The following is a 72,089-nucleotide window of genomic DNA, read 5'->3' on the forward strand; positions in this document are numbered from 1 at the left end:
AATAGATCACAGAGTCACCCATCGAGCATGATTGACGGTAGCTCGAAATACAAGGGTGAAAAGATTGTGCCAAAATGAAAAGACGAAATAAATAAAGAAATAAAAAACGAAATAAAAAATGAAATAAATACTTATTTATGTATTTATTTCGTTTTATATTTATTTATATTTGTATGTATTTATTTCGTTATTTATTTATTTCGAATTTTTATTTATTTTTTAATTTTGGCACAAAATTATCCTCCATACAGTACAGCAGCCACATATACGAAATTTCCTAACTAGAAAATAAAAATGTCACATTTTTCATCTGGGTTTTCTGCGTTTACTCTAAAAATCTGGACAAATGGCGTCCCGACAGTACCTCGATCGGGACGCGGGACAAAGCCCCTAATATCAGGATTATGCCAATTTGATCTGGATGTCTGGTCACCCTACATAGCCATACTTAAAAATAAAATAATAATAATAATAATAATAATAATAATAATAATAATAATAATAATAATAATAATAATAATATCACGCAATTACGTGATTACTATCGCGTAATTTTGTGATGGGCAATGATCGTGTAATTCGAGGTCCTTGTCCTCCATAAACACAAGGTGGCGTAGTCAAATTACTAACATCGATTTTGCTCTATATATATAAAGACCTGCTACACGATCACATTTGCCCATGTAGAATATTTATGCTGTTATATGTTGTTAAAGTAAATAAATACTGTTTGTTTTAAAACATATTTTTGGTTGTACCATTAGTTTACTAAGAGTATACAAAACTAGTATCACGTGACACACTTGCAGAACTTGAATGTCAAGTAAATGTAATGACGTGCAGTTGCGCATCATGACCACAAGGTGTCAGTAATAGATTTGATAGTAACCCAGCGAACACAATGATGTTTCCAGAACGTTAGGAGAATGTTATTCGAAAGTCAGGATAACATTAAGTAATGTTTAAAGAACATTTTTTTGGAAGGTTTTCGTAATGTTACGAGAACGTTCGTAACTAATGTTATGAAATAACATTAACACTGCTTTCAGGTAACATTGCCAACGACACAAAATGATGAATTTATTCCCAGTTAATTAGGGTCCCTCTTGTAAATGTACTCCCTACTATCCTACCCGCCAATCTCCCGATCCTGCTCTCCTACAGCAGCGGCCTCTTCAATAAAGACAAACACACAACTAACCCAATTACATGAGAGGATTCTGGAGATATCAAAAGCTCTGGGTACAGAGCAACACACACACACACACACACACACACACACACACACACACACACACACACAGGTATGGAGAGGTCACATGAGGTTTATTATGAATGCATCCAAAACTGATACTGAACTTGAAACCCAGAGTGTTTATAAGAATTCAAAAGCTCACTTCAGAGGAATGATTGCCCGGCTTCACTGTCAGTTCCACGAAGTTGCCTTGAAAAGAAAAGGGTTGGGTTAAAATGACAGTTTGGAGAAAGCACATGCACAAGTAAAAACGTACGTTCACTTAGATTTGAATGAACATGAGCGTGATTCACCTGTCGCTCCTTTCCTCCTGTGTGAGGCGTGAATCTCAGCGTCTCTGCGATGAGGTCTTCCACGTCGCTGGCCTTCACACGTCTGTCCGTCCCATAAACTGCTTCTACAAAACAAAAGAGCTGGAGACAGAGATTAATAACCCTGAAAATAAGAGTCTAAACGACCGAAAACATCATCCCAAAAGCTTTGTTCAAGATCATTCAAATTAAACTGTACAATGCTCATTTGCAGCAGCTTTTTCATTTATGTTAACAATTGAATGAAAAAGTCTTCCCTCGATATGAATTTACATATTTTCATAAACTAAATTAGACATAATCTACTTGGATGAGTCTTAAATTACAATATTGGAATACAAGAAATATGAAAATGGCAAATCTAAATATATCTGAATATACAGAGAAAACAGAATTAGTGGAAATGATTCTGCAGAGGCCAAGACCCTGAAAAGGCTTTTTTCCTTTCCTGCCTTTAGGCTGTATTGAGCCCAGAGGCAATGTGACCTCAACGCCCCAGACCTGCCAACCTTGACATTTCTTTTTGAGTAGCACTCTTTCACGCGGACATCTCGGCTTCCCCTCAGAATTGCTTTAGGGTATCAAACAGCTAAATGCTACACTCTGGAGAGTTCTGAGGATGAAATTATCAGTAAAAAAATAATAAGATTAGATTGTTTCAGTTTAAATTTAATTTTGTTTACCTTAGTATAGATGAAACCTTTTTAATTTATACCAACTGAAAATTATTTCAAGTACAGAAAATAGCCATTTTTGTAGTATCTTGGTATTTTATTTACTTTCAAAACATAACAAATTGAAATGTACAAGCTTCTAAAAACAGGAAACAAAGCACTTTCAAAAAAGGAAAAAACCCTTGTAAATAGTCACTGAGTCAGCACCAAATGTAACAGCTATCCACAAAGTGAGTGTTTGGAACAGAAAGGAATCCAACAGGTCAAACTGCACTTTCAGATCTTGAATGTTTAGCTTCATAGGTGGCTGACCTGGCTTTCCTGAGCAAGGTGTCACTAAAGGTTTGTGTGTGACACACTTGCTGCTTCGCTGACATCATGACTTTGTGCGTTACCAGTGATCTTAGCATGTCTGTGCTCAGGCTGGCTCTGTGTTGGGTTTTGTTTTTGGTCTCCAAGCTGAACACTCTTTCACAGTCAGCATTACTGTGGAAGATGACCAAAATGCAGAGCGCGGTAACATTACAGTAATGCCCGATTCTTTTGGACAGAAATATAAAGTTTCCTTCTACAGGACTCCTGCTGATCCAGACAGGAGGGTAAAATGGATTTCAGCGATTAAAAGAGAAAAAAACCGAAAAAGACTGGACCCATTCGTTTGCAGTGAGCGCTTCATAAAAAGTTAATATCAGTAAGCATATATTAGTAGTTCTGATATTACGTTATTATTATTAGTCTTAGTAGTATTAAGTCCAACTTTAACACGCTTACTTGTATGGCCGTTTTTTTCATAAATATTTAGCTATACACTTAGAGGATTACACTTATGCTGGTCGATTATTACCAGTCCTTATATAATTTTTTTTTACCGTTAACAAAATCGATAATGCTACATTAATGATCGTACTGAACTTCAATATAAAATCACAAACCAGCCGTTTATGACTTAAAGCACAACGAGAGAGGGAGAGAGGGGGCGGGGCAGAGAAGGAGGCGGAGACGCTGCTAGGCAACCGGCTCCTGAACATTCCACTCCGCTGAGCAGAGACCGTTAGGATTTAAAAATGCCAAAGTTCCGAGCGGCGTCAGGCGCTTCGTTTAATTAACACACCGTTGCTGATATTTTAATTTTGAAGATAACCATATTTTAAATACTCAAATAGCACTGTATTAAAAAATACTTTACTTCAGTTCCAGACCGTTTTCCAACAAATAAAAGAAGGTACGTATTTATAATAAGTATATTTGTTATGATATTAAAACTAAACGAATGTGCTACAGTCTGGTGTATCATGTATTTGTTTATAAAATGTTGCAGTGTTTCTTTTTTTTAATATTAATATTTTATTGTTTTCACAAAATAACATCCATTCATTATCAGTTGATCTGCTAGTGTAATCAAATCTCAATATTACTCGTCAGTAATTCATACATAGACACGCTGTGGTAACTTCAAGAAGTTAAAATGTAAGGCTGGATTACAGTTTAACCAAATAAATAAATAAATACATTAATAACGACATGAAACAAAAATACGTTTTGGTAGCTCATACGTATTTAAATTACAAAATGCGACCCGTTTTAGAAATGGATTTATATACTAACTGCCGTATTAATGTAAAATGATATTTCAGAGTGTTTGAGGTGCAGACTCGCATAGGTGATTTGTAAAATCCAGTAGTGTTGTAGCGGTCCGTGTGTTTGTGTTTCGTGTTGTGTATTCGCTCTTGTCTCCCCTGTCTGGGTGCTGTTATTACCGCTGTATTGTGTTCCTCCCCTCGTCTGTATTCCCTGTAGCTGCGGGTTCGCTCTGTCTCTGTGGCTGTGCGAGCTGTCCTGCACGCAGGGTGCGCCCTGCTCCCTGTCATTGGCTGTTAGTTGTGTGTGCCCATTGGTCCTGGTGTGCGGCTGGGGACCAATGGGATAGCTGTTCGCTCCGGCACCTGATTAGCATAAAGGGGCGTGGTTGAGTTATAAAAGGGGGCGTTGCACGCTGTGTTTTGTTGTTGTTCCAGGTTAAGCAGCGAAGCGTGTGGAGCAGTGATATGCAGGGTGCTGCTGAGAGATGGCAGTTTAAATGCAGCTTTGACCCTGAAAGCAGCGTGTTGTCTCCTTCTCTTCTGTCTACTGCGTGAAACCCTACAATGTGTTAAGAAACTATAACGCCACGTTTTTTAGCACTCGGGGGGGGGGGAAGCAGAAATGATTCATTTGGAAAGAATTCGCAGTGAGATTATTTGGATAAATACTCAGAATTATAGATGCATGGACTTTTGATTAAAATATACCCACATGTATTTTTGTTTCATGTCGTAATTTATTTATTTGTGTATTTATTTAAACTTTAACTGGCGCTTTCATTTTGAACCTCTTGCTGGTGCCACGGCTTGTCTGTATCTATTCACTGATATTTGAGATTGTGTTCAGTACACACTAGCAGCTGAGCTGATAATCTTATTGATGTAATTTTGTGAAAACAATAAAGCGTTAATACTGTATTAAAAAAATGACTCGCTGTGTTGTAACTTGTGCGGGTGATGTCATAGGTTGTCATGGCAGCGCCGCTCATCACGGGAGGGGTTATCCGGGACAAACGCTTCCTTCACTGGGTCGGAGAAACGCTGGAGTTCCGCTGGCTTCTCAATAAGGATCCCGAGGTATCCAACCTGAATATCTAAATCAATACAGTGACAACAAAGGAATGTGACATCTAACCCTAATGACTACATTAATGAAGCAGTAATACACGACAGGGTGTGTGTGTTATGTGGCAAAGTGCCCCGCCCCTGTGTGCATTTGTGTGTTTTGTGTATGTATGCGTGCGTATGTTAATGTTGGTGTATAGATTGGTACACGGGATATAAACGGGTCTGTGTTTCACGTATATTTAAAAAGTGTAGATTTGTATGTAGGCACGAGGAGAGCACAAATCACTTCACGTGCTGGTTAAATGTAATATGTGAGCACGGGGTTGCACAGAATTAATTCACGTGCTGGGATTCAAGTGAATAATTAATTAGTAATTGAATCCCAGCACAACAGTATAAATAGGCACATTTTTAGTCAGTCAGGGTTTGGGTGTTCGGTGAGTGGAGAACGGGATTGGAGACGGAGGTAGTAATTGTTAGAATAAGAGTAATAGTTAACGTGTTTTCACTCACCGTGTTTGTTCGTCTGTCTGTCCTGCACCGTCTGTTTAGTGTTTAGTCGTTTTGTATGTCTGTTTATTTTGGCGTCAAGTGCCGTGTCCTGTTTTTGTGCTGTTTGAAACCTTTTATTTTGATAATAAACGCTGAGTGCAGCCATTGCACTCAGCTCATCACCATCACCGTCTGTCTGTGTTTGAATTCCTTCCTGCTTCCGGTCTGACGCCACCCACTCTGGCCGTCTTTGTGACATTTATCATGAGGTAATATCACCACACCTTGGGCGCGTTGTGAGGCACTAGACGAAGTGGAGTTCTTCAACCGTCCAGGAAGTGAGGATATTACCTCATGATAACACACACACCCTGGAGTGTATTAATGCTATTATTAAATGGGTCTGTGAGTGTGTTGTTTTTGGTAAATGAAGACTTTAAACTTTATTTTAATAATTTTTTTTGTGGTTTTGTAGTTAATCTCAGGGATTGCTGTCATGCTGACTCGAGTGGTGTTGTAGTTAATCTCAGGGATTGCTGTCATGCTGACTCGAGTGGTGTTGTAGTTAATCTCAGGGATTGCTGTCATGCTGATTGACTCGAGTGGTGTTGTAGTTAATCTCAGGGATTGCTGTCATGCTGACTGACTCGAGTGGTGTTGTAATTAATCTCAGGGATTGCTGTCATGCTGACTCGAGTGGTGTTGTAGTTAATCTCAGGGATTGCTGTCATGCTGATTGACTCGAGTGGTGTTGTAGTTAATCTCAGGGATTGCTGTCATGCTGACTCGAGTGGTGTTGTAGTTAATCTCAGGGATTGCTGTCATGCTGACTCGAGTGGTGTTGTAGTTAATCTCAGGGATTGCTGTCATGCTGACTGACTCGAGTGGTGTTGTAGTTAATCTCAGGGATTGCTGTCATGCTGACTCGAGTGGTGTTGTAGTTAATCTCAGGGATTGCTATCATGCTGACTCGAGTGGTGTTGTAGTTAATCTCAGGGATTGCTGTCATGCTGACTCGAGTGGTGTTGTAGTTAATCTCAGGGATTGCTGTCATGCTGACTGACTCGAGTGGTTTTGTTTACCCAGGCGTACAGGTGCAGTTGGCGTATCGATTTTATTTACTGTGATGAGGCCGCTTCACAGAAAGAAGTTCCGCACTGTTGTGTTATCACCAGATATCTAATGGCTGGGGAGAATCTAGTATTTTCACAAATTGTTTGTACCCATTTCATAATAACAAATAACATGATGTCTAAACCTAATATCTAAATGAATAACAGCAAATCAATATGACATCTAAACCTAATATCTAATAAATAGGGTGACCAGATTTTCAAAGCTGAAAACCGGGACACATTGTTAAATAATTGACAAGACTAATTAAACCATTTAAATACAGGCTGTTTTAATGGCTATTTAAACAGCATATCCATCCTGTCACTGGCAGCTCTTTTATTTATTTCATTTTCTTAAGCAGATAGCTCATTTCAGTTCACTCCTGGGTGTATCATTTGCGGCTATTTAGTTTAAGTAGCCATATTGTGTTATATACGTATTGCTACTTTTACATTGAGTTTAATAATAATAATAATAATAATAATAATAATAATAATAATAACTCAATACATTCACGGTTTGGCATTTCTTTCTTTTTGTTTCTATTTTTACTCCCTGTGTCGGGACGGCTCTGTTTCTTGACGGTGTTGATGTGTTTAACCTGGTGGATTCGGATGCTTGCATCCTCTCACTGCTCTGCCTAGTGTCTGGACTAAATCCCACCAGAACTGAGCAGCTACGAAATTACTGTGTTAGACCCAATTAGATTCATATTGAATATAAACTCAATGGAAACATAAGGCACACTGAGGAATAAGCATATATGTCTGTGTTAATCACTTTATAAAAATATTGCTCTTGATTATCCTTGTGTCTTTTTATTGTCTTCCCATACAGACAACAGCCTGCCACAGAGAACAAGCAGACATGCATCACCTGAGCTCCTTCAATCCAATGGTGAGCACCATGTCTATCACTAATTGTTAACAATCTTCAAACTCACAGATCCTGTATGTAGAAGCATTTTCATTAGCAAAGAATACTTAAAAGATACAAGTTCACTTTACCAGCAGTGTGCACCCCGCTACCCAAAATGATATATCACACTCAAAAAAACAACAAATGTATAAATACAGATTTCATTCTTATGCCATTCCCCGATCCCTGACAAGCAGATACACACAGATTGAATAAACATTGAGTTATGAGGTAGTTTTATCTGTCCATTTACGAAAAGAAAGTGAATCAGTTTTTAGTTTGCAGTTTCGTTTTTAAAGCTAGTGTGGGTGGAGAACCGCTTTCTGGCTGAGTGAAGTTTAAACAGCGTGTCTTACTACAGTCAGAGAGAGAATTAGGGTAGGGTGAGCTATGGGGCCCCCCTTAAGGAAAATTCCATATCTGTCATATAAACGAATGTACATTTCAACCCTTTTTATGTTCTAAATAAACTTATATGCAGCCTCCATAGCTGAATATAAGCAGGAGTCTCTAGTGATCTCATAAATGCACAAAAAAACAAAAATCACATTTCTGAGAAGGGGGGCTTCTTACCCCCACATGCCACTCCAATATATGTGCACTCAGAAACACACGTCACTCAAACGTTTTAACAATTTAATGATCTTTTATTAACATCATTTTAATTCCAATAACACCAACAAGAAGGGATATTTTTAAATATTCCTGCGTATATGATGATGCTCTGTTTTTTCTTATGTGTGTTCGAGGCATAGTGCTGAATCTGGAGGAGAAATACACATAAAATCAATGAGTAACAGTATAGCTTCTGAGTGCTACCATTGTGATACTACTGTGACTGTGAATTAATAATCTTTCATCATCCAACCGACATGTGGGACAGTTTGAAATCTGCTTTTATTAAAGAAAGTCAAAAGGTATAAAGATTTTAATCTTGGAGACTAAAATACCAAGATCAGATTGGAGCTAATAATAATAATAATAATAATAATAATGGCTGCTTAGTACTGAACAATCTCAATTCTATAACTTTTTAACTTTGGCATTTTTCATTGTACACACGTTTTTCATTCAAACTACAACACAAGCTAAGACTGTGCTATAGCCGTCCTTGACAAACTTCCATTAGGGCCCAGCTAGATAGTCACTGTAGAATTTGGGTAGGCCTAAATAAACTTCTCCTAGTAATACGATACAAAGTGTCATATTTTCTTAAATCCCTCCTAGCTTGCAATTTACTTCATCATGGAGGTAAGAGGCCTCCCATAGGCTTCTAACCCCAAACAGTGGGGGGGAGGCCTCTCACCCAAAACACAGACATTTTGTTTTCATTGTTTTAAGGCCTGTGCATAACTAGCACCTACACAAACATAACATTATCATGAAGCCAATAGTTCAATTTGAATATACCTCCTTAAACCTTCAGACCTCACAGTGTTCACACCATGCAACCAAATTGAAAAAAAATAATAATAAGAGTAAAAAGTTTAAGAAATTCTCACATGTGGTTGTCTGTTGAGCTGCAAAAACTGATAGCAGGTTCGTTTAGAGGGCGGCAGTCACTTCTGATTACATCATTTCCTGTTAGCACCAGGACAAAAAGGCCTCTTACCCCACATAGGCCTCTTACCCCACCCTACCCTACGTTTCTCCATCACAGACTTACAGTGCTTATCAAACAATAATATAAAATGTGTAATTTAAACAACAACTCTGCAGAACAGAAACTAATAGGATAGATGAAGGCAGAAGATAAGTTTTGCCTACAAGTGGATTATTATTATTACTACCGTGGTTACATGGAAAGGCATAAGCTTCCGTCCACACAGCTTTTTTTACAAGATATACTGAAACACACGCTGATCAATCTGTCCCTTCTTTATTAATCCAGAGAGATGGAAGATGTAATCCACTAAATAATGATACACTTCAGCAAGTAAGTGATAGTTCCTAACCACAATCACAACATGAAGGACAGATACCAGTCAGAAGTCAAAGGGCATGGGTCAAAATCCCGGATAATGAACAATGAATGGCACTGTTTTGATTTACTGTAACCGACTTCCTAGTTGTTACGAATGTATAAATGAGTGAACAGATTTCAGGACACAAGATTAAAAACCTTTATTAGTGATTAACAAAATCCTGCCTAACCCAAAAAACATTTAATATAAGTTGGCTCCCAAAAAGGAAAAGAGTATTATTCCTTCCTAAAGAGCTGAAATAATAACTCATGTTCGTAACAGTGTGGCAGACACCTATATGAACATAGCACATTTAAAAAATATATATATATAATATAGAATCACCTGCTACAGTGGTAAAAACACATGATAATATTTTAAGCTTTCTGGATTAGAATAATCAATTGAATTAGACATAAATGTGACAATATTGTTTAAACACCCTGCAAGTCATCATGTTTTGCCATGTTATGTTTGGATAACTTCCATGTCCAGACAACAATTCTTCAACTTAGCTTTTTCAGACAAATTTATCCACACTATATTTCCAGTGTGTGTTATCTCATTTTAATATTTAATCTCAAAGAAATCAAGCTGCAACTTGTCAATTTACTCAAACATTAGCAAGGAAATGCCCATATATATATATATATATATATATATATATATATACACACACACACACACATGCATATTGTAAATGTAGCCTACCTGCTGAGGCTTACTTTTCACACTTTTAACACAGAGCCAGACACAGAAAGGTACTTTAGCACTTGTGTGCACTTTTATTATTTATAATAACAAAGAAAATAAACAAAACAAAAACCAAACTCCTTTTCGGAGCACTAACTAAAACTTCCTCCGGCAACTAACTATGGCTGGACGGCTAAGCCAAACCAAGCCCCTTTTTAAACACACAGTTCACACACAGTGCCTTCTTCAGGGCTCTTCAGCAGCTGGCTTGTGCTTCTTCAGACAGTCTGCCTACAGCTGCTACTCCATCAGCCCTGACTGCAGGGCTTCTTCTGCTCTTATGCAGGGCTTAATTGGTCTCAGGTGCTTCCCACTTCCTCTGCAGTCCTGTTGCCTTCTGGGTAATGTAGTTCTGCTGGTTCCTCCAGGACTACATTTTTTCCTCTTCCTCCCCCTACTCTGCCACAGTATATATTTGTGTATATATGTATTGCACTTTGTTCTTTATTGCTATTCATTTAATAGCAGTGCTATATGTGTCCAGGTTTATACTGCAGTAGGGGGTTCACTCAATTGCAGGAAGGTTCACATTGTGTGTTTTTCACATCATTTCATGGAGTTATTTTATTGTATGTGTAAAACACTGTAGACACAATAAAAGGAGTAATGAAGTGGTGCCCCTCGATGTGCTATCCTCTAGAATCACCGCTGTGCAGGGCTTCGAGGTTGTGTTACTGGTAATATGTAGGCCTGGTGATTTCTTTTGTTGTTTTTACTTATCTTTGAAAGTCACCTTCTGGTACCATTTCACTGTGACAGACACGTTTACTGTGAAAGATAAGACCCCATTATTAACACATACCATTAATAATAATGAAACAGATCTGTTAACACGATAGCAACCTAAACTAAAGCTTTAACACTATAGCAAATAAAGACTAACAATTGCAAGACAATAGCATTTATCTTTACCATGAAGCCTCCCACTTCACACTTCAGAATTGGGCACACACACAGACGCACACTCTTTATTGCTAACTTCAATACATAATAAACTTGACATGTACTTTCGGCTGCTGAAATGCAGATGAGCCTGCATCCTGTTGACAGTGCTATGGCAGGTGAGTCAATCCCAGTGTGGCTCTACACCCTATTGACAGTGCTATGGCAGGTGAATCAATCCCAGTGTGGCTCTACACCCTATTGACAGTGCTATGGCAGGAGAATCAGTCCCAGTGTGGCTCTACACCCTATTGACAGTGTTATGGCGGGTGAGTCAGTCCCAGTGTGGCTCTACACCCTATTGACAGTGCTATGGCAGGAGAGTCAGTCCCAGTGTGGCTCTACACCCTATTGACAGTGCTATGGCAGGAGAATCAGTCCCAGTGTGGCTCTACACCCTATTGACAGTGTTATGGTGGGTGAGTCAGTCCCAGTGTGGCTCTACACCCTGTTGACAGTGCTATGGCAGGAGAATCAGTCCCAGTGTGGCTCTACACCCTATTGACAGTGCTATGGCAGGTGAATCAATCCCAGTGTGGCTCTACACCCTATTGACAGTGCTATGGCAGGAGAATCAGTCCCAGTGTGGCTCTACACCCTATTGACAGTGCTATGGTGGGCGAGTCAGTCCCAGTGTGGCTCTACACCCTATTGACAGTGCTATGGCAGGGGTTCCTATTCTTTCCCATCCTCTGTCCATACAGACAGACACACAAACACACACACTCTGACACACACACACACAGTGTCAGTGCTATAACACAGTGTCTGGGTATTACTAGCTTCAGTACCCCAGGATTTTCAATTAGGTTTAAAGTATGTGGCACTTACAAGGTGGTGGAGAGTGGGAGAGGGGTGTCCCCGTCCCACTTGGACATTTTTGAAAAGGGGATTAAAATGGTATTTAATCCCAACACAGTGTGTTACGGGACTCCAATATACAGAAAGATAACACAAGCAGTTTATTTTATGCAGCTACATCGACTTTAAATGCATCAGCAATCTAGTACAGAGAGAACAAAATACAGTTCCATTAGGCTCTGTGAGGGCAGAGGCACACAGAGGCACACAGAGACACACAAGTCACAGAGAGGCACACGAGACACAGAGAGTCACAGAGACACACAGAGGCACTGGAACAGAGACACAGAGAAACACATAGGCACACAGAGAGGCACAGAGACACACAGAGGCACTGGAACAGAGACACAGAGAAACACATAGGCTCACAGAGAGGCACTGGAACAGAGACAGAGAGAAACACATAGGCACACACAGAGGCACAGAGACACACAGAGGCACTGGAACAGAGACACAGAGAAACACATAGGCACACACAGAGGCACAGAGACACACAGAGGCACTGGAACAGAGACACAGAGAAACACATAGGCTCACAGAGAGGCACAGAGACACACAGAGGCACTGGAACAGAGACACAGAGAAACACATAGGCACACACAGAGGCACAGATACACACAGAGGCACTGGAACAGAGACACAGAGAAACACATAGGCACACAGAGAGGCACAGAGACACACAGAGGCACTGGAACAGAGACACAGAGAAACACATAGGCACACAGAGAGGCACAGAGACACAGAGAAACACATAGGCACACAGAGAGGCACAGAGACACACAGAGGCACTGGAACAGACACAGAGAAACACATAGGCACACAGAGAGGCACAGAGACACACAGAGGCACTGGAACAGAGACACAGAGAAACACATAGGCTCACAGAGAGGCACAGAGACACAGAGGCACTGGAACAGAGACACAGAGAAACACATAGGCTCACAGAGAGGCACAGAGACACACAGAGGCACTGGAACAGAGACACAGAGAAACACATAGGCACACAGAGAGGCACAGAGACACACAGAGGCACTGGAACAGAGACACAGAGAAACACATAGGCACACAGAGACACACAGAGGCACTGGAACAGATGGTCTTCTATCGCTTCTCCTCTTCTACGGCTGCTCACTAACCTATTCCTCACTCACTTCTTACACACCCTCTCACTACGTGACCTTGTGATCTAAACTCCTTCTTCAGCTTACTTTACAACTTATTTACAGCTTATTTTACAGCCTATTTTACGATCCTCCATCCTATCTCCTCAGGACACTGTTGATAGTTTCTGTGATTAACGTCTATTTCCATGAGATATGGTGCAAATGTTTCATATCATCCTCTAGCTCTCATTCACTCCTCTCGAGCTTGTTTTCAGAACAGAGACCACATGTGCAGTAATATTAACCCATAGCTTTTAACATCTTCAGTTCACTTTCCTGCACCTCTCTGTTACACTTTGGCATGAGCATTCTTTAGAACAACATTGTAAGAGTTTAGAAATCCAAATCTGCCTTTCCCTCTCCTTCTCTCTTCAAACCCTAACCTCTCCTTCTCTCTTCTAACCCTAACCTCTCCTTCTCTCTTCTAACCCTAACCTCTCCTTCTCTCTTCAAACCCTAACCTCTCCTTCTCTCTTCAAACCCTAACCTCTCCTTCTCTCTTCAAACCCTAACCTCTCCTTCTCTCTTCAAACCCTAACCTCTCCTTCTCTCTTCAAACCCTAACCTCTCCTTCTCTCTTCAAACCTTAACCTCTCCTTCTTTCTTCTAACCCTAACCTCTCCTTCTCTCTTCTAACCCTAACCTTTCCTTCTCTCTTCAAACCCTAACCTCTCCTTCTCTCTTATAACCCTAACCCTAACCTCTCCTTCTCTCTTCGAACCCTAACCTCTCCTTCTCTCTTCAAACCCTAACCCTAACCTCTCTTTCTCTCTTCAAACCCTAACCTCTCTTTCTCTCTTCAAACCCTAACCTCTCCTTCTCTCTTCAAACCCTAACCTCTCCTTCTCTTTTCAAACCCTAACCTCTCCTTCTCTTTTCAAACCCTAACCTCTCCTTCTCTCTTCAAACCCTAACCTCTCTTTCTCTCTTATAACCCTAACCTCTCTTTCTCTCTTATAACCCTAACCTCTCCTTCTCTCTTCTAACCCTAACCTCTCCTTCTCTCTTCTAACCCTAACCTCTCCTTCTCTTTTCAAACCCTAACCTCTCCTTCTCTCTTCAAACCCTAACCTCTCTTTCTCTCTTCTAACCCTAACCTCTCCTTCTCTCTTCTAACCCTAACCTCTCCTTCTCTCTTCTAACCCTAACGTCTCCTTCTCTCTTCTAACCCTAACCTCTCCTTCTCTCTTCTAACCCTAACCCTAACGTCTCCTTCTCTCTTCAAACCCTAACGTCTCCTTCTCTCTTCAAACCCTAACGTCTCCTTCTCTCTTCTAACCCTAACCTCTCCTTCTCTCTTCTAACCCTAACCCTAACCTCTCCTTCTCTCTTCTAACCCTAACCTCTCCTTCTCTTTTCAAACCCTAACCTCTCCTTCTCTCTTCAAACCCTAACCTCTCTTTCTCTCTTCTAACCCTAACCTCTCCTTCTCTCTTCTAACCCTAACCTCTCCTTCTCTCTTCTAACCCTAACGTCTCCTTCTCTCTTCTAACCCTAACCTCTCCTTCTCTCTTCTAACCCTAACCCTAACCTCTCCTTCTCTCTTCAAACCCTAACGTCTCCTTCTCTCTTCAAACCCTAACGTCTCCTTCTCTCTTCTAACCCTAACCTCTCCTTCTCTCTTCTAACCCTAACCCTAACCTCTCCTTCTCTCTTCAAACCCTAACGTCTCCTTCTCTCTTCAAACCCTAACCTCTCCTTCTCTCTTAAAACCCTAACCCTAACCTCTCCTTCTCTCTTCAAACCCTAACGTCTCCTTCTCTCTTCTAACCCTAACCTCTCCTTCTCTCTTCTAACCCTAACGTCTCCTTCTCTCTTCTAACCCTAACCTCTCCTTCTCTCTTCTAACCCTAACCCTAACCTCTCCTTCTCTCTTCAAACCCTAACCTCTCCTTCTCTCTTCAAACCCTAACGTCTCCTTCTCTCTTCAAACCCTAACCTCTCCTTCTCTCTTCAAACCCTAACCTCTCCTTCTCTCTTCTAACCCTAACCCTAACCTCTCCTTCTCTCTTCAAACCCTAACGTCTCCTTCTCTCTTCAAACCCTAACCTCTCCTTCTCTCTTCAAACCCTAACCTCTCCTTCTCTCTTCTAACCCTAACCCTAACCTCTCCTTCTCTTTTCAAACCCTAACCTCTCCTTCTCTCTTCAAACCCTAACCTCTCTTTCTCTCTTCTAACCCTAACCTCTCCTTCTCTCTTCTAACCCTAACCTCTCCTTCTCTCTTCTAACCCTAACGTCTCCTTCTCTCTTCTAACCCTAACCTCTCCTTCTCTCTTCTAACCCTAACCCTAACGTCTCCTTCTCTCTTCAAACCCTAACGTCTCCTTCTCTCTTCAAACCCTAACGTCTCCTTCTCTCTTCTAACCCTAACCTCTCCTTCTCTCTTCTAACCCTAACCCTAACCTCTCCTTCTCTCTTCTAACCCTAACCTCTCCTTCTCTTTTCAAACCCTAACCTCTCCTTCTCTCTTCAAACCCTAACCTCTCTTTCTCTCTTCTAACCCTAACCTCTCCTTCTCTCTTCTAACCCTAACCTCTCCTTCTCTCTTCTAACCCTAACGTCTCCTTCTCTCTTCTAACCCTAACCTCTCCTTCTCTCTTCTAACCCTAACCCTAACCTCTCCTTCTCTCTTCAAACCCTAACGTCTCCTTCTCTCTTCAAACCCTAACGTCTCCTTCTCTCTTCTAACCCTAACCTCTCCTTCTCTCTTCTAACCCTAACCCTAACCTCTCCTTCTCTCTTCAAACCCTAACGTCTCCTTCTCTCTTCAAACCCTAACCTCTCCTTCTCTCTTAAAACCCTAACCCTAACCTCTCCTTCTCTCTTCAAACCCTAACGTCTCCTTCTCTCTTCTAACCCTAACCTCTCCTTCTCTCTTCTAACCCTAACGTCTCCTTCTCTCTTCTAACCCTAACCTCTCCTTCTCTCTTCTAACCCTAACCCTAACCTCTCCTTCTCTCTTCAAACCCTAACCTCTCCTTCTCTCTTCAAACCCTAACGTCTCCTTCTCTCTTCAAACCCTAACCTCTCCTTCTCTCTTCAAACCCTAACCTCTCCTTCTCTCTTCTAACCCTAACCCTAACCTCTCCTTCTCTCTTCAAACCCTAACGTCTCCTTCTCTCTTCAAACCCTAACCTCTCCTTCTCTCTTAAAACCCTAACCCTAACCTCTCCTTCTCTCTTCAAACCCTAACGTCTCCTTCTCTCTTCTAACCCTAACCTCTCCTTCTCTCTTCTAACCCTAACCCTAACCTCTCCTTCTCTCTTCAAACCCTAACCTCTCCTTCTCTCTTCAAACCCTAACGTCTCCTTCTCTCTTCTGACCCTAACCTCTCCTTCTCTCTTCTAACCCTAACCATAACCTCTCCTTCTCTCTTCAAACCCTAACCTCTCCTTCTCTCTTCAAACCCTAACGTCTCCTTCTCTCTTCAAACCCTAACCTCTCCTTCTCTCTTCAAACCCTAACCTCTCCTTCTCTCTTCAAACCCTAACGTCTCCTTCTCTCTTCAAACCCTAACCTCTCCTTCTCTCTTCAAACCCTAACCTCTCCTTCTCTCTTCTAACCCTAACCCTAACCTCTCCTTCTCTCTTCAAACCCTAACGTCTCCTTCTCTCTTCTAACCCTAACCTCTCCTTCTCTCTTCTCCCCTCCCTGTTTCTTTCAGTGTTCTCCTCTCCTTCAACCCCCTCCCTTCCACGCTTCCACGCTCTTCCACCCTCTGTCACATCCCTCTCTGTCTCCCCTCCACTGTCCTTCTCTTTCCACTCTCCTGTAATCTCAATGGGAATGCATATGCCAGGTTATCACTATTTAGTATTAGTGTTTGTGTTACACTTTTACACATATCTACAGAACCATATCCACTTGTGTTGAAAATGGACTGTTAGCTTAAGAAAAAAAAACACAGAAACATTTTATTACTATTTTATTTTAAATTTTTCAGATTAGACTTTAAATCACTCATGAGCTCCAGTTCTGTGAAAAGGATCATGTGTTGGTTTGTTTTATGAGGCGTGTCTGAACCAGGTACACATTCTTTCACTGGCAGACAGTGTGTGGGCGTGTTCCTCAAGGGCTGTTTCTCAGGTAACAGTGCAGTAAAACCAGGAATTGTACTTTGACCTGTACTTTAGCTTTAGACAGGCTACTTCAGGCTAGAAAGCTGATCAAACAGATGGGAAGTTCTTGACAGAGTGTGTAAATCTTTAGAATACACTTCTCATATCCAAACTCAGCTGTACTGATGCAGTTTAAAAAGCTGTTTCTATTTATTCTTAAAGAGCTGAACTGAAGCACGAAGACAGAGTGCAGGTGAAAGTGAAAGCAGGTAAGCAGACTCTAAATCTGTGTGTTTAAATTTACAATAGCTAATAGACCAGCTCTCTTCAACAGTAAGTAGCGTGGTTCTGAAAAATCTAGCGTTACCCGTCCCTGCGTGCTGCTACAGCTGTTTAAATATGTACCTGTAATTATTCTTTTCATTGTTAACATCCTGACAACTTTGTACACTTATAACTTGAAAGTGTGTTTCAAAGCTCTTTTCAAAATGGCCTCTCTAGTACACTGATAGTGGAAGGATTATTGCCCACATTGTCAAACAGGGAACACAGCGATAACGATCCATGATGTGATATGGAACAGAAAAGCCAGAGCACTTACAGACTTGGTTTGTTAATGAGCAATGTAATGAGGAAGACACAGTCTGTGATTGAGATGAGAAGTGATACTGGTCAATGGTATGTGGTTTACAGTGAGAAAGAGCAATGCAATGAAGACACAGTCTGTGATTGAAATGAGAAGTGATACTGGTCAATGGGATGTGGTTTACAGTGAGAAAGAGCAATGCAATGAAGACACAGTCTGTGATTGAAATGAGAAGTGATACTGGTCAATGGGATGTGGTTTACAGTGAGAAAGAGCAATGCAATGAAGACACAGTCTGTGATTGAGATGAGAAGTGATACTGGTCAATGGGATGTGGTTTACAGTGAGAAAGAGCAATGCAATGAAGACACAGTCTGTGATTAAGATGAGAAGTGATACTAGTCAATGGGATGTGGTTTACAGTGAGAAAGAGCAATGCAATGAAGACACAGTCTGTGATTGAAATGAGAAGTGATACTGGTCAATGGTATGTGGTTTACAGTGAGAAAGAGCAATGCAATGAAGACACAGTCTGTGATTGAGATGAGAAGTGATACTGGTCAATGGGATGTGGTTTACAGTGAGAAAGAGCAATGCAATGAAGACACAGTCTGTGATTGAGATGAGAAGTGATACTAGTCAGTGGTATGTGGTTTACAGTGAGAAAGAGCAATGAAGACACAGTCTGTGATTGAGATGAGAAGTGATACTGGTCAATGGTATGTGGTTTACAGTGAGAAAGAGCAATGCAATGAAGACACAGTCTGTGATTGACATGAGAAGTGATACTGGTCAATGGTATGTTTTTACAGTGAGAAAGAGCAATGCAATGAAGACACAGTCTGTGATTGAGATGAGAAGTGATACTGGTCAATGGGATGTGGTTTACAGTGAGAGAGCAATGCAATGAAGACACAGTCTGTGATTGAGATGAGAAGTGATACTGGTCAATGGTATGTGGTTTACAGTGAGAAAGAGCAATGCAATGAAGACACAGTCTGTGATTGACATGAGAAGTGATACTGGTCAATGGTATGTTTTTACAGTGAGAAAGAGCAATGCAATGAAGACACAGTCTGTGATTGAGATGAGAAGTGATACTGGTCAATGGGATGTGGTTTACAGTGAGAAAATGCAATGAAGACACAGTCTGTGATTGAGATGAGAAGTGATACTGGTCAATGGGATGTGGTTTACAGTGAGAAAGAGCAATGCAATGAAGACACAGTCTGTGATTGAGATGATTGAGGAGCCTGTTTGTGAACGCTATCGAGTCAAACCCCATAGATTATCATTGAGGAGAGGAGCCTGTTTGTGAACGCTATCGAGTCAAACCCCATAGATTATCATTGAGGAGAGGAGCCTGTTTGTGAACGCTATCGAGTCAAACCCCGTAGATTATCATTGAGCTGGAGAGGAGCCTGTTTGTGAACGCTATCGAGTCAAACCCCATAGATTATCATTGAGGAGAGGAGCCTGTTTGTGAACGCTATCGAGTCAAACCCCATAGATTATCATTGAGGAGAGGAGTCTGTTTGTGAACGCTATCGAGTCAAACCCCATAGATTATCATTGAGGAGAGGAGCCTGTTTGTGAATGCTATCGAGTCAAACCCCATAGATTATCATTGTGGAGAGGAGTCTGTTTGTGAACGCTATCGAGTCAAACCCCATAGATTATCATTGAGGAGAGGATCCTGTTTGTGAACGCTATCGAGTCAAACCCCATAGATTATCATTGAGGAGAGGAGCCTGTTTGTGAACACTATCGAATCAAACCCCATAGATTATCATTGATCTGGAGAGGAGTCTGTTTTGTGAACGCTATCAAGCTCCTGAGGTTAAGACTCGAGCCTGTTCACGGGTCCAGTACTAAGCACCCTGTGCAGCTCTAATATTTATGACAAACTAGTATCTTTAATAGTTACAATCAGTACTTTAAACTAGTAGAGCTGAATAACTCTGAGCACTCTGTCAAGCTGCTTGCCTCTCTCTACGTAACAGAGACAGAATCACTGCTGTCTCTGCCACTCCTCTCCACTCCTATTGGCTGGGCAGCTATAGAGCTTGCAGCCTAAATACAATGATGTTAATGTAAACATGTAAATCCAAAACTAAATGAGAAAATGTTACACTTTCTGGCTCCGGTTTGGGAAATACTAAACCCCCATTTTCAGTGATGTTTCAGGTTTCAGCATTTGTTTTGGGCACGCCCCTAATTTCTATTGGCTGCTCTGTATGTCAGTCACACTGGCTACTCTTCAGAGGCGTGGAGTGATACACAGCAAACTTCATAACCTTGATAATGTCTGAATTATTATTATTATTATTATTATTATTATTATTATTATTCTGCAGTAGGCTATAGTAATCCTGTGCTGCACAGTTCATATGTGGTGATACTACAATGGAAACTGCAATATAATTTAAAAAACAAGCATACAGTCAGAAATCCAGTTAAGTGATTGTTTTGTACCCAGACAGAGGAATTTTGAAATTCAAAAGTCGTACAGCTTTCATTTATACAGTGGCTATGGGGCTAAATACATGTTGTGGAAGATATGAAATTTACACTGGCTTACCTACAGATGATGGATTATTATCATTATTATTATTATTATTATTATTATTATTATTATTATCGTTGTTTTAATAATATGCATCAGAGAGTTTGAGTGTGGGGTACATTTTCTCTTTTAATTGTCTTGCTGTCCTTGTGGGATCCACAGCATAGTAAAGGCCAGTGAAATTCTGGTTCTGATTCGGATTATTATTGAGCAGCGGGTCGACTGGACTTGCCTCTGATTCACTTGCATCCGACAGGCCTTAGGCCAGCCTCCACAGGCTCTCTGCTTATAATTGCAATGAATAAATACTGTGTCCTGCCATTGTCCATACACTGCAACACACACTGAGAGCCATTTCAACCAGCTTCTCTCTATAACCCTAACCCATGCACTGCAACACACACTGAGAGCCATTTCAACCAGCTTCTCTCTATAAACCTAACCCTAACCCATGCACTGCAACACACACTGAGAGCCATTTCAACCAGCTTCTCTCTATAACCCTAACCCTAACCCATGCACTGCAACACACACTGAGAGCCATTTCAACCAGCTTCTCTCTATAACCCTAACCCTAACCCATGCACTGCAACACACACTGAGAGCCATTTCAACCAGCTTCTCTCTATAACCCTAACCCATGCACTGCAACACACACTGAGAGCCATTTCAACCAGCTTCTCTCTGTAACCCTAACCCTAACCCATGCACTGCAACACACACTGAGAGCCATTTCAACCAGCTTCTCTCTATAACCCTAACCCTAACCCATGCACTGCAACACACACTGAGAGCCATTTCAACCAGCTTCTCTCTGTAACCCTAACCCTAACCCATGCACTGCAACACACACTGAGAGCCATTTCAACCAGCTTCTCTCTATAACCCTAACCCTAACCCATGCACTGCAACACGCACTGAGAGCCATTTCAACCAGCTTCTAACTGTGATACACAGGCAGGCTGCTGATAATCAGATCACTAGTTCTAACTGTGATACACAGACAGGCTGCTGATAATCAGATCACTAGTTCTAACTGTGATACACAGACAGGCTGCTGATACTCGGATCACTAGTTCTAACTGTGATACACAGGCAGGCTGCTGATAATCAGATCACTAGTTCTAACTGTGATACACAGACAGGCTGCTGATAATCAGATCACTAGTTCTAACTGTGATACACAGACAGGCTGCTGATAATCAGATCACTAGTTCTAACTGTGATACACAGACAGGCTGCTGATAATCAGATCACTAGTTCTAACTGTGATACACAGGCAGGCTGCTGATAATCAGATCACTAGTTCTAACTGTGATACACAGACAGGCTGCTGATAATCAGATCACTAGTTCTAACTGTGATACACAGACAGGCTGCTGATACTCAGATCACTAGTTCTAACTGTGATACACAGGCAGGCTGCTGATAATCAGATCACTAGTTCTAACTGTGGTACACAGGCAGGCTGCTGATAATCAGATCACTAGTTCTAACTGTGATACACAGACAGGCTGCTGATAATCAGATCACTAGTTCTAACTGTGATACACAGACAGGCTGCTGATAATCAGATCACTAGTTCTAACTGTGATACACAGACAGGCTGCTGATAATCAGATCACTAGTTCTAACTGTGATACACAGGCAGGCTGCTGATAATCAGATCACTAGTTCTAACTGTGATACACAGACAGGCTGCTGATAATCAGATCACTAGTTCTAACTGATACACAGACAGGCTGCTGATAATCAGATCACTAGTTCTAACTGTGATACACAGACAGGCTGCTGATAATCAGATCACTAGTTCTAACTGTGATACACAGACAGTCTGCTGATAATCAGATCACTAGTTCTAACTGATACACAGACAGGCTGCTGATAATCAGATCACTAGTTCTAACTGTGATACACAGGCAGGCTGCTGATAATCAGATCACTAGTTCTAACTGTGATACACAGACAGGCTGCTGATAATCAGATCACTAGTTCTAACTGTGATACACAGGCAGGCTGCAGCTACACTGGTGACACTGAAGTGATTGTGATGAAATGTAAATGAGATCCTTTTTATTCTCATGATGTTTTTCACCTGCAAAGCTGCTATGATTTCTATATAAACCCATATGAGGCAGTCCGTGTTTAAGATGCAGTTCAGAAGTGTCACTTTGTGCTTGATATTGTCACAGTTTAACATGGAAAGTGACTAAGCAATCAGAGTGCATCTTTTAGGACTGCCTGTATATTTGTTTCAGTCTTTATAGCTCTATTGCACTATAAAGTGGGGTATGTTTAGTAGTGCTGGTTCAATGTACAGTACAAAGTGCAGCATTGCTGAAAGTGTTCAGGATTATTCCCTTCTTAGAGCAGCTCAATCGTTGAACAGACAGGTAAATATGTATTCATATTTTTTGGTATTATTTACGTTATGTCAGTCAGTTTCATGTGTAATATTGTGGCAAACATGACATATCGATACTGTACGTTTAACAGAGAGCCACTTGCGTATAAAAGCTGAACAATTAGCTTGTTGAGGAGGCTTGCTGGAGGTCACGACGGGTGCTGTATGGAGGTTGGCGGTTCCTGTTTGCTATGCAGTCTGGGATGGAAGGCATTGTGTGATGTCATCAGGAAGTTTGGAGCTGAGTGCTGTGACTGATGGCGTGTTCGAACGAAACAATTTGAAAGGGAAAACGTTTTCTATATTATCAGCGGCTGCATGAGGAGAACGTTAACTAAACTACTTGCCAAGTATTTGGAACAAACTACGTGCCGGAGGCCAGATGAACAAACAAGGTTAACTAACCTGTTTGTTCCAGCGGAACAGGTCGTACAGCTTTGAAATTGGGTAGTTTGGTTTTAGGTCATTGAAAGGATTCCCGCATCGTTGTTTCGATTGCTAAAGGAAAATTGACATTTTTGTGACTGGTTAAATATCCAATACAGTCCCTGTAAGGAAGAGAAAATAATTCGAATATAACTGACTTGCAGCATATTAAATGAACATTACTCTGTCTATCAGAACTGCTATAGAATTACCGCCAATCCTTGTGTGTTACAGACTCGTGTGTTATTTTCTTTACTTTATTATTTTTCTCATTTATTTATTTTGTTTTGACCAGTAAATAATTTTAAATATTGCTTTATAGTATACAGGTTTTTTTGGGGGGTTTCTGTATTTTATTTTAGTAAATTGTTAATTAACTTTTGCTTTGTTGATTAATTGTTGGGTATGTATATTGCGTTGTGTGTGTTCGCTGAGACTATTGAAACCCGGCTTGCAGTTTAATAGTGTAAATTGGCTCGTGAGGGTATATTCCCGCAACCACTGGCGTTGATTACTAAAGAGTTGTCTTTGGTAACACAATGGTAAAGTTAGTTTGTCTCTTGGAAGGACCGTATTTAAAGCAGGTTTCCAATAGGGATGAAAAGCTTTTCATTGTCTTGTACTGTTAGTTACTACCATAGCAATTAACTGTCATTTTTTTATGTTTGGTTAATTGATATTTTGTTTTGTACATGTTTTGTTTCTTTATTCTGTAAAACTTGTTTTTTTTATTTTGCTTTTGTAATTTGGTTTCATTATTATGGGTAAATGGACTTAAAGCTGGAGCCATCTAAATATATATATATATATATATATATATATATATTTATTTTTTTTTTTTTTACCTCATAAGCAAGTTGTTTGGTTATTCAATTAATTAATAGTCCCCTTTTACTCTGGTTGACTAAATAGGACTTGAATAGGATAATGGGTTTTCTGGTCCTGGTAATGTGGTTAAGTTAAATAATTTGCTAGGACATTTATTACTATCTGGCACCCTAGAGCTTGACGCCGTTACAATATATTTCAGAAAGGAGACAGCCACCAATGGAATGAAATGAATGATTTATTGAATTGACAGACAGACCTGCCTGTAAATGATTACGTTGTTATTTGAATTTGGCTCATGGTCTTGCCCATTGGAGCTCGCTAGCCACCCCTGTGCTGGCAAAACTATAATACATTAAATATGAGTTAGATTAAACTAATGCCAGCGGGCAGGACAAGCAGCACCCGAGGCCACCTTCCCCCTGGACAAGACACGGTGCAAGGTGGAGGCAGGGGAGGAGGGGACCAAACAAACACTGAACGATGAGGGAGGAGGGGACCAAACAAACACTGAACGATGAGGGAGGAGGGGACCAAACAAACACTGAACGATGAGGGAGGAGGGGACCAAACAAACACTGAACGATGAGGGAGGAGGGGACCAAACAAACACTGAACGATGAGGGAGGAGGGGACCAAACAAACACTGAACGATGAGGGAGGAGGGGATCAAACAAACACTGAACGATGAGGGAGGAGGGGATCAAACAAACACTGAACGATGAGGGAGGAGGGGACCAAACAAACACTGAACGATGAGGGAGGAGGGGACCAAACAAACACTGAACGATGAGGGAGGAGGGGACCAAACAAACACTGAACGATGAGGGAGGAGGGGACCAAACAAACACTGAACGATGAGGGAGGAGGGGACCAAACAAACACTGAACGATGAGGGAGGAGGGGACCAAACAAACACTGAACGATGAGGGAGGAGGGGATCAAACAAACACTGAACGATGAGGGAGGAGGGGATCAAACAAACACTGAACGATGAGGGAGGAGGGGACCAAACAAACACTGAACGATGAGGGAGGAGGGGACCAAACAAACACTGAACGATGAGGGAGGAGGGGACCAAACAAACACTGAACAGGGAGGAGGGGATCAAACAAACACTGAACGATGAGGGAGGAGGGGACCAAACAAACACTGAACGATGAGGGAGGAGGGGACCAAACAAACACTGAACGAGGAGGGAGGAGGGGACCAAACAAACACTGAACGAGGAGGGAGGAGGGGACCAAACAAACACTGAACGATGAGGGAGGAGGGGATCAAACAAACACTGAACGATGAGGGAGGAGGGGACCAAACAAACACTGAACGAGGAGGGAGGAGGGGACCAAACAAACACTGAACGATGAGGGAGGAGGGGACCAAACAAACACTGAACGATGAGGGAGGAGGGGACCAAACAAACACTGAACGATGAGGGACGAGGGGACCAAACAAACACTGAACGATGAGGGACGAGGGGACCAAACAAACACTGAACGATGGGGGCCTAGATGAAAGAGGTTATTTATATAGTTCGATGATTACATATTCGTTTCTCCAGCACCTTACGTAAACAGTTGTAGAAACACATGGGAACATGTAACTGTCACAAAGACGGCCGGAGTGGGTGGTGTCAGACCAGAGCCAGGAAGTAACACACAGAGACTTGGTGTTTTGGTTAAGCTGAGCGCGTGATCGCGCTCAGCATTTAATAATTAACAAACAGAACAGAAAATAAAAGGGTTGAACACAAAACAGGACACGGCACTTGAGGCCAAAATAAATAGACAAACAAAACGAACTAAACAGTGCACAGACAGACGAACACAACACGGTAAGCAGATTTTACTACTACTTCTTATTATTCTTTTTCCTAACATTTACCTCCGCTCCAATCCCGTTCTCCACTCACCGAACACCTAACCACGAGTGAGTGAAAACATGCAGCTTTTATGCAGTTGTACCGAGATTCGATTGCTAGTCAATCATTCAATTGGAATCTCGGTACAACTGCACATGAATTAATTAAAGTGCAATTCCCCGTGCTCACATATTATTACTTTTTACTCCCCGTGCCTAATACAAATATACAATTTACACACACGTGAAACACAGACCCGCTTATATCCCATGTACCAATGCCTATACACCAACATTTACACACAACACGTAACATATAACATACACAGGGGGGGCACTTTGCCACAGTAACAAAATAAAATAAAAAGGTCCTTATGTGCCCTTTAACAAAATAACCGACGCAATGGCCAAAACAAAAAGTCTACGAAAACACTTACAGAGATGCAAACAGACACGGACGTAAATACAACACAACATGGAACACGGAACAAGTAATATAGAACAAAGAACACGCACCTCCACCTCATCACCAACATCAATCCTATCCTTACTAACTAACACCTGTGATCACACATTTATACACAGCCACATTCCCACGTGTTTTTGCATGGAGGATTTTAACTCCCTCCCTGCCCCCCCCCCCGCACACACACACATGCCTGGCAGGGCTTTTGCATTTCCACACTGCCACACAAGTATACAATTGCAGACAAATGCACTGAATCTAAAATACCCAGATCAGTAGTTTTGTAATAGCTGCTAAAGGCTCAATTAATAGAGAAGATACACACCTCTACAGCACCAATATCATGTATATAAATATTCACAATTAATTGGCGAGGCAGTTCTCATATAATATAACAGCAATCATACAGACCACATATCTAAATGGTATTTTAGTAAACCACTTAGTTAAGGTCAGCAACACAAACAGTAACAGATGAATCATCAAACAAGATCTGCAGTTTACCAGCAAACATCTATCCCAGTGTAGCATCAACCCCCCTTTCTCTGTCCTTACTGAGGATACCATAACATCTATCCCAGTGTAGCATCAACCCCCCTTTCTCTGTCCTTACTGAGGATACCATAACATCTATCCCAGTGTAGCACCAACCCCCCTTTCTCTTTCCTTACTGAGGATACCATAACATCTATCACAGTGTAGCACCAACCCCCCTTTCTCTATCCTTACTGAGGATACCATAACATCTATCCCAGTGTAGCACCAACCCCCCTTTCTCTTTCCTTACTGAGGATACCATAACATCTATCCCAGTGTAGCACCAACCCCCCTTTCTCTTTCCTTACTGAGGATACCATAACATCGATCCCAGTGTAGCACCAACCCCCCTTTCTCCTTTCTTACTGAGGATAGAATAACATCTATCCCAGTGTAGCACCAACCCCCCTTTCTCTTTCCTTACTGAGGATACCATAACATCTATCCCAGTGTAGCACCAACCCCCCTTTCTCTTTCCTTACTGAGGATACCATAACATCTATCCCAGTGTAGCACCAACCCCCCTTTCTCTTTCCTTACTGAGGATACCATAACATCTATCCCAGTGTAGCACCAACCCCCCTTTCTCTTTCCTTACTGATACCATAACATCTATCCCAGTTGTGGCAGGATAGCAGCAGAGGGAAGACTCAGAGACAGAAAGTGCAGTGAAACCAAAATATTTTAATTAACAAAACACAAATAAAAAGGCACAATGGCCAACCAAAAAGACAAACACAAAACAGGCTTTAAACAAACCCAAAAAAACCCCACTCACACTCTCTCTAACACATGTCTTCTCTCTGTTACAAACACTCACCTCTAACAAACACTCTCCTCCTAACAAACTCAACCACTCCCTTTTATACAGGTGCCTGGGCTAATTGGGCAATTCGCACCTCATTAGCCCAGGCACATTCCACACACTCACTGAACCACACCCCAAACTCACTCACATCCACTCTAAACAATACAAAAAACACAGAACCACCACAAAATAGGCTGCACCCCATCACACACCTCCCCTCCTTGTGTGCAGCACAACATGGCCTAAATGGCCACCTCCCCCCTCAGTCTCAAAGTCCCAGAAGAGGGGGAAGCACAGTGTCCATGGGGGTGGCCATGGTGGGAGGTCCGGCACCCCCCAATTCTTCGTGGCCGGCAGCTCCCTCTTCCGGGGCTCCCGCCACACTCTATCCTGCCGCAAAAGTGTGGCTGGGGGAGCTGGTCTCCTGACCTCCCCCCCCTTCTTCATGGCCGGCATTTCCCCTCCGTGGGGCTCCGACCACACGATCTCCGGCAGCGAAACTGCTGCGAGGGGAGCTGGTCTCCTGATCTCCCCCCCTTTCTTCATGGCCGTCAGCTCCCCTCCGTGGGGCTCCGGCCACAGTGTAGCGACCCCAGGCAGCAGCAGCGGACCCTCGGGAGGCGGCGGCAGCAGCAGCAGCGGACCCTCGGGAGGCGACGGCAGCAGCAGCGGACCCTCGGGAGGCGACGGCAGCAGCAGCGGACCCTCGGGAGGCGACGGCAGCAGCAGCTCCTGCTCCTCTCCCTCGGGTGGTGGAGGCAGAGGCAGCTCCTGCTCCTCTCCCTCGGGTGGTGGTGGTGGAGGCAGCTCCTGCTCCTCTCCCTCGGGTGGTGGTGGTGGTGGAGGCAGAGGCAGCTCCTGCTCCTCTCCCTCGGGTGGTGGTGGTGGAGGCAGCTCCTGCTCCTCTCCCTCGGGTGGTGGTGGAGGCAGAGGCAGCTCCTGCTCCTCTCCCTCGGGTGGTGGTGGTGGAGGCAGAGGCAGCTCCTGCTCCTCTCCCTCGGGTGGTGGTGGTGGAGGCAGAGGCAACTCCTGCTCCTCTCCCTCGGGTGGTGGTGGTGGTGGAGGCAGAGGCAGCTCCTGCTCCTCTCCCTCGGGTGGTGGCGGCGGGAACAGCAGCTCGTCTCCCTCCGGTGGCGCTGCCGGCTCCTCCGACAGCGGGGGTAGGGCTGGTGGTGCTGCCGGCTCCTCCGACAGCGGGGGTAGGGCTGGTGGCGGGCGTCTCCGCTGGGCTCCCTTCAGCAGCAAAAACAGCGGCTGCTGTGGAGCCTGAGCTTCACGCCCTCGTCCCTCCCAAAAAAAAATAGGGGTTTGGGCCTTCAGCTCCTCCCCTCCGGACACAGGACGCACTGGCTCCTCCCCTCCGGACCTAGGACGCACTGGCTCCTCCCCTCCGGGCCGTGGACGCACCGACTCCTCCCTCTCGGGCCGTGGACGCACCGACTCCTCCCTCTCGGGCCGTGGACGCACCGACTCCTCCCTCTCGGGCCGTGGACGCACCGACTCCTCCCTCTCGGGCCGTGGACGTTCGGGCTCCTCCCTCTCGGGCCGTGGACGTTCGGGCTCCTCCCTCTCGGGCTGTGGACGTTCGGGCTCCTCCCACTCGGGCTGTGGACGTTCGGGCTCCTCCCACTCGGGCTGTGGACGTTCGGGCTCCTCCCACTCGGGCTGTGGACGTTCGGGCGCCTCCCACTCGGGCTGTTACAGCGGCAGCTCCTCCTCCTCATACTGGGTGGGGCAGATGGCCACTGTGTGTCCATATGCCCCACAGCCGGGGCACAACTCTGCCGCGAGCCCTTTTAAAAATAGCTCCCAGCTGTCATCTGCCTCCTCCTGGGCCAGCTCCATTTTCCTCCACCTCATCCTCTCTTCCCTTTTTTTTTTTTTAAACAAAACAAAAAAACTGCACTTCTGCTCTGAGTCTCCAGGGGGCGCTATCCCACTTCTGACACCAACCTGTGGCAGGATAGCAGCAGAGGGAAGACTCAGAGACAGAAAGTGCAGTGAAACCAAAATATTTTAATTAACAAAACACAAATAAAAAGGCACAATGGCCAACCAAAAAGACAAACACAAAACAGGCTTTAAACAAACCCAAAAAAACCCCACTCACACTCTCTCTAACACATGTCTTCTCTCTGTTACAAACACTCACCTCTAACAAACACTCACCTCTAACAAACACTCTCCTCCTAACAAACTCAACCACTCCCTTTTATACAGGTGCCTGGGCTAATTGGGCAATTCGCACCTCATTAGCCCAGGCACATTCCACACACTCACTGAACCACACCCCAAACTCACTCACATCCACTCTAAACAATACAAAAAACACAGAACCACCACAAAATAGGCTGCACCCCATCACACAGTGTAGCACCAACCCCCCTTTCTCCTTTCTTACTGAGGATAGAATAACATCTATCCCAGTGTAGCACCAACCCCCCTTTCTCTTTCCTTACTGAGGATACCATAACATCTATCCCAGTGTAGCACCAACCCCCCTTTCTCTTTCCTTACTGAGGATAGAATAACATCTATCCCAGTGTAGCACCAACCCCCCTTTCTCTTTCCTTACTGAGGATACCATAACATCTATCCCAGTGTAGCACCAACCCCCCTTTCTCTTTCCTTACTGAGGATACCATAACATCTATCCCAGTGTAGCACCAACCCCCCTTTCTCTTTCCTTACTGAGGATACCATAACATCTATCCCAGTGTAGCACCAACCCCCCTTTCTCTATCCTTACTGATACCATAACATCCATCTCAGTGTAGCACCAACCCCCCTTTCTCTTTCCTTACTGAGGATACCATAACATCTATCCCAGTGTAGCACCAACCCCCCTTTCTCTTTCCTTACTGAGGATACCATAACATCTATCCCAGTGTAGCACCAACCCCCCTTTCTCTTTCCTTACTGATACCATAACATCTATCCCAGTGTAGCACCAACCCCCCTTTCTCTTTCCTTACTGAGGATACCATAACATCTATCCCAGTGTAGCACCAACCCCCCTTTCTCTATCCTTACTGAGGATACCATAACATCTATCCCAGTGTAGCACCAACCCCCCTTTCTCTTTCCTTACTGAGGATAGAATAACATCTATCCCAGTGTAGCACCAACCCCCCTTTCTCTTTCCTTACTGAGGATACCATAACATCCATCCCAGTGTAGCACCAACCCCCCTTTCTCTTTCCTTACTGAGGATACCATAACATCTATCCCAGTGTAGCACCAACCCACCTTTCTCTTTCATTACTGAGGATACCATAACATCTATCCCAGTGTAGCACCAACCCCCCTTTCTCTTTCCTTACTGAGGATACCATAACATCTATCCCAGTGTAGCACCAACCCCCCTTTCTCTATCCTTACTGAGGATACCGTAACATCTATCCCAGTGTAGCACCAACCCCCCTTTCTCTTTCCTTACTGAGGATAGAATAACATCTATCCCAGTGTAGCACCAACCCCCCTTTCTCTTTCCTTACTGAGGATACCATAACATCTATCCCAGTGTAGCACCAACCCCACTTTCTCTTTCCTTACTGAGGATAGAATAACATCTAGCCCAGTGTAGCACCAACCCCCCTTTCTCTTTCCTTACTGAGTATACATAACATCTATCCCAGTGTAGCACCAACCCCCCTTTCTCTTTCCTTACTGAGGATACCATAACATCTATCCCAGTGTAGCACCAACCCCCCTTTCTCTATCCTTACTGAGGATACCATAACATCTATCCCAGTGTAGCACCAACCCCCCTTTCTCTTTCCTTACTGAGGATACCATAACATCCATCCCAGTGTAGCACCAACCCCCCTTTCTCTATCCTTACTGAGGATACCATAACATCTATCCCAGTGTAGCACCAACCCCCCTTTCTCTTTCCTTACTGAGGATAGAATAACATCTATCCCAGTGTAGCACCAACCCCCCTTTCTCTTTCCTTACTGAGGATACCATAACATCTATCCCAGTGTAGCACCAACCCCCCTTTCTCTATCCTTACTAATACCATAACATCTATCCCAGTGTAGCACCAACCCCCCTTTCTCTTTCCTTACTGAGGATAGAATAACATCTATCCCAGTGTAGCACCAACCCCCCTTTCTCTTTCCTTACTGAGGATACCATAACATCCATCCCAGTGTAGCACCAACCCCCCTTTCTCTTTCCTTACTGAGGATACCATAACATCTATCCCAGTGTAGCACCAACCCACCTTTCTCTTTCATTACTGAGGATACCATAACATCTATCCCAGTGTAGCACCAACCCCCCTTTCTCTTTCCTTACTGAGGATACCATAACATCTATCCCAGTGTAGCACCAACCCCCCTTTCTCTTTCCTTACTGAGGATACCATAACATCTATCCCAGTGTAGCACCAACCCCATCTTTCTCTATCCTTACTGAGGATACCGTAACATCTATCCCAGTGTAGCACCAACCCCCCTTTCTCTTTCCTTACTGAGGATAGAATAACATCTATCCCAGTGTAGCACCAACCCCCCTTTCTCTTTCCTTACTGAGGATACCATAACATCTATCCCAGTGTAGCACCAACCCCCCTTTCTCTTTCCTTACTGAGGATACCATAACATCTATCCCAGTGTAGCACCAACCCCCCTTTCTCTTTCCTTACTGAGGATAGAATAACATCTATCCCAGTGTAGCACCAACCCCCCTTTCTCTTTCCTTACTGAGTATACATAACATCTATCCCAGTGTAGCACCAACCCCCCTTTCTCTTTCCTTACTGAGGATACCATAACATCTATCCCAGTGTAGCACCAACCCCCCTTTCTCTATCCTTACTGAGGATACCATAATATCTATCCCAGTGTAGCACCAACCCCCCTTTCTCTTTCCTTACTGAGGATACCATAACATCTATCCCAGTGTAGCACCAACCCCCCTTTCTCTTTCCTTACTGAGGATAGAATAACATCTATCCCAGTGTAGCACCAACCCCCTTTCTCTATCCTTACTGAGGATACCATAACATCTATCCCAGTGTAGCACCAACCCCCCTTTCTCTTTCCTTACTGAGGATACCATAACATCCATCCCAGTGTAGCACCAACCCCCCTTTCTCTTTCATTACTGAGGATACCATAACATCTATCCCAGTGTAGCACCAACCCCCCTTTCTCTTTCCTTACTGAGGATAGAATAACATCTATCCCAGTGTAGCACCAACCCCCCTTTCTCTTTCCTTACTGAGGATACCATAACATCTATCCCAGTGTAGCACCAACCCCCCTTTCTCTTTCCTTACTGAGGATACCATAACATCTATCACACAGTACGTTTACATGACAAAGCAAAACTGAATCAGAAAACTGGTTTTCTTAAAACGTCACTTTTCTGTGTTTACATGATTAATGATAGAAAATCTAATTAGAATTCAACTGTATACATGAATTGAAGTTTTCGGAAAAGGCAGGATATTTTTGCATGCAAAGTACTGTAGTAGCCAAGTACTCTTTGAAGACTGGACATTTCTGCGATAGAACGGAGACCAATCCAATAAGTGCTTTATCGAAGTGTCAGGTCTTAAATTCAAAGATTACTATCCTATATCTCTATTCAGATTACCCACAATGTGCAATCAGCCTTTCCAACAGCTCATCTTGTTCTATATTACCAGTTTCTTTTGCAGACATTATTTTAAATTCTCACATCATTTTAAAGCTGTAAAACATTTTCTGCATCAGTATGGGCTATTAATAAATACATACGGTCTTCAACAAATGTATTACTTTATCCCTAACTTGATAAATGGATGCATGCAGACTGACTACAGATTATTATTATTTTCTCTGTTTTCTAAAACCACGTGCAGGAGAAAAGGGTCAAAGTGTGCACATGCGCAGTACGCTATTTCAAGTTTTCTGAAAAGTGTATTTACATGATAGACATTTTGTTAGTTTTCAGAATTTAATCAGAAATTTCTAGGTGCTGTTTTCTGAAAACTTACTTTCGGAATATTCCGATACATTTTCTAAAAACTGTGTTTACATGACTTTTGATATTGGAATTAGTTTTAGCACCAACCCCCCTTTCTCTTTCCTTACTGAGGATACCGTAAAGCAGTCACTGTCACTCAAACACTTGTGTTGTTTTCCAGGGAAATGAAGATGGGATTCCTGGGGAGGACCTGTCTCATTGTCTTGAGTTTGCTACCAGCTGTTTCTACACAAGGTGAGAGGGACTGTAGAAATGAAACTGATGAAGAGACACATCACTAATGCTACCCTGAAGATATTTCAACAGAACAGATTCACTGAGATACAAGATCACAAGTTCAGAGATGTCCTGTTTTTATAGGAAGGGGAATTGTAGTTCAATTTGCCTGTTCAGTCACCTCTTACTAACAGTGCACTGGGGCTTTGGTTGAGTTCGAGACCAGTGGGTCTAATGTACCAACTGGGTCTAATGTAGCTGGATGTTTAGTGTAGAAGTCCCAGGATCACAGCTTATAGCTCGTATCTCATAGCTGGATGTTTAGTGTAGAAGTCTCAGGGTCACAGCTTATAGCTCATATCTCATAGCTGGATGTTTAGTGTAGAAGTCCCAGGGTCACAGCTTATAGCTCATATCTCATAGCTGGATGTTTAGTGTAGAAGTCCCAGGGTCACAGCTTATAGCTCATATCTCATAGCTGGATGTTTAGTGTAGAAGTCCCAGGGTCACAGCTTATAGCTCATATCTCATAGCTGGATGTTTAGTGTAGAGCTCCCAGGGTCACAGCTTATAGCTCATATCTCATAGCTGGATGTTTAGTGTACAAGTCCCAGGATCACAGCTTATAGCTCGTATCTCATAGCTGGATGTTTAGTGTACAAGTCCCAGGGTCACAGCTTATAGCTCATATCTCATAGCTGGATGTTTAGTGTAGAAGTCCCAGGGTCACAGCTTATAGCTCATATCTCATAGCTGTGTGCTTCTTCTTCTACTAGGGTACTGTTTGAGTAAATGCTTGTTTGTTTCTAATTGCCAGTGTTTTGTTTTTCAGAAGGCAGCTCTGTTGTTGGCTCTGATCAGCCCCTCATCGCCTCTGCTGGTGAAGATATCTTCCTGCCCTGTCACATCACCCCCAGTCTTAGTGCTGTGGACATGGACGTGAGGTGGTTCAGACAGAAATTCAGGATCCCAGTTCATTTATATGAAGATCGAAGGGATCGCACAGATGTTCAGGACAGTGACTATCGGGGCCGCACTGCTCTCTCTAGAGTGGGGCTGCAGGAAGGCATTCTCTCTCTGAACCTGAGAAACCTCCGTCCCTCTGATAGTGGGGTCTATTCCTGCTATGCCACTGATGGAATCTGGGATGGACAAGGAAAGACTGAACTGATAGTCAGAGGTCAGTGCTGAATTGCAATGTGTTTTCATCTGAAATAACACATCCATATCCTGGAGACCTGGCTGCTGTGTCTATCTGTGTGTGTCTCACTGTCTCTATTCCCTGACAGTCTATATGTGTGTGTCTCACTGTCTCTATTCCCTGACAGCTCTGGGGACCCAGCCCTCAATCTCTATGGACTCTACACAAGGAGACCAGACCCGGCTGGTGTGCAGATCAGAGGGGTGGAGCCCTGAACCTGAAGTGATCTGGAGAGACAGGGATGGAAACGATGTGACATCACTGTCCAGCCCAACAGTGCAGAGGGACAGTCAGGGGTTCCTCAGTGTCAGCAGCTACATCAAAATCAAACAGCAGTCCAACGTGTTCTCCTGTCTGGTTAGAAGTAAAACACCCAAACCAGACTGGGAATCCAAACTCCACATATCCAGTGAGTACCACATGTTTGTGGATTGAGCCGGACTGACACTGACCATAGATTAAAGTCACCTTGATGAGTAAAGCACTGCTACACCTGTGAAACAAACACATGAATTAGTGGGCCAGTCAATATCTGAATCAATGAAGGGGTGCTGGATCAGTGTTGGGAGGGGTGTGTTGAATGCTCACTATGAGGGGTGTGGTCAGTGTTGGGAGGGGTGTGTGGAATGCTCACTATGAGGGGTGTGGCTCAGTGTTGGGAGGGGTGTGTGGAATGCTCACTATAAGGGGGTGTAGCTCAGTGTTGGGAGGGGTGTGTGGAATGCTCACTATGAGGGGTGTGGTCAGTGTTGGGAGGGGTGTGTGGAATGCTCACTATGAGGGGTGTGGTTCAGTGTTGGGAGGGGTGTGTGGAATGCTCACTATGAGGGGTGTGGTCAGTGTTGGGAGTGGTCTGTGGAATGCTCATATGAGGGGGTGTGGTCAGTGTTGGGAGGGGTGTGTGGAATGCTCACTATGAGGGGTGTGGTCAGTGTTGGGAGCGGTGTGTGGAATGCTCACTATGAGGGGTGTGGTCAGTGTTGGGAGGGGTGTGTGGAATGCTCACTATGAGGGGGTATGGTCAGTGTTGGGAGGGGTGTGTGGAATGCTCACTATGAGGAGTGTGGTCAGTGTTGGGAGGGGTGTGTGGAATGCTCACTATGAGGGGTGTGGTCAGTGTTGGGAGGGGTGTGTGGAATGCTCACTATGAGGGGTGTGGTCAGTGTTGGGAGGGGTGTGTGGAATGCTCACTATGAGGGGTGTGGTCAGTGTTGGGAGGGGTGTGTGGAATGCTCACTATGAGGGGTGTGTCTCAGTGTTGGGAGGGGTGTGTGGAATGCTCACTATGAGGGGTGTGGTCAGTGTTGGGAGGGGTGTGTGGAATGCTCACTATGAGGGGTGTGGTCAGTGTTGGGAGGGGTGTGTGGAATGCTCACTATGAGGGGGTGTGGTCAGTGTTGGGAGGGGTGTGTGGAATGCTCACTATGAGGGGTGTGGTCAGTGTTGGGAGGGGTGTGTGGAATGCTCACTATGAGGGGTGTGGTCAGTGTTGGGAGGGGTGTGTGGAATGCTCACTATGAGGGGTGTGGTCAGTGTTGGGAGGGGTGTGTGGAATGCTCACTATGAGGGGTGTGGTCAGTGTTGGGAGGGGTGTGTGGAATGCTCACTATGAGGGGTGTGGTCAGTGTTGGGAGGGGTGTGTGGAATGCTCACTATGAGGGGTGTGGTCAGTGTTGGGAGGGGTGTGTGGAATGCTCAGTATGAGGGGGTGTGTCTCAGTGTTGGGAGGGGTGTGTGGAATGCTCACTATGAGGGGTGTGTCTCAGTGTTGGGAGGGGTGTGTGTGTTCCAGTGTGTTGAGCTGCTGTGTTGTTTTCCAGGTGATTTTTTCCCAGGAGTCTCTGGATGGATGGTGGCTTTCTTCTTGACTTTAGCTCTCAGTATTGGAGCCATTCCTCTGCTGGCTATCCAATGGAGAAGGATGGATGGTATGAACTTTATCATTATCATGAGGCATTTCCTATAGCTCTGTGCATTTTAAACATGTCAAACAGGTTTACAATAATATGGACTGTTCTGTTTTTCTTCTAGCCATGGAGAGAAAGCTTGAGCCTATGGGTAAGTAAAGCACTTAATGAAGAGATGCTGAAAACCCATTCCAGGTTTCTGCAGCAGTATCTTAAACTACGACACCCATAAATAAAGACATCCCTGGACCGGAAATCCAACTCATTAGAAATGATTGTAAATAATAAGTAAATAATAATAAATATAATTGTTTTTATACATTGCAATTGTTATTTTATTGTTTCCAGGACCCTATTGTAAATGAGACCTGATTAAATAAATTCATAAATTAAATCTCCTGGTTAAATAAATTAATCTATTCAAATTTAAATTTTGGGGGTTGTTTTTGGACAAATATTTCCTCATGGAGGGATGTTGAAAATTGTTACAATATACAATATTAGTTTGTATGTTTCAAAATAACCACACACGGTTCTGTCTGATTCATTTTAATCTGCACTGGAGCTGAAATAACCACACACTGTTCTGTCTGATTCATTTTAATCTGCACTGGAGCTGAAATAACCACACACTGTTCTGTCTGATTCATTTTAATCTGCACTGGAGCTGAAATAACCACACACTGTTCTGTCTGATTCATTTTAATCTGCACTGGAGCTGAAATAACCACACACTGTTCTGTCTGATTCATTTTAATCTGCACTGGAGCTGAAATAACCACACACTGTTCTGTCTGATTCATTTTAATATGTACTGGAGCTGAAATAACCACACACTGTTCTGTCTGATTCATTTTAATCTGCACTGGAGCTGAAATAACCACACACTGTTCTGTCTGATTCATTTTTTTAGCTGCTCACCACCTTCGTGAGGAACTTGGTAAGAACTGTTTTCATAACTTTATTTGTAGAATTACTGTAAATGTTTCTATCTGTCTATCTATGTACTTATGCTGTCTGTCTGTCGCTGTGTCTGTCGGGAGTGCTTGCAGTGTGTGTGCAGAGTGCGGAGCTCAGAGTGAGTGAGGGGTTCTCCTCTGCGTGTGCAGAGTGCGGAGCTCAGAGTGAGTGAGAGGTTCTCTGCGTGTGCAGAGTGTGGAGCTCAGAGTGAGTGAGGGGTTCTCCTCTGCTTTTTTTTCTTCTTTTTTATTTTTCATCCTTTATTTCTTCTGTCATGGTTTTGTAAAAAGAAACTGATTAATAGTTTGGTCTTTTATAAATTAACGGCCGTGATGGCCAAAGTTGGGGGGGGGGGGATCCCTAGGGGATCAAGTCCCAATTCTGAAAATATTAAACAAAGAAATGGTATAAACATTGTAGTGAATGTGTCTGTCCCTTTTGAGAAATGTGTGGTCGAATTTGGAAAAGTAATCAGTAGTCGGCTTCACGTATGAACAAGTTTGTTGTCGTGTTCCTGAGAAATGAAACAATAGTTTTGGAAATTGTTCAGCAAGGTTTGGTTATTGATGGAGTGTTAGTGTCTGTTCTGCCTCTTGCAGCTCCCGCTAGGAAAATAAGAATTTCTAATATTCCTCCTTTTCTGAAAAACTAACTTATAGGGAGAGAGCTAAGCTGTCATGTAAAAGTAATGTGAAGCATTACAATGATTCCTCTGGGTTATAAATCCCCTGAGTTAAAGCATGTAGTTTCTTTCAGAAGACAGTTATATATGCTTCTGAACGACCTGAATGGAGAGCTAAATGTAGCTTTCAGGTTTCGGGTGGATGGTAGCGAATACATAGTTTTTGCTTTTTCTGAAACAATTAAATGTTTTAAATGTGGTCGTAAAGGGAATATTGCGAAGAACTGCAAGAGGACTGCAGGAGAAACTGAAAGTGAGAGGGAAGAAGCCCTGGGGAGCCAGGCTGATGGACTCTCGGATCACAGCGCTGTAGATAGAAGAGCGGAGCGAGAGACTGAAGAGCTCCAACCTGGTTTGGTTGAGTCTGGTGTGGTAGAAGGTGAAAGTGAGTTGCAGGAACCATCTGAAATAGACAGGAGGACAGGAGAAGCTGTGATTGTGACCGGGGCTGGAGAGATACCTGAAGTGGGGTTGTCAGGTGATGGACAGGGTAGTGAGGGGAGAGAACAGATTGAGGGAATCACAGAACAGAATGAGGCTGCGGTTTTAGTGTTGGAGAAAGAGACGGAAGCGGGTGAGTTTAAACTCTCCAAAGGGAAAAGAAAAGCTAAAAACAGACACAGTATTACAGCGAAACGCAGCCTTGTTTCTGAGGCTGGGGTCATTCGGGCTGATGAATCAGAGAGTGAGCTGTCTGTGAGAATGGACTGTGCTCAAACACACAGCACAGAGGTCAGTGGTGGAGATTTTAGCAAAGACGGGGGCAGTGATACTGACTCCTCATTTAGCTCTGATCTGTCGGCTAGTCAGCAAGCGAGAGGGGGGTATAGTGCTGAAAGCATTCAGGCATTTTAAAGCTCTGTTAAAGTGGGATTCAAGTTATTGAGCACTGCCCTGATTTAAAATTGTTCTTAAATTCTGCGCAGCAAATTAGACGCAATGCAGCTGTATTGGGCATGGAGCAAAGAGAAAGAGATCAATTAAAAAATGTAAAAAGCAAAGTTCGTGTCTCTAAACAGGAATGATGTATAATCCTGCACAAGCATCTTTTTTTTGTACGTTTTTACTATTGTTTGTACTTTCCAGTGCATCTCTTTTCAACCCTACAATGCAGACTCTTAATATAGGAACTTTAAATATAAGTGGAGGTAGAGATTGTGCAAAGAGAGCAGCTCTGTTTGAATATTTAAACCAAAAGAAAGTTAATGTTGCCATGCTCCAAGAGACCCATACAGATGATAATAATAATAAATCTGAGAGGATTCAGGACTGAGAAGGGGAGGTTATTATTAGTCATGGAATGAATTTCAGTGCTGGAGTTGCCATGTTATTTGTGAAGGGGTTTAAGTATGACTCTATCAATGTAAGTGAGGTCATTAAGGGGTGCTTGTTGAAAGTGCAAGTATCTGTAGAGGGTAGAAATGTAGTATTTGTTAATATTTATTCACCAAACGATGGGAGAGAGAGGGTGCTGTTTTTTCAGACTCTCAATGGAGTTATAGCCCAGAGTCAGACTGAAGAAGTGGTTTTATTAGCTGGTGATTTTAATTGTACAGTTGACGACAAGCTAGACAGAAATAGCCCAGAGCCTCACCCCAGGTCAGTTCAGGAGCTGGTTAGTGTTTTAACAGCGCATGATATGGAGGATGTGTGGAGAGTAATGAATCCTGATGTTAAGCACTATACCTGGGCTAAGGGGAGCCATGGGAATATATGTTTAACTCGACTAGATACATTTGATGTGTTGAAGCATCATTTAAGTTATTTTTCTAAATGTAACATTCATCCCACAGGTCTATCTGATCATAGTTTGATCAGTTTGAATATGATTATCCCTACTGAATGTGTTTATTCTTCCTATTGGCATGTTATAATAAACTTTTAAAAGACTTCTTTTATGAACGATGAAAGGCAGAAAGGGGCTTTTTTTATCAATAATGCAATGGTGGGATGTGAGTGAAGTTCAGACCCGACTGTTTTGTCAACAGTACACTATGAATGCTACAGAGAGCACTAGTGAGGCGATGAGAGAGCTGGAGGAGGATATCACTGAACTCCATAGGGCTCTGACAGAGGAGTTCATTTCTCTGGAGAGATGTGTGCTGGCTATCGGGGAGGTGGGGGGCTGTCAGAACAAGCCAAGGTGACAGAGGAGTTCATTTCTCTGGAGAGATGTGTGCTGGCTATTGGGGAGGTTGGGGGCAGTCAGAACAAGCCTGCCTCTTGTATGAGCAGCTTCATTGTTGCTCTTGTTTTTTGTGACACAGACCTTGTGACAAATGTTATTGAAAAGGGAATTGTGGTGAACAACACTTTGTTTCTGTGTCACCCCTGGCAACCCTACTGTATTTACATGCAGCTCTTCACAATAGTCTGCAATAGATTTTACACATCAGTGTGCAGAATGTAATCCAGCTCTCTTCTTTTCACAGAGTCTGTAAAGCGAGAGGTCCTTAAATCAGGTATGTAGAGTGTGTGTAAATCCACAGCCTGACTCACCCCAGCACAGCCCTGCCGGTTAGTGTGTGCTGCACATCTTCTGAACTGTAGAAAGTACAGGAGGAGTGATTGTAAAATAATGCTCTCTTTATTTCTGTGTTCTAGAATGGAAGTGGATCCTCAGCTCAGCAGGTATGTGTCTCTTCAGTGTATTCCTTTCACAGTGGAGGGTTAAAGAACAGCAAGGAGCCCCGTCTCACTCATTGTGTTTACATCTATAATAAAAAGTGACTTCATGTTAGCAGGTTCATGTAAACCCTGCATGCTAAAGGTGCTGGTGACCATGGCATTGACCTCATATGAATGCCACACTGAGTCATGAGATTTCTATTGTATAGAGACACAACACTTTGAGTAAACTGTCTTCATTTTTGGTAAACAGCTGTATTCTTTGAGTTTCTTTGCTGGAGTCCAGTAACAATTACCCCTTTGCTGCCACTTTGCTTTTTTTTTGTTTTGTTTTTTTACCTCTGGCCATATAATTGATACAGAGAACACACTATAAACACTCACTTTATTATTATTATTATTATTATTATTATTATTATTATTATTATTCTTATTGTCTCCTCTCTTCTTCACAGTTGACAGTTTGACTCTGGACCTCGATACAGCACACCCCCAGCTCACCCTGCCTGTGGATGAGAAACATGTGAGAAGGAAAAGGCAGGATCATAACAATCCCCAGAGATTTGATTACAGGCCCTGTGTGCTGGGCAGGGAGGGCTTCACCTCAGGGAGACACTACTGGGAGCTGGGGGTGGGAGAGAATACATTCTGGAGATTAGGAGTCAGCAGAGAGTCTGCCCCGAGGAAGGAAAAGTTCAGCATGACCCCCCAGCAGGGTTACTGGACTGTGGGGTGGGATGGAGATGAAGATAAAGATGAGTTCTTTGCTCTCACTGACCCCGAGACCCCCCTCCCCCGGAGCCTGAAGCCCCAGAAGCTGGGGGTGTATCTGGATTATGAGGAAGGGTGGCTCTCCTTTTACAATGTGGAGACCAGATCTCACATCTACACTTTCACTGACATGGAGTTCAATCCCAATGAGAAACTCTATCCATTCTTCTGGACGTTAGAATACAAAGACCTTGCACTGGTGTCCCCGGGGAAGATGAATGACAGCTTTTTCTTTCTTCTAGTCTGGAAATGGATTCTTGCTGCATCAGGTACTGGTTCACTTTACTTCTTGTTTGCTAGAGGCTGATATGCTTGTTGATTTATTATTCATTTCTATAACTCCTATCTGGTTTGAAGTGTTACAAACACCCTTTAGTGTTTTCAACAAACACACAGCTAACCATTGCTTTTAATAATAATAACATGGGTCTTGCAGGTTTTATTATTTTATAGTATTATTTTATAGTTCATGTCATAATAAAAAGTCTGCAGTTGTTACAATAACAGCAATATATGTTTAAATTATTACAGAACACGCTTTAGTGTTTATAACAAACACACTCTTACCATTGCTGTCTCCTGTGCTAAACGCATTGCTGAGATATCTTTACAACATTATATCAATTGTTTTGATATTTTTATTCACATAAATTAACTGGGGAATGAAGGCGATGACAAAACAGAGCGTGAGGATTGTGTCACACCTCCATGTGTACCTGCCTGACTCTTCACACAGTGTGAGGATTGTGTCACACCTCCATGTGTACCTGCCTGACTCTTCACACAGTGTGAGGATTGTGTCACACCTCCATGTGTACCTGCCTGACTCTTCACACAGTGTGAGGATTGTGTCACACCTCCATGTGTACCTGCCTGACTCTTCACACAGTGTGAGGATTGTGTCACACCTCCATGTGTACCTGCCTGACTCTTCACACAGTGTGAGGATTGTGTCACACCTCCATGTGTACCTGCCTGACTCTTCACACAGTGTGAGGATTGTGTCACACCTCCATGTGTACCTGCCTGACTCTTCACACAGTGTGAGGATTGTGTCACACCTCCATGTGTACCTGCCTGACTCTTCACACAGTGTGAGGATTGTGTCACACCTCCATGTGTATCTGCCTGACTCTTCACACAGTGTGAGGATTGTGTCACACTTCCAGCTGTGTACCTGCCTGACTCTTCACACAGTGTGAGGATTGTGTCACACCTCCATGTGTACCTGCCTGACTCTTCACACAGCGTGAGGATTGTGTCACACTTCCATGTGTACCTGCCTGACTCTTCACACAGTGTGAGGATTGTGTCACACCTCCATGTGTACCTGCCTGACTCTTCACACAGTGTGAGGATTGTGTCACACCTCCATGTGTACCTGCCTGACTCTTCACACAGTGTGAGGATTGTGTCACACCTCCATGTGTACCTGCCTGACTCTTCACACAGTGTGAGGATTGTGTCACACCTCCATGTGTACCTGCCTGACTCTTCACACAGTGTGAGGATTGTGTCACACCTCCATGTGTACCTGCCTGACTCTTCACACAGTGTGAGGATTGTGTCACACCTCCATGTGTACCTGCCTGACTCTTCACACAGTGTGAGGATTATGTCACACCTCCATGTGTACCTGCCTGACTCTTCACACAGTGTGAGGATTGTGTCACACCTCCATGTGTACCTGCCTGACTCTTCACACAGTGTGAGGATTCTGTCACACCTCCATGTGTACCTGCCTGACTCTTCACACAGTGTGAGGATTGTGTCACACCTCCATGTGTACCTGCCTGACTCTTCACACATGTTCTGTTTTGAATAGGGATGTGCATGATGCTGATACAGTGTAGTGATATTCATTAGGATCGAAAATCATTCTACACACTATGGAGAGTCTGAAAAATAACAATGAGATTTTAGTTGTGCAGCTATTTAGTTTTAAATTGAACATTCTGAAATGGTTCATAAAAATGTCATGGATGCTGATAGGCAGGGGTTCACATAACTGGAACGCAGCTACGCACGCGCACCCATGAAAACAAATACGGACTTCCATACCATCAGTGCATTTCTAACAGGAAAGCATTTTTCATCCAGGCAGCGAGGGTGCGTATTATCTGGCTGTGACTCATACCTGCCTTTCTGTTGGTTTTCTATTGAGCCTCATGGTCTCTGAGATCTTTCAGTGATCTCTGGGTAACTGAGCTTATTATCACTGATCATAACTAAATACCAGTCCCCATATTTCACTTTAGGACGGAGGGTTCCAATTCACTAAAAAGTCCCGCCCTGCTAGCGCTATCATTGGCTGCTTCAAGATTTAATAAAACAAAATGGAGAGCGATAGGTGGAATCACTCCAGTTCATAACATCAATCATTTCTTTAATGGACACTTGAAGCATCCAATGATAGCAGGGATCTCGGTTTAGCTGTCCACTCAGAGAAGAGGGATGTAGTTCCGGGGAGTGGCATTGTGAAAGCTCACTGACGCTTCACTTCCCAGACTGAGCGCGGATGAGAGGAGGAGTCGATGCTTGAGAGCCGTTACATTTAAACATGAGTTTAAAAAATACATTTACTTCAGCATTTTACTGAAAATAACATTTAGTTCCCTCAGTTATATCCTTCTATAGATACTGTTGTGCTGTCAAGCTAACATGTTTAACAGCACTAATACAGTGAAGAAGTGTTTTGTTTCTTGCTTTTGAATCCCCAGGGCTGGAATGTGGTGGTAGGATATTGAAATAAACAGAGACTGTGAGATGATTTGTTAAATTGTAATTACCAGCAATCCGGACTCCTAGTTAAACATTCAGAAACTCTAGTTGTTGTCTCTGACACTGCCATTAACCCTTTAAGGACGTGATGGTGTAACACGATCATACTGAAGTGTCATTCTGGGCCCGTGATCGGGTAAACACGATTAAAACACACTTCGTTTCTTTCACTTGCTGGGACACCATACTTTGCAGTACAGCTTGTTAACGCATGTCGTTGGATAGGGGAGGGGTTGAACTTCACTGCCTGGTTGGTTGTTTATTTGTGTGACGTCACTGAGACGGGAGTTTCATTTTTAAAGGACAGAGACATTTCATAGCAACACGCAGAGTCCAAACATGACACAGGAACTTGTTTACAGCAAAGAAAATAACTGGGAAACACTGTGAATCCAATATATTCGACTTATACTTATATTAGAACATGTATTCTGTCTCTTTATAATATATATGTGTGGCAAAGTGCCCCGCCCCTGTGTGCATTTGTGTGTTCTGTGTATGTATGTATGCGTGCATATGTTAATGTTGGTGTATAGATTGGTACACGGGATATAAACAGGTCTGTGTTTCACGTGTGTTTAAATTGTATATTTGTATTTAGGCACGGGATTGCACATCACGCACGTGCATTTAAAATATAATATGTGAACACGGGGTTTCACGTAATGAATTCACGTGCTGGGATTCAAGTGAGTAATTAATTAGTAATTGAATTCCAGCACAACAGTATATATAGATGCACGTTTCTGTCACTCGGGGTTAGGTGTTCAGAGAGTGGAGAACGGGTGAGAGAGAAGGAGAAATACATTTAAATATCAATTGCTATTACGTGCTGGTAGGACCAGCACGATACTTGTTTATTTAAAACTCACCGTGTTTGTTTGTGTGTCTGTCCGTGCACTGTCTGTTTACTGTATAGTCCGTTTTGTTTGTCTGTTTATTTTGGCTACAAGTGCCGTGTCCTGTGTTTTTGTTACAACCTTTTTATTTTCTGTTCTGTTTATTAAATGCTGAGCGCGATCACGCCACCCACTCTGGCCGTCTTTGTGACACGTGGTGTCATCGTGGGATAGCCGCGCCTCCAAGCGTCAGACCAGGAGGGGTCTGGATTAAAAAAAAAAAAAAAAAAAAAAAAGATTACAAATATTGTTTTGGGGAAAAAAAAAAAAAGTCAATGGCAGAAGACGCCATTAAACTGCGGGGCTGGTTCCTGGAGAATGCTGGGCTGGAGGCCCAGTCTCTGCCCATAGTCGTCCGGGCCCTGTGGATGATGGATAGTGAGAGATGGGAGGCCTATCAGCAGGAACACACCCCAAACACCTTGGAGGAAGGTGTGGAGTTTCTCCTCAGCTACCTGGAGGCAACGATAAACGGAACAGCAGCCCAGGTAGCAGGACCACCAGCAGAGGAGTACCTGCTGTCCCCATCTCCACCAGCAGAGGGTGAATGCCTGCTGGTTTTGCCTCCACAGCCCAAGCGGGAGGCAGAGACAGATAAAGAGGTGAAGGACAGGGAGGAGGAGTGCCGCCTAAGGGCCAGGCATCCACGGCGATGTAACAAGCCATCGCCGGGGTGCCTCCTCTGCGACCAGGATCACCTGTTAGCCCACTGTCCCTTCCGCAGTTATGGGGAGGAGCCTGAGCGTCCACAGCCCGAGCGGGAGGAGCCTGAGCGTCCACAGCCCGAGTGGGAGGAGCCTGAGCGTCCACAGCCCAAATGGGAGGAGCCAGAGCGTCCACAGCCCAAATGGGAGGAGCCTGAGCGTCCACAGCCCAAACGGGAGGAGCCTGAGCGTCCACAGCCCAGAGGAAGGAGCCTGAACGTCCTACGCCTGAGTGGAAGGAGCCCGAACATCCTACGCCTGAGTGGGAGGAGCCCGAACGTCCTACGCCTGAGTGGGAGGAGCCCGAACGTCCTACGCCTGAGTGGGGGGAGCCCGAACGTCCACAGCCCAAGAGGGGGGAGTCGGTGCGTCCACAGCCCAAAAGGGAGGAGTCGGTGCGTCCACAGCCCAAAGGGAGGCAAGTCGGGGCTTCCACAGCTCTGGGACCCAAGCCACCAGCAGAGGGAAAATGCCTGCTGGTTCAGCCCCAAGAGCCGGAAGGGGAGGAGTTACAGGCCCAACCCCCTGAAAATTTTTGGGGGGGAGAGGGGCAGGAGGCTGGTGTCCCCCAGCAGCCTCTATTCATGCTGCTGAAGGCAGCACGGCGCGCACCAGCCCAGCCGCCACAGCGGAGGGAGCCAGCGCCGCCAGGAGCAGAGGAGCTGCCTCTGCCTCCGCCACCTCCACCGGCAGGAGCAGAGGAGCAGGAGCTGCCTCTGCCTCCGCCACCTCCACCGCTTCCTCCACTAGGAGCAGAGGAGCAGGAGCTGCCTCTGCCTCCACCACCTCCAGGAGCAGAGGAGCAGGAGCTGCCTCTGCCTCCACCACCACCAGGAGCAGAGGAGCTGGAGCTGCCTCTGCTTCCGCCACCGCCCGGAGCAGAGGAGCAGGAGCTGCCTCTGCTGCCCGTACCTCCACAGGGAGTACGGTGGCCGGAGCCCCAGAAAGGGGAGCTGCCGGCCACGAAGAAGGGGGACGAGGTCTGGAGACCACTTTCCCCAGCAGCAGTTTCGCTGCAGGAGTTCTTGTGGCCGGAGCCCCACAGGAAGGAGCTGCCGGCTACGAAGAAGGGGGAGGTCGGGGGACCACCTGCCCCCGCAGCTTTATCGCTGCAGGACGGGACCAACAGGCTGTCAGCCGTGCCACTACCGGCAGGGGTGCTGACAGCATGGCCAGCCATGGGCCCACTGAAGCCTCCCTTCCCAGCCCGAGACTTTGTCCTGGACTGCTGGATTTTTAAGGGGGGAGGTGGCCGTTGAGGCCATGTGTGCTGCACACAAGGGGGGGTATATCTGGCAAAGTGCCCTGCCCCTGTGTGCATTTGTGTGTTCTGTGTATGTATGTATGCGTGCATATGTTAATGTTGGTGTATAGATTGGTACACGGGATATAAACGGGTCTGTGTTTCACGTGTGTTTAAATTGTATATTTGTATTTAGGCACGGGATTGCACATCACGCACGTCTGTTTACTGTATAGTCCGTTTTGTTTGTCTGTTTATTTTGGCTACAAGTGCTGTGTCCTGTGTTTTTGTTACAACCTTTTTATTTTCTGTTCTGTTTATTAAATGCTGAGCGCGATCACGCGCTCAGCTATACCAAAACTCCAAGTCTCTCTGTATTCCTTCCTGCTTCTGGTCTGACGCCACCCACTCTGGCCGTCTTTGTGACAATATGTTATAAGGGTTCATGTTTCAGGAATTACATTTATTTATCATTTTTTCCTTATTGCTGATAATAATGGAGTGAAGAACTATTATTTTATTTATACATATTTATTTTGAGTAAATAATCGAGAGTAGTGTCCATTATTGCTTCTAAAGACCCTGAGGATAAACGTGTATTCTGTCATTGCAATCACTCAGGTGAAACAGTGTCTTGTAATTTGCCCAAAAAACATCAATATTTTTCAACAAAACTTTCAGGAAGTATTGGAAGGTCCCTCGGGTCATAGAATAAGACATTTTTATACATGTATCTCTAAGCAGAATACAAAATAATAGAAAAATACTTAACGTTACAAAAAGAAAAGAAACAAAATATCGTTTTGAAAAAAAAGTGAAAAGCTTCTCTGGTTTCTGAAGTGCTTTATAATGCTCCCCAGAGTGTTCAGAAGAAAAGAACTGTTCCAAGATGCTACTGTAAAAAATAGATGTTTAGTGAATTTTTATAGGAAGAGAGTCAAATACTGCCAAAAAATGGTTAACCACATTATAAATGCTTTGTCCTTAAAGGGTTAACCACATTATAAATGGCTGGTCCTTGAAGGGTTAACCACATTATAAATCCTTGGTCCTTAAAGAGTTAAGCAGTGCTGCTTGCGAGTGTGGTCTTCCACATTTAAAAAAACAAATATCAATCCCGCCTATCAGCCTGTCTGCCCTGATGCACATTCATGTGTGTAAGCTGACACTGAAACCTTTGATCCTGAACCCAGCATCCTTGACAGGGGTGGAAATCACTTTGAAAATGATCAAACCCGCCCTAATCGAGCCCCCTCACAACTTCACACGATACGAGCCTTCTCTCCTGTGTATGTGGAGGAGTGGTGGGTGGGGTCATGTGACTAGTCCTTCCTCTCTCCCTCTCTCTCCTCTCCCTCCCTCTCCCCTCTCTCCTCTCCCTTTCTCCCTCTCTCCTATCTCTCCTCTCCCTCCCTCATACCCTCCTCTCCCTCCCTCTCCTCTCCTCTTCCCTCTCTCTCCTCTCCCATCCCAATACCCTCCTCTATCTCTCCTTCCTCTCCCTCCCTCTCTCCTCTCCTCTCTCTCCCGCCATCATACCCTCCTTTCCTTCTCTCCTGTGTATGTGGAGGAGTGTGGGGGTGGGGTCATGTGATTAGTCCTTCCTCTCTCCCTGTCTCTCCCTGTCCCTCCTTCACCTCTCTCCTCTCCCTCCCTACCTACCCTTCCTCTCCACTGTCTCCCTCCCTCCTCCCTCACCTCTCTGTCCTCTCCACTCCCTCTCTCCTCAACCTCCCTCCATCCCTCTCTTCTCTCTCTCCCTCCCTGTCCTCTCTCTCTCCACTCCTCTCCCCTCTCTATCCTCTCCCTCTCTCTCTCCTGTCTCTCCTCTCCATCCCTCCCTCTCTTTTCAATTCAGTTCAATTCAATTCAATTCAAAGGTGCTTTTTTGGCATGACAGACACCAGCATAATTGCCAAAGCAATTACATTACATATCATATGAACAATACATTTACAATAACAATAACAAAAATAATAACAATGAGAAAAGTAACGCCCCTGTGCAGAGTGTTCACTGTGTGTCCCTCAGGCTGTGACAGGCGCACACATACTGGGCAGCCAGTGGGGCTGTGTGTCCCGCTCCCAGTAGGACTGCCAGTTTATCTGGATCAGTCAAGTGTGGGAGGGAAATAGTCATTTTTTTTTAAGGAATTTGTCCTTTGTTTAGTTGTATTTCTCACAGTGTAGGAGAAAGTGCATCTCTGTGTCGACCTCTCCTGTCTCACAGTGACCACAGAGCCTGTTCTCTCTGGATAGCCAGGTCTGCCTGTGTCGGCCTTTTTCAATGGCCAGGCTGTGGTCACTGAGCCTGTACTTGGTCAGGATCTGCCTCTGCTTTGTATCTCTGACAGTGAAGAGATCCCCTCCAGAGTAAAGTCTCTTTTTAGGGCTCGATAGCAATCCAGTTTATTTGGGGTTTTTGTTTCTTTGTCCCAATGTTCCAGATAGGAGTTTTTGATTTGTGTTACAGTTCGGTTGACTCTGATTGGCAGTGCTGTAGCAGAGCTGTCCTGAAGCTGGTTAGTGTTAGTGTGGGTTAGTGTAGTGAGCTTCAGGACCAGCTCGCTGAGGAGACTCTTTTCTGGGCTGAGCTCTTGGGTTAGAAGGGCCTTGTACTGGAGGGAGTCTGGCTCACTTCTGTTTAGATGCATCCAGAATTGTAGTGCTCTTTTTTGCATGCTGGTGAGCAGTGGGTAGCAGCCTGATTCAGCCCTGCATGCATGGTTTGGTGTTTTCTGCTCTACCTGTAATATGTTTTTGCAGAATTCAGCATGCAGGGTTTCTACTGGATGTTTATCCCATTTTATATAATCTTGTTGACTGACAGGACTCCATACCTCACTTCCATATAGCACAATGGGATGGATAACTCTTGCCAGATTCTGACAGGTAGAGTTATTTTATAAAGCCTCCTTTTGATGGTATAAAAAGCTCTACAGGCTTTTTCTTTTAGTGCATTCACTACCAGGTTAAAGCTCCCTGACGCACTGATGGTCAGGCCTAGGTATGTATATTGTGTGGTGTGTTCTAGGGTGGTGATGTGTAGAGTGAAGTGGGACCTGCTTCTTTGAGATCTGCCCTTTTTAAGATCATAATTCTGGTCTTTTTCATGTTTCCTGTCAGGGCCCAGGTGTGACAGTACTGCTCTAGCAGTGACAGGCTCTGCTGTAGCCCCTGCTTTGTGGGCGACAGCAGGACCAGGTCATCTGTGTAGAGCAGGTATTGAATGTGTTTGTTGTGTAGAGTGAGGCCAGGGGCTGCAGACTGCTCCAACACCGCTGCTAATTCATTGATGTAAATATTGAACAGTGTTGGACTCAGACTGCAGCCCTGTCTCACTCCACGACCCTGTGTGAAGAATTCTGTTCTTTTGTTGCCAATTTTTATTCCGCACTTGTTTTCTGAGTACATTGACTTTATTATGTTGTACATTTTACCCCCTACACCACGTTGTAGAATTGTATCATTTAAACCTTCATGCCAAATGGAATCAAATGCTTTTTTAAAGTCTGTAAAACAAGAGAAAATGTTTCCTTTATTTTTTTGTTGTACATGTTTGTTGATTAGGGTGTGGAGGGTGTAAATATGGTCATTGGTAATTTGGTAGAAATCCAATCTGACTCTTACTGAGGACACTGTGTTCGGTAAGGAAGGTCAGTATTCTGGTATTGATGATACTGCAGAATACCTTCCCCAGGTTGCTGCTCACACACATGCCTCGGTAGTTGTTGGGGGTGAATTTGTCTCCACTTTTGTAAATTGGGAATATAAGCCCTTGGTTCCAGATGTCATGATGCTATTGATTTAATTTTTTCCCAAATTAAATTTTGCTCTGTTGTAAAATCCTCTTGTAGGGTTTCTTTGTAAAGATTTTCAGAATAGTTTTTCCAAATACACACCCACTCGATATATCGCGGGTGTCGGGGTCCAATACAAATCCGCTATATATCGAGGGCTGTGATGTAGCGAGAGACCCACAGAAAAACAAACAGGCTGATAACAAATACTGTACAACCACGCCCTCGGTTTATCAGGGGCGTCAGGGTCCAGTATAAGTCCTCTGCGCAACCCGCTTTCTCTCATTTTTCATATAAAAAGCAGCACACCGTTTTAATTCGTACAGCGGAGGTTAACTTCAGTCTCCATTAATTTCATGAGTCTTCCTCTCCTTTCTCAAATGCACAAACCCGCTGCATTGAAAGAATCCACTCCCGACAGGCTTGATGCTAGGGAGCTGACGTCACTGCCGTGTGAATTTTGCTAGAGCATTGCTGCTGCCACACGTGAACACCTCGCTGGCTAAAATAAAAACCGCTTCAGCAAGTAGATATTTAATTAGCTTTGTGTTATTGTGCAGTGCGTGTGTGTGTGATAACAGTATGATATTAATGCTTTGTTTTTAATTGTTTTGTATATTGTTGTTTGTGATGTGCAGTACAGAATAAAACGCACAGTAATTCTAAGTGCCGATGTATATTGCAGGTAAGGCATGAGCAGCTAGACAGTAAAAATGGGAGCCGACTCCAGGAGCGCGATGTATCCGAATCCACAGGATAGCGAGGGCCGATATAACAAGGGGTGGGTGTAGTTCCATTTTGTATTGTCAGTTCTTGTTTCTGTGTGGAGTTCATATTGTTCCACATTCCCAGAACTGATTTTGGTTAATAGATTCCTCCGTGTCTGTGAGGGTTGTGTTCGTGTGTTTCTCTTTGTTCTGTTTCAGGGTGTGTTTGTGTTGCTTTAGGGTCTCGCAGTACCTGAGGTGTAAATCTGGGTTGTGTGGCTGATGATGTTTTTGATTTGATTCTTGTCTTAGTTTTCTCCTTATTGTTTCACATTTATCATCAAACCATTTTTCTTTGGGTTTGTGCTTCTGATTGTTTTTTACTTGTTCATTTTTTTGAGATTTGCTTTGCTTGCTGTTTGTTCTAATATTTCATTCATGTGTTTAACTGCCAGATTTACTCCTCTCACATTAGGCTGGCACTGTGTGATTTGGAAGGTGTCAGTAAGGTTAGTGATTTCAGGAGAGCCAGTTGCTTTATCGAATTCCCCTGTGCTGTTTGGAGCCCATTTATAAGTATGGTTCAGATGGTACAGCTTGCATGGCTGTATTAGTGTGTTACTGGGCTGTCCCGTTCTTTGTAGGAACACAGTAATTTGACTGTGGTCTGACAGAGGTGTTTGTGGCCTGACAGTGAATGCATTAATAAAGGAGGGATCCAGGTCAGTGATGGCGTAATCAACTACGCTAGTCCCAAGAGCTGAGCAGTATGTGAATCTACCTAAAGAGTCCCCTCTGATCCTGCCATTAATGATGTACAGACCCCAGGCTTGGCAGAGATGCACTAACTGCCTCCCATTTGTGTTCACAATACAATCAGGGTTGTTTCTGTGGATTGAGGTAGGTGTGAGGTACAGAGGGGTTTGTCCAAATACATGGCTGTTACCTTGTGTGCTTCTACAGTCAGGTTCTGTTCCTGTGCTGGTGTTGAAATCCCCACAGAGCAGCACATTTCCCTGGGTCTGGAAATGGCTGATCTCTGTGTGGAGGGTATGAAAATATTCCTCATTGTAGTTTGTAGGGCTGTAAATCTACGTTTAATTGACTACACGTTTAAACCCATTGTTAATCGTTTAACCGGACATAAATTTAATGTTTCACTCATTTCATATTTTTATATTTTTCTTCCACTATTTTAAGTCCAATTTTAACCTCGGTTTGTTATTCAAAGTGCGTACCAATGGTAAACATAAAAGCATAAAGGAGGACTGTACATTGGCACTAAAATGTAATCTATTTTAATTGCATGAAATAAACATTCCTAGTCGATTTTACAACGTACCATTTCTGCAGAAGCTCCATAAAAAGTGTGTGTATCGAAAAAACATTAAAAAACAACTCTATTTAAATTAAACTTAAAACACGGTGACAAGACTACATTGTTTGTTTCATTCACTTGTATATTGTTGGCAGGAAACAAAACATGTCCAGAACCAAAAAACTTGATGTATTTTTTTTCATTAAAAATCGAAGCCGTTGTCTGATACAATACTCGTTACCAGCGTCCCTCTCTTTCACAACGGCGCATGAGCATTCACGTGAAAAAATAAAGACTTCATTTCCCAGCGTCCCTCCCCTTCACAGCGGCGCATGAGCATTCACATGAAAAAATAAAGACTTCATTTCCCAGCGTCCCTCCCCTTCAACGGCGCATGAGCATTCACGTGAAAAAATAAAGACTTCATTTCCCAGCGTCCCTCTCTTTCACAGCGGCGCATGAGCATTCATGTGAAAAAATAAAGACTTCATTTCCCAGCATCCCTCCCCTTCACAGCGGCGCATGAGCATTCACGTGAAAAATAAAGACAAGGTGAACAACACAAAACCGTAAACCTACAGACTTCTACTCTTTCCATTGGTTTGCGTTCGTCTTCATTGGATTGAGTATTGTTTTATCTAATTGTATTGAAAAATTGTTTTGTTCACTTTAAAAACGAGTTTTTTTGGTTTTGTTTTGTTTTAGTGCAGCGTGGGACGCTCCAAAGCAAACAGATGGGCGTGTTTCATAACTTTAAGTTTTGAACTTGATCAATTCTATATCACTGCTATGCCCGTGGTTTCATACCATAAATCTTCTCTGTGTGAACACTGGGATGGTATTGTTCAAAGTGGCTGCTGTAATAGCAGTCTGTGTGAGGAGTGCTTTTTGTCTTGTAATACAGACGTTAAAAATAGTCTGCAACGTTGTCTGTTGTATGCTGCGCTGGGGGGGGGGCTGTATCCTTGAGGGATTTATCAGACCCGGACGCCTTCCTGGTTGAGGTGCACTCTGTCGTACAGCTGCCAGGGGCTCAGTGTGTGGGGGGTGTCTGCTCTGTGGAAATGACAATAAATAAATAAAAGATCATAACAATAAAAGCGTCAGACCGCAAAAAAAGTAAATCTGATGTCTTAATGGACGCAGTTCTTGGTCACAGACCTGCACCGACCGGCGCCGATGTGTTGAATTCAGAGACTTGTCTTCTGGAAAGGATTTCTCCTTTAAATTGTTTAACGCTGACAGGGATCATTTCAAACAGAGACAAATCAAACCTTACAGTGTGTGAACTGCAACGTCTGCTGCTGCTTCATGAATTGAGTTCCTTGTATTTATCAGCAACGCTTTATATTGCGTGGCATGAATTAATATTAAATAGATATGCAATAGATATTAAATGAATGTTAAATTAATATTTAATAAATATGCAATAGCTGGTTTCTTGCTAAATTTTACCCAAATATCGATTGAAAATGTAATGGCACGTCACGGCCATTTATATCACGTTTTGTTACCGTTGAAAATATGTAATAATTTCCCCTTATTGAAAATACAGTTAATCTGACTTGAACCCTCGAGCGGACTGTACACCGCCAGCTCTCTGCTTTCCTGTCCAACCACTCTCTGCTTGAACCTCTCCAATCTGGCTTCCGCTCTGCTCACTCTACTGAAACCGCCCTCCTGTCTGTCACCAACTCACTTAAATGTGCCCGAGCTGCCTCTCTCTCCTCTGTCCTAATTCTCCTCGACCTCTCTGCTGCCTTTGACACTGTTGATCACTCGATTCTACTATCATCTCTTGCTGACCTGGGGATCTCTGGCACTGCTCTTGCCTGGTTCTCCTCCTACCTCTCCAACCGCACTTACCAGGTAACCTGGCGTGGAGCAACCTCCACACCTCACCCTCTCTTAACTGGAGTCCCCCAAGGGTCAGTCTTGGGTCCTCTCCTGTTCTCTCTCTACACCCGCTCCCTGGGCCCCCTCATCGCATCCTATGGTTTCTCATACCATTTCTATGCTGATGATGCTCAGATTTTCCTCTCCTTCCCCACCTCTGACTCCACCATCTCCTCCCGTATCTCTACCTGTCTGTCTGCTATTTCCTCCTGGATGCACTCGCATCACCTCAAACTCAACCTCTCTAAATCTGACCTCCTTTTCTTTCCCTCCTCCTCCCCCTCCTCTGATCTCTCCATCTCTGTTCCTCTGGAATCTACCACACTCTCTCCCTCTTCCTCAGCTAAGAACCTTGGAGTCACACTGGACCCCTGCCTCTCTTATTCCCAGCACATCTCCACTCTGGCACGCACTTGCAGATTCTTCCTGAGCAACATCCGAAGAATCCGACCCTTCCTCACCAACTATGCTACCCAGCTCCTGGTCCAGGCCCTGGTACTCTCCCGCCTAGACTACTGCAACTCCCTCCTGGCTGGCCTCCCTGCGTCCGCCACCCGTCCGCTCCAGCTCATCCAGAACTCTGCTGCCCGCCTGGTGTTCTCTCTGCCTCGCTTCGCCCACGCTACTCCACTACTCCGCTCGCTCCACTGGCTCCCGATCACCGCTCGCATCCAGTTCAAGACTCTTGTACTAGCCTACAGATGCCTTGACCAGTCTGCACCCAGCTACCTCCAGACCCTCATCTCTCCCTACACACCCACTCGACCTCTCCGCTCCGCCTGCACTAGAAGACTAGCTCTACCACCGCTACGCTCCCCTGCCTCCAAAGACCGCTCCTTCTCCACCCTTGCTCCGCAGTGGTGGAATGACCTTCCTACAGATGTCAGGACTGCCCAGTCCCTGACCACATTCCGGCGCCTCCTTAAGACTCACCTCTTCAAAGAGCACCTGTAGAACTCCTCTGTTTGTATCCTGGGACACTATCACCCTTCATGTAAATGTGCTTTATTTTGCTCTTATCAGCCCCTATTTTACTGCATTTAATCCTGTACTTCAGAATACTGTATTCTGCCAAGTTTTTAACCTGTAGTACTTTGTATTTAATCACATCCTGATGTAACTATCACTATTTAATCATATCCTGATGTAACTATCACTATTATCTGCTGTATTATTGAATTGTGGTTTGTCAAACTTGTACTTTACTTGAACAAAAGTTATTGTATTTCTTGCTCTTATTGTATTACTTGTATTGTAACACTTGAAATGTTTTTGCCTACGATTGTAACTCGCCCTGGATAAGGGCGTCTGCTAAGAAATAAATAATAATAATAATAATAATAATAATGTCAATGGAAAGTAACAAGGAATAATTGAACGTAAATTTAATATGCAATTTAACATTCATTTAATATCATATTTGTGTATTCGTGTGAAATCTTTTGGTACTTTATCGTTTGGGACAGTCCGACCTCGGGATCCATTCTCAAAACAAATCCACAGCACTCCTCTGTGCGCGCGTGTCCGTGGAATCTGACGTCACGTTCCACAGGCAGCTTCTTCTTTGAGCTGCAGTGTGAAGACACCCGCGCTGGGGGGCTCGGCTTGGGTCCGGCTCGGCTTGGGTCCGGCTCGGCTCGGCTCGGCTCGGCTCGGGTGTGCTGGTCTGAAAAGGCTAAGATGTTTGGGCTCCAGATCTTGTTCACTCGCCGGTCACGGAAGAGCCTCCGTCAGGGTTTTCTCTCACACTTTCAGTTTGTTTTGTTCTTCTCCCCTCTTCAGGATCGCGTATCTCGCGGCTCATTGCGTTCACTGCGGTTTCCATGACAACCGAACACTGCTACAGTTCGAAATTCGAAGAACTGCTACAATTCCAACTGCGATTCCAAACTGCAGCTTGAGTTCATCCTGTCGATTTAAGAGACTTTACTGTACGAGGCGATCTCTGTACAGGGCAGCAGTGTGGAGTAGTGGTTAGGGCTCTGGACTCTTGACCGGAGGGTTGTGGGTTCAATCCCCAGTGGGGGACACTGCTGTTGTACCCTTGAGCAAGGTACTTTACCTAGATTGCTCTAGTAAAAAAAAAAAAACAATTGTATAAATGGGCAATTGTATGTAAAAATAATGTAATAACTGTATAATGTGAAATAATGTATAATGTGATATCTTGTAACAATTGTAAGTCGCCCTGGATAAGGGCGTCTGCTAAGAAATGAATAATAATAAATAATAATCTTGGGGTTTAGTTAATATTTATATCTAGTAAATATTATTTCAAGATTCATTTCAATTGAGGTAAGAGGCTCACCTTCTGCCTTTGTCACCTTTCTTTCTTTCTTTCTTTCTTTCGTTCCTCTTTTCTCTCGTATTCCTGGTTCTTTGGTCCTCTTGTAATCCTCAGTTGGTTTTGTCGTTTCTTCTTTGCTTGTTATGTATTTAATATTTGCATTAGTAGTTTTTTCCCTCTGGTTTAGTTCAGTATATATTCTAATTTACTGATGTCATGTTTTCAGCATTTTGTTTAATTAGAAAACAATATAAATTATATTTTAATTAGGAGCTCATCTTAACAGTGAAGGTATGAAGGAGGTACCTTCATACGTCCTTCATATTATACTAATAATAATAATAATAATAATAATAATAATAATGATAATAATAATGATGATGTCTCCTCTCTTCCACAGCTGATGTGACTCTGGACCCTGATACAGCACAGGCCAACCTCATCCTGTCTGCGGAGGGGAAACGAGTGAGATGGGGAGTGACATGGCAGAGTCTCCCTGACAATCCAGAGAGATTTGATCACAGGCTCTGTGTTCTGGGCAGGGAGGGCTTCACCTCGGGGAGATGCTACTGGCAGGTGCAGGTGGGGGGGAATACAGAGTGGAGATTAGGAGTCAGCAGAGAGTCTGCCCAGAGGAAGGGGGTGTTCAGCATGACCCCCCAGCAGGGTTACTGGACTGTGCAGTGGTGGAGTGGAGGTGGGTTCACTGCTCTCACTGACCCCCGGACCCCCCTCCCCGGGAGCCTGAAGCCCCAGAAGCTGGGGGTGTATCTGGATTATGAGGAAGGGCAGCTCTCCTTTTACAATGTGGAGACCAGATCTCACATCTACACTTTCACTGACATGGAGTTCAATCCCAATGAGAAACTCTATCCACTCTTCTGTACTGGGGACAGTGATACAGCCCTTGTGCTGGAGTCCCCTGACCCTGTCAGCACTGCAGATTAAACACACATTGCTGTCTGAACCAGGAAACTATTCAAACAGCTCAGACAATCTCCTCTTCACTTTCACTGACACTCTCTCTGCACTCTTCTGGGCTGATGAGAAGAAATCCTCTCTCTTCCACCCTCTTACCCTGAGCCCCTCCTCTTTATTTCTCTACACCCCCTTTCCTACTCTCCCTTCCTGTCTCCCTCTCTCTTTACCTCCACCTCTCCATCTCCAGATCCCTCTTTCTCTCCTCTTCTGCTCCTCTCTGCCTTCCTTCTGATATGTTAATCCCCTCCCTCTCTCCATCCTGCCCTCTACTCTTCCTCTCTCCTCTATCCTCTCCCTCTCTCCTCCCTCTACCTCTCTCTCCTCTCTCCTCCCCTGCCATCTCTACTCCCCCTCTCTCCTCTCCTTCTCCCTCTCTGCTCTCTTCTCTCTCCTCCCTCTCTACTCTCCCTCTCTCCTCTCTCTCTCCTCTCCTCCCTGCCCCCTCTACTCTCCCTCTCTCCTCTCTCTCTCCTCTCCTTCTCTCCTCCCTGCCCTCTCTACTCTCCCTCTCTCCTCTCCTTCTCTCCTCCCTGCCCTCTCTACTCTCTCCTCCCTCTCCCTCTCGCCTCCATGTCCCCTCTAATTTTGTAATGTGATATTTTGTAACAGCTGTAAGTCTCCCTGGATAAGGGCGTCTGCTAATAAATAAGTAATGATAAAAGACTTTCTAGACAATAGATGAATGCATTATTTTCCATGTAATCAGTATTTACACTGAAGCTGAGATGCTCCCTGAATATTATTCATTGCTAAACTCAGTGAACTGATTTCTGCTATTTTGATATGAATCTTCTGCTCTGTTTTTGAAGCGCATCTGTTTTCTTTCTATCTTGATAAAATGTATAAAAGATATAACGGTGTTGTGTGATTTACTGCTCAATTGTTTACCTCTGCAATCTTGAACTCGTAAAAAGAAAGACATTCATGACAGCAGAGTGCTGATTAAATGAGACCATTACACATATGAATGAATTGTATCCTTAAACTGGACATTTTAATTGTGATTCTTCACACATAACTCTCAACAATAACAAGCCTGTTGGGTCCATGAGCAGATTCTTCACAGAGACACTGTGCTCTAGTCTAGCTGCTATAGTCAGAGACACTGTGCTCTAGTCTAGCTGCTATAGTCAGCAATCAAACACTGTGCTCTAGTCTAGCTGCTATAGTCAATCAAACACTGTGCTCTAGTCTAGCTGCTATAGACAATCAAACACTGTGCTCTAGTCTACCTGCTATAGTCAGCAATCAAACACTGTGCTCTAGTCTAGCTGCTATAGTCAATCAAACACTGTGCTCTAGTCTAGCTGCTATAGTCAATCAAACACTGCTCTAGTCTAGCTGCTATAGTCAGCAATCAAACACTGTGCTCTAGTCTAGCTGCTATAGTCAATCAAACACTGTGCTCTAGTCTAGCTGCTATAGACAATCAAACACTGTGCTCTAGTCTACCTGCTATAGTCAGCAATCAAACACTGTGCTCTAGTCTAGCTGCTATAGTCAATCAAACACTGTGCTCTAGTCTAGCTGCTATAGTCAATCAAACACTGCTCTAGTCTAGCTGCTATAGTCAGCAATCAAACACTGTGCTCTAGTCTAGCTGCTATAGTCAATCAAACACTGCTCTAGTCTAGCTGCTATAGTCAATCAAACACTGCTCTAGTCTAGCTGCTATAGTCAGCAATCAAACACGGTGCTCTAGTCTAGCTGCTATAGTCAATCAAACACTGCTCTAGTCTAGCTGCTATAGTCAATCAAACACTGTGCTCTAGTCTAGCTGCTATAGTCAATCAAACACTGCTCTAGTCTAGCTGCTATAGTCAATCAAACACTGTGCTCTAGTCTAGCTGCTATAGTCAGCAATCAAATACTGTGCTCTAGTCTAGCTGCTATAGTCAGCAATCAAACACTGCTCTAGTCTAGCTGCTATAGTCAGCAATCAAACACTGCTCTAGTCTAGCTGCTATAGTCAGCAATCAAACACTGTGCTCTAGTCTAGCTGCTATAGTCAATCAAACACTGTGCTCTAGTCTAGCTGCTATAGTCAATCAAACACTGTGCTCTGTCTAGCTGCTATAGTCAATCAAACACTGTGCTCTAGTCTAGCTGCTATAGTCAATCAAACACTGTGCTCTAGTCTAGCTGCTATAGTCAGCAATCAAACACTGCTCTAGTCTAGCTGCTATAGTCAATCAAACACTGTGCTCTAGTCTAGCTGCTATAGTCAATCAAACACTGTGCTCTAGTCTAGCTGCTATAGTCAATCAAACACTGTGCTCTAGTCTAGCTGCTATAGTCAATCAAACACTGTGCTCTGTCTAGCTGCTATAGTCAATCAAACACTGTGCTCTAGTCTAGCTGCTATAGTCAATCAAACACTGTGCTCTAGTCTAGCTGCTATAGTCAGCAATCAAACACTGCTCTAGTCTAGCTGCTATAGTCAATCAAACACTGTGCTCTAGTCTAGCTGCTATAGTCAGCAATCAAACACTGTGCTCTAGTCTAGCTGCTATAGTCAATCAAACACTGTGCTCTAGTCTAGCTGCTATAGACAATCAAACACTGTGCTCTAGTCTACCTGCTATAGTCAGCAATCAAACACTGTGCTCTAGTCTAGCTGCTATAGTCAATCAAACACTGCTCTAGTCTAGCTGCTATAGTCAATCAAACACTGCTCTAGTCTAGCTGCTATAGTCAATCAAACACTGCTCTAGTCTAGCTGCTATAGTCAATCAAACACTGCTCTAGTCTAGCTGCTATAGTCAATCAAACACTGTGCTCTAGTCTAGCTGCTATAGTCAATCAAACACTGCTCTAGTCTAGCTGCTATAGTCAATCAAACACTGTGCTCTAGTCTAGCTGCTATAGTCAGCAATCAAACACTGTGCTCTAGTCTAGCTGCTATAGTCAGCAATCAAACACTGCTCTAGTCTAGCTGCTATAGTCAGCAATCAAACACTGCTCTAGTCTAGCTGCTATAGTCAGCAATCAAACACTGTGCTCTAGTCTAGCTGCTATAGTCAATCAAACACTGTGCTCTAGTCTAGCTGCTATAGTCAATCAAACACTGTGCTCTGTCTAGCTGCTATAGTCAATCAAACACTGTGCTCTAGTCTAGCTGCTATAGTCAATCAAACACTGTGCTCTAGTCTAGCTGCTATAGTCAGCAATCAAACACTGCTCTAGTCTAGCTGCTATAGTCAATCAAACACTGTGCTCTAGTCTAGCTGCTATAGTCAATCAAACACTGTGCTCTAGTCTAGCTGCTATAGTCAATCAAACACTGTGCTCTAGTCTAGCTGCTATAGTCAATCAAACACTGTGCTCTAGTCTAGCTGCTATAGTCAATCAAACACTGTGCTCTGTCTAGCTGCTATAGTCAATCAAACACTGTGCTCTAGTCTAGCTGCTATAGTCAATCAAACACTGTGCTCTAGTCTAGCTGCTATAGTCAGCAATCAAACACTGCTCTAGTCTAGCTGCTATAGTCAATCAAACACTGTGCTCTAGTCTAGCTGCTATAGTCAATCAAACACTGCTCTAGTCTAGCTGCTATAGTCAGCAATCAAACACTGTGCTCTAGTCTAGCTGCTATAGTCAATCAAACACTGCTCTAGTCTAGCTGCTATAGTCAATCAAACACTGCTCTAGTCTAGCTGCTATAGTCAGCAATCAAACACGGTGCTCTAGTCTAGCTGCTATAGTCAATCAAACACTGCTCTAGTCTAGCTGCTATAGTCAATCAAACACTGTGCTCTAGTCTAGCTGCTATAGTCAATCAAACACTGCTCTAGTCTAGCTGCTATAGTCAATCAAACACTGTGCTCTAGTCTAGCTGCTATAGTCAGCAATCAAACACTGCTCTAGTCTAGCTGCTATAGTCAGCAATCAAACACTGCTCTAGTCTAGCTGCTATAGTCAGCAATCAAACACTGCTCTAGTCTAGCTGCTATAGTCAGCAATCAAACACTGTGCTCTAGTCTAGCTGCTATAGTCAATCAAACACTGTGCTCTAGTCTAGCTGCTATAGTCAATCAAACACTGTGCTCTAGTCTAGCTGCTATAGTCAATCAAACACTGTGCTCTGTCTAGCTGCTATAGTCAATCAAACACTGTGCTCTAGTCTAGCTGCTATAGTCAATCAAACACTGTGCTCTAGTCTAGCTGCTATAGTCAGCAATCAAACACTGCTCTAGTCTAGCTGCTATAGTCAATCAAACACTGTGCTCTAGTCTAGCTGCTATAGTCAATCAAACACTGCTCTAGTCTAGCTGCTATAGTCAGCAATCAAACACTGTGCTCTAGTCTAGCTGCTATAGTCAATCAAACACTGCTCTAGTCTAGCTGCTATAGTCAATCAAACACTGCTCTAGTCTAGCTGCTATAGTCAGCAATCAAACACGGTGCTCTAGTCTAGCTGCTATAGTCAATCAAACACTGCTCTAGTCTAGCTGCTATAGTCAATCAAACACTGTGCTCTAGTCTAGCTGCTATAGTCAATCAAACACTGCTCTAGTCTAGCTGCTATAGTCAATCAAACACTGTGCTCTAGTCTAGCTGCTATAGTCAGCAATCAAACACTGCTCTAGTCTAGCTGCTATAGTCAGCAATCAAACACTGCTCTAGTCTAGCTGCTATAGTCAGCAATCAAACACTGCTCTAGTCTAGCTGCTATAGTCAGCAATCAAACACTGTGCTCTAGTCTAGCTGCTATAGTCAATCAAACACTGTGCTCTAGTCTAGCTGCTATAGTCAATCAAACACTGTGCTCTGTCTAGCTGCTATAGTCAATCAAACACTGTGCTCTAGTCTAGCTGCTATAGTCAATCAAACACTGTGCTCTAGTCTAGCTGCTATAGTCAGCAATCAAACACTGCTCTAGTCTAGCTGCTATAGTCAATCAAACACTGTGCTCTAGTCTAGCTGCTATAGTCAATCAAACACTGTGCTCTAGTCTAGCTGCTATAGTCAATCAAACACTGTGCTCTAGTCTAGCTGCTATAGTCAATCAAACACTGTGCTCTAGTCTAGCTGCTATAGTCAATCAAACACTGTGCTCTAGTCTAGCTGCTATAGTCAATCAAACACTGTGCTCTGTCTAGCTGCTATAGTCAATCAAACACTGTGCTCTAGTCTAGCTGCTATAGTCAATCAAACACTGTGCTCTAGTCTAGCTGCTATAGTCAGCAATCAAACACTGCTCTAGTCTAGCTGCTATAGTCAATCAAACACTGTGCTCTAGTCTAGCTGCTATAGTCAATCAAACACTGTGCTCTAGTCTAGCTGCTATAGTCAATCAAACACTGCTCTAGTCTAGCTGCTATAGTCAATCAAACACTGTGCTCTAGTCTAGCTGCTATAGTCAGCAATCAAATACTGTGCTCTAGTCTAGCTGCTATAGTCAGCACTACACTCGGTTAAAGAAATCTCTGTTTGCAAGCCATGGTTTCAGTTAGGGTTGCACTTCCTTGTGGAGGGTGAAATTGTCCCCGCCCCTTCGCTGGCTTCTTTCCTGTCATTAACCAATCAGCTGCTGCTCCCCCTGCTGACTGGCAAGCCGTCAGCCAGTAACATGACCCAGAAGACACTGCAGAGGTGAAGTGAGGCGGGGAGTCCAGCAGCCTTCCCGAGTGCGAGGCACAGAAACAGAACTTCCTTTAATCCAGTGATCATGTCAAATCCAGGTCTGCGAGAACATCTTTCAAAAACTGGACACCTGAGAGCTAATGCAACTTCCAAGCAGGTCACCTGTATGAAATTATTTTGTTAAGCTATAAATCACTTAAAGAAAAAAGAATGAATTTCCACACACTTTAATTTACCAACAGTGTAGATTTTTATTTAAAGCTCCACATGACTTCAAACACTCTGGAAGAAAGGCTTACAGACAGACATCTTCATATTTTTTTTTTTAATTTGTAAAAATCATCTTTTGGAATGTAAAATTCAGATTACAAAAGCAGTGGCTCAGTGTGTGAGGTTTACTGGTCCCAGTTTAATGAGCGCACTGGTCTAGTAGACGTAACTGGCAGTGAAGAGAGACTGGGAGGCAGCCTTGTCTTTCTGTCCGCTCTGAACGTAAGATCCAGTCGACGCCAATCCGTTAATCTGAAGAAAAAAATAATAAACCAATCAGTAACACACACAGAAAGACAGACAGACACTGACAAGGTGAAAACCCCTCCTCTGTAAAGAAGGGTTTATTTTTGTGATGGATTTTGTGTCCAGGACTTGTTTTGTACCGGTGTCACAGAATATCTGTTCCCCCAGCAAACAAATATTAACTCCCCCCTAGGACCCAATATTTCACCTTGTGAATATTTGTTCCCCCCTTATGTTTTTCTAACAGCCATCCTTCTTTGCATAGAAGTCTATATCGCTGCCCTTTCAACTGAACCCTAACCCTAAACTTGTACCCCCCAGTCCCCTCGGACAGGTCCAGCCTCCCCTGCAATAATACATGAGAACAGCCTGCAAGCATTCCTCACATTCACAAGCATTATACATGCAGAATTCACATAGAAATAGGACACACACACACACACACACACACGCACGCACGCATGTGGGGGGAGGCCACACATCCAAATATTTCAAGGGAACCGATATTCATTGACACCGGTACTCGTTTCCCTTCACTCACATTCTGCAGTATAAATGCGCACAATTACTGCACAACTCCATCAACAGCAGCATTCTTTTTACTTTCCTATTTAACTGTGAGCCGTGATTGGAGCTCCACTGGATTATTCCATTTTAAATGAGGCGGGGGTGTATGCAAGGCTGTAACGAGCCTGTATCTTCAGTGGGTTAAATAAAAGTGCTTCGCAGCATCACTATTGCAACGTCTGCCTTTGCCTGATCGCTTGAGCCTCACCTTGACACAGACAGAGAGAGAGAGAGAGAGAGAGAGAGAGAGAGACACACACACACACAGGCAGAGATAGACACACACCAGTTACATTCAACAGCAATGTACAAAACTGACTGAAGACACCTCCAGTGGCATTGCATGGACGTGGAACACGCGTTCTGCAAAGCCACTCATTCAGATGCATGTATTTAACGAGGACAGAGCCCTTGAGAGAGACATCTCATTCACAAGGGCGTCCCTGACAAGAAACAACATTATAAAACTCACCAGCGAGAGAGAGAGAGAGAGACCACCCCACCCTAGGGCTACAACACCTGTACGACCACGTGCACCTGCACCAGCGGGGAGTCAGCATCTTTGCCAAGACCCTGAAAGACGTCACCCTGGGCCGAGACCCAGCCATTCCCCAACACAGCAACAGGAGAGGCCTCAACGTCCACAGACCACAGCACAGCCCACAGACAGCCAGGTGGGCCCCCAGGAGCCTCCGTCCACAGCCAGGACAACACAACCGACACCTGCTTAGCCCAGCCCAGCCCAGAAAGCCCAGGCCCGGCCCAGCCCAGCCCAGCCCAGCCCAGCCCAGCGGACCCAGGTCCGGTCCTGCCAGCCCATTCCAGCACCCAGCCCAGCCATCCCAGCAGCAGGCTCACAGCTACGCTGCGGCCCTCAGCAGACCAGCAGGGACTGGGAGCACAGAGCTGGAGGAGATTCACCACCTCCTGAACCTCATCTGCACAAGACTTATGAGCTAAGTCACTACTATTAAAATAAATAAATAAATAAATAAATAGATTGTAAAAAAAAGGAGAGAAAAGGGGGAGGAAAGGAAAAGAGAAAGGGGGAAAAAGTATATATGTATTGTATGTAGAGATTTCAGCAGCAAAACGTAAATATAATTACTATTTAGTGAATTATTACAAAACAAATATGTATATATATATATATATATATATATATATATATATATATATATATATATATATATATATATATATATTGTTTGTTTTCTTCTTCAAAATGTTTTGTTTAATTCTAAGACAAAAAATAGATAAATAATTGCAAATATAAATCTGATTAAATCTTTGTCCATCACAATGTGGAATATCCAGGGCCTGAGCTCCTCAGTGTTTGGGCTGAAGAGCACAGCCCCAGAGTTTATAGAGAGAGTGAAAGGCCTGGATATCATCATCCTGCAGGAAACATGGTGCAGGGCAGACGTGTCCACTCACTGTCCCTCAGGCTACAGGGAGATCATAGTGCCCTCGCTGAAAAAGACCACAGTCAGACGAGGCAGAGACTCTGGGGGAATAATCATTTGGTACAAAGCAGAGCTCACCAACTCAATAGAGCCAATTAAACGGGGAGAGTCACATTTGTGGCTTAAAATCAGCAGAAATATTGTCTCTGCAGAAAATGAAATCTTCCTGTGTGCAATATATATCCCCCCCTCAGAATCCCCATACTATAGTGAGGAAACCTTTACCAGTCTCCACACAGAGATCTGCCACTTCCAGGCCCAGGGAAATGTTCTGATCTGTGGAGATCTGAACGCCAGGACAGGCAAGCAGCCTGACTTCACCAGCACACAGGGAGACCAACATATATTCAGGCAAAAACCCCTATATTACAGCCCTATTGTCTCCCAGAGAAACAGCTATGATAGAGAAATAAATCAAAGTGGGAGACAATTACTGCAACTCTGTCAAGGCCTGGGCCTGTACATTATTAACGGTAGGATCCGAGGGGACTCTTTAGGAAGACACACCTACAGCTCAGCTCTTGGCAACAGTGTAGTAGATTACACCATTACTGACCTCGACCCTTCCTCTATTAGTGCATTCACTGTCAGGCCAATATCTCCTCTGTCAGACCACAGTCAAATAACTGTGTTCCTTAAAAGAACAGAGCAGACCAGCAACACACAGACACAGCCCTGCAAGCTGTATAACCTCCATCATTCCTACAGATGGGCTCCAAACAGTGCAGAAGAATACCAGAAAGCAATCAGCCATCCAAAAATCCAATCACTATTAAACACCTTTCTGGTTACACCACATACTCACAGTAAACAGGGAGGAAATCTAGCTGTAGAAAACCTGAATGAAATATTTAGACAGGCAGCTTTAAAATCCAAACTAAAAATAATTCGGAACACTCAAAAGAAAAAACTGAAAGAAGAAAATTGGTTTGATGAAGATTGTAAAAATATAAGGAAAAGACTTAGGCAATTATCAAATCAAAAACATAGACAACCAGACAACCAAGATTTACGCCTCAGCTACTGTGAAACTCTAAATTACTATAAACGAACACTAAAACAGAAAAAAAATAACCACATCAACAAGCAACTGACAGAAATCGAGGAGTCCATTAACTCAAACCGATTCTGGGAACATTGGAAAAAACTAAATAAATCAAAACCAGAAGAACTGGCCATACAAAATGGAAATATATGGAAAAACCATTTTGAAAAACTCTATCAAAACATAACACACAATGAACAACCATTAGATCAAAACAATATTTATGAAAAACTGAAAAAACTAGAATTGTCAATTAAAGACAACCAGAATCCACTGGACTCTCCAATCACTGTACAGGAACTTAAAGAGAAACTGCAGACCCTCCAGAATAGGAAAGCCAGCGGGGTAGACAGCGTCTCCAATGAGATGCTGAAGCACAGCAGCCCTAAGCTGCAGGAGGCCCTGCGCAAACTGTTTAACCTGATACGAAGTGTGGGCTACTTCCCTGACATCTGGAACCAAGGGATTATATCCCCTGTCTTTAAGAGTGGAGACAAATTCGACCCCAATAACTACCGGGGCATCTGTGTGAGCAGTAATCTGGGGAAGGTATTCTGCAGTATCATTAACACTCGGATACTGGCCTTCCTTACCGAACACAGTGTCTTGAGTAAGAGTCAGATTGGCTTCCTTCCAAAACACCGCACTACTGATCATATTTACACCCTACACACCCTAATAGACAAACATGTAAACCAAAATAAAAATAAATTATTTGCTTGCTTTATAGATTTCAAAAAGGCTTTTGATTCAATCTGGCACGAAGGATTATTTTATAAACTCCTCCAAAGTGGTGTAGGAGGTAAAACCTATGACACAATTAAATCAATGTATACGGAAAATAAATGTGGTGTAAAGATTGGCAATAAAAGAACACAATTCTTCTCACAGGGGCGTGGAGTGAGACAGGGGTGCAGTTTGAGCCCAACACTGTTCAACATCTACATCAATGAATTGGCCACAGTGTTGGAGCAATCTGCAGCCCCTGGCCTCACTCTGCTTGATACTGAAATTAAATTCCTGCTCTACGCAGATGACCTGGTCCTGCTGTCGCCCACAGAGCAGGGGCTGCAGCAGAGCCTGTCAGTGCTAGAGCAGTACTGTCAGACCTGGGCCCTGGCAGTAAACATGAACAAAACTAAAATCATGATATTTCAGAAAAAACCCAGATATCAGGAAAGTAGATCCATCTTCACACTACACCACACCACAATAGAACACTGCATGCACTACACCTACCTGGGCCTAAACATCAGCGCATCAGGTAGCTTTAACCCGGCAGTGAATGCACTGAGAGAGAAGGCCCGCAGGGCTTTCTATTCCATAAAGAAAAAGCTTTATATAAAAATCCCCATTAGAATTTGGCTCAAAATTTTTGAAAGTGTTATCAAACCCATTGCCCTCTATGGCAGTGAAGTGTGGGGTCCGCTCCCAGAGCAGGATTACACTAAATGGGATAAACACCCAATAGAAGCCCTGCACACAGAGTTCTGCAAAAACATCCTGCAAATACAGAGAAAAACACCAAACAACGCGTGCAGGGCAGAACTAGGTCAATATCCATTATTGATCTCAATACAAAAAAGAGCAATTCAATTTTGGCTTCATCTAAAACAAAGCAACCCAAACTCCTACCACAGTAAAGCCCTGCAGTACCAAGAACTGAGCCAAAAGAAGAGTCCCCTCAGCCAGCTGGTCCTGAAGCTCACTGCACTAACACACACTAACACCAAGCAGCCTCAGGACAGCACTGCTCCAACACAGACAATTCGAGTGAACCAAATTATAACACAACACAAACAAAACTACCTCACCTATTGGGACACACACACAAAAACACAAAGCAAATTAGAGTGCTATCGGGCCCTAAAAAGACACTACACCCTGGCTGAATACCTGAGCAGGGTGAAAGACAACAAGCAGAGGCAGATCCGAACCAAATACAGGCTCAGTGAGCACAGCCTGGCCATAGAAACAGGCCGACACAGGCAGACCTGGCTGCCCAAAGAGGACCGGCTGTGTCATCACTGTCAACTCCAGCAAGTAGAGACAGAGATGCACTTTCTACTGCAGTGTACAAAATACAGAGAAATAAGGGAAACTTTCTAACCACAAATAAAACATCTCTGCAAAACATTCCCAGACCTGCCAGACTCTCAAAAACTCCCAATCCTCCTCGGAGACGAGTCCAGCTGTGTCCAACTGGCAGCCCAGTACACAGCCGCCTGTCACAGCCTGAGGGACAGACAGTGAGCACTATACAGGAGTTCAAGTCTTGTTATATTTCATTGTTGTTATTGTTAACTTATTAATAACGTGGTTATTATTTATATTTGATTCCCATTATTATTATCATTATTATTCTCATCAGTGTTATTGTCTATTTAATGTTCAGATGATGTGCTGTGTATGCATTGCTTTGGCAATACTGTGAATAATGGTCATGCCAATAAAGCACCTTTGAATTTGAATTTGAATTTGAGATAGAGAGGAACGAGAGAGAAAGAGGGGAGTGATTGAGAAAGAGGGGAGTGATAGAGAAAGAGAGGAACGAGAGAGAAAGAGGAACGAGAGAGAAAGAGAGGAAAGAGAGAGAAAGAGAGGAACGAGAGAGAAAGAGAGGAACAAGAGAGAAAGAGGGGAGTGATTGAGAGAGGGGAGTGATAGAGAAAGAGAGGAACGAGAGAGAAAGAGGAACGAGAGAGAAAGAGAGGAACAAGAGAGAAAGAGAGGAACAAGAGAGAAAGAGGGGAGTGATAGAGAAAGAGAGGAATGAGACAGAAACAGGGGAGTGATTGAAAAAGAGGGGAATGAGAGAGAAAGAGAGGAACGAGAGAGAAAGAGAGGAACGAGAGAGAAAGAGGGGAGTGATTGAGAAAGAGGGGAGTGATAGAGAAAGAGAGGAACGAGAGAGAAAGAGGAACGAGAGAGAAAGAGAGGAACGAGAGAGAAAGAGAGGAAAGAGAGAGAAAGAGGAACAAGAGAGAAAGAGGGGAGTGATTGAGAGAGGGGAGTGATAGAGAAAGAGAGGAACGAGAGAGAAAGAGGAACGAGAGAGAAAGAGAGGAACAAGAGAGAAAGAGAGGAACAAGAGAGAAAGAGGGGAGTGATAGAGAAAGAGAGGAATGAGACAGAAAGAGGGGAGTGATTGAAAAAGAGGGGAATGAGAGAGAAAGAGAGGAACGAGAGAGAAAGAGAGGAACGAGAGAGAAAGAGGGGAGTGATAGAGAAAGAGAGGAACGAGACAGAAAGAGGGGAGTGATTGAAAAAGAGGGGAGTGATAGAGAAACAGGAACGAGAGAGAACGAGAACGAGAGAGAAAGAGAGGAACGAGAAAGAGGGGAATGAGAGAGAAAGAGGGGAATGATAGAGAAAGAGGAGAACGAGAGAGAAAGAGGGGAACGAGAGAGAGAGATGAACGAGAGAGAAAGAGGGGAACGAGAGAGAAAGAGGGGAGTGATTGAGAAAGAGGGGAGTGATAGAGAAAGAGAGGAACGAGAGAAAAAGAGGGGAACGAGAGAGAAAGAGGGGAACGAGAGAGAAAGATGGGAGTGATAGAGAAAGAGAGGAATGAGAGAAATAGAGGAACGAGAGAGAAAGAGAGGAACGAGAGAGAAAGAGGGGAACGAAAGAGAAATAGGGGAGTGATAGAGAAAGAGGGGGGTGAGAGAGAAAGAGGGGAATGAGAGAGAAAGGAGGAACGAGAGAGAAAGAGGAACGAGAGAGAAAGAGAGGAAAGAGAGAGAAAGAGAGGAACGAGAGAGAAAGAGGAACGAGAGAGAAAGAGAGGAAAGAGAGAGAAAGAGAGGAACGAGAGAGAAAGAGGAACGAGAGAGAAAGAGAGGAAAGAGAGAGAAAGAGAGGAACAAGAGAGAAAGAGGGGAGTGATTGAGAGAGGGGAGTGATAGAGAAAGAGAGGAACGAGAGAGAAAGAGGAACGAGAGAGAAAGAGAGGAACAAGAGAGAAAGAGAGGAACAAGAGAGAAAGAGGGGAGTGATAGAGAAAGAGAGGAATGAGACAGAAACAGGGGAGTGATTGAAAAAGAGGGGAATGAGAGAGAAAGAGAGGAACGAGAGAGAAAGAGAGGAACGAGAGAGAAAGAGGGGAGTGATTGAGAGAGGGGAGTGATAGAGAAAGAGAGGAACGAGAGAGAAAGAGGAACGAGAGAGAAAGAGAGGAAAGAGAGAGAAAGAGAGGAACGAGAGAGAAAGAGAGGAACAAGAGAGAAAGAGGGGAGTGATTGAGAGAGGGGAGTGATAGAGAAAGAGAGGAACGAGAGAGAAAGAGGAACGAGAGAGAAAGAGAGGA

General features: G+C 43.9%; 1 protein-coding gene and 1 long non-coding RNA gene across 2 annotated transcripts; one reads left to right on the forward strand and one right to left on the reverse strand.

Moving 5' to 3' along the window:
* Nucleotides 1–1,288: 1,288 nt before the first annotated feature.
* Nucleotides 1,289–4,089, reverse strand: LOC117969089 (uncharacterized). The gene is made up of 3 exons (XR_009311527.1): nucleotides 3,998–4,089; nucleotides 1,549–1,668; nucleotides 1,289–1,444 (listed from the first exon to the last, which is right to left on the reverse strand). It is a non-coding gene; the product is annotated as an uncharacterized LOC117969089 (long non-coding RNA).
* Nucleotides 4,090–17,225: 13,136 nt separating this feature from the next.
* On the forward strand, nucleotides 17,226–58,926 carry LOC117970748 (butyrophilin subfamily 3 member A1-like). Its single transcript, XM_059011953.1, has 11 exons — nucleotides 17,226–17,426; nucleotides 33,781–33,854; nucleotides 34,669–35,016; nucleotides 35,165–35,446; nucleotides 36,858–36,965; nucleotides 37,069–37,095; nucleotides 37,858–37,884; nucleotides 41,019–41,048; nucleotides 41,191–41,217; nucleotides 41,670–42,254; nucleotides 58,020–58,926. The coding sequence occupies exons 2-11, from the start codon at nucleotides 33,785–33,787 to the stop codon at nucleotides 58,565–58,567; spliced, it is 2,052 nt and encodes a 683-aa protein (XP_058867936.1). The 5' UTR covers nucleotides 17,226–17,426; nucleotides 33,781–33,784; the 3' UTR covers nucleotides 58,568–58,926.
* Nucleotides 58,927–72,089: the final 13,163 nt, after the last annotated feature.

This window comes from Acipenser ruthenus, chromosome 43 (genome assembly GCF_902713425.1).
Source record: "Acipenser ruthenus chromosome 43, fAciRut3.2 maternal haplotype, whole genome shotgun sequence".
NCBI lineage: Eukaryota > Metazoa > Chordata > Actinopteri > Acipenseriformes > Acipenseridae > Acipenser > Acipenser ruthenus.

What these genes read in the sequence shown, in the direction of transcription:
- LOC117970748 (XM_059011953.1), top strand. Translation starts at nt 33,785, where the DNA reads ATGAAGATGGGATTCCTGGGGAGGACCTGTCTCATTGTCTTGAGTTTG. An exon ending in CCAATGGAGAAGGATGGATG is followed by an intron (nt 36,966 to 37,068) that starts GTATGAACTTTA and finishes TTTTTCTTCTAG; the next exon opens with CCATGGAGAGAAAGCTTGAG. An exon ending in GTGGATCCTCAGCTCAGCAG is followed by an intron (nt 41,218 to 41,669) that starts GTATGTGTCTCT and finishes TCTTCTTCACAG; the next exon opens with TTGACAGTTTGACTCTGGAC.